Consider the following 72,089-nt stretch of genomic DNA (forward strand, 5'->3'; position numbering starts at 1 on the left):
TACCTAAATATACATTTTTCTTTCAACTAAAGATCTAAAGGGTCACTAATGATTTAGTCAGATGGCATTTTCATGTTGGAAAATCTAGATATTCTTTTGGTAAGTTTGGTGTGAGTGTCGTTTGTACTTTGAGAGAACACCATTGTGGAAAATAACGGCAGTTCTAAGTGAGCGTGACTATAAATTCAGATCAATATGTGACAGTGATAGAAAATGTAGAGCATACCTAATCCAGCTAACTATGCCCCTGACAAATGCAGTGTGAGCACTGTGTCACTGGTGCCTTTCCTTTCTTTATTTGCATTATCCATCAGGACAGCCCATGAGGGAATGCCTGGGAACCGTGGAGCTCTCTGTAATAAGCCACAGCGCTAATGAGGCATAACAAATTTAGCAAGTATCATGTATAATCTTGATCTTTCATTGACACTATTACCCACACAGATTACGTGTCGCCATTTGTTATCTGCCTAATGCAGATGAAATGGGAGGGTGTAGCTGAGTTACTCCTTCTGTGGTTAAACAATTTTTAACGAATTACCATCCTCCAAGACAAAAACTCAATAGTCCTGGCCTCTGTTTTTGCTGCTGCTGCCTCTCAGCAGGGTTGGCTGGCTGTTTTTGCAGAAGGTCAGCCAGATTTTGTCTTTCTCACAGTTTCGGTTTCCTCCTGGGAGAGCCAGTCTAATATATTTCTGTAACACACCAACTGAACCCAAGATAAACAAGTGCCCAGAGAAACATGGCCCTAGGATATGCCTCTCTTTAGTTCAACAATATAGAAATCAGATGTCTGCAATGATCCTTGTCTGTAGGAATTGTTGAGCCCCAGCCAAGAGAAGGAGTTTGAGGTGAGGCCATGTGTCAATGATGAGACTTTTGAGTTGAAACTAATAATAATAATTTATAACGAATCTCTCCATATTACTATTTCACAGAACTTTTTTAAAAAGTTGATTCATTGTTCCTCAAATGACCTCCTGGGACAAACCAAAAGTTAATTCCATTTTACAGATGAATGCATTTTCAAAGCCAAGAAGTCATTATAGGAGTAGAAGGGAAATGTGTATACCCTGATGTCTAATTCTGAAATTTTCTGTAAAAGGGGAAATACTCATAAGTATCTGTACATATGAAATACACTTGAAAACACTTTAAGGGGCATGAAAAGGCACAAGGTCCCTTATTTCTCTTTTAAAAAAAGTTCTTATTAAAGTCTCTGGAATGAATTTTACATTTCTCTCTACTAAATTCTTCTGTGCAAAAAGAAATCTGCACTGACTAAAGTGTTTCTTGTAAATTCAGACCCAGGAATGACAAAATTGTAACCCATATCTTCATTCCCTCCAAATTCTAAATTTTTGAAATCAAGAAAGGAGAAGAGATATTTTGGTTCATCACAAATGAGTCTTACTTGATAATATTAAATTAAAGAAAGTGAAAGGGGTTAGACTAGGAAAGATACCAATTGGAAGAAATGGAGAGTAGTGGTTCACATTAGTTATAATTAAACACTTAGGAAGTTTTCCTTGATGGGCAGTGGCCATATACCTAGAAACCTTTCTATCTTCCACCTATCCAGTACTGAATGGGTCCAGTGAAATTTCTCATTCGGGAGTCCTAGGTGTTTAGGGTGGGGTAGGAGGAAGAGAAGACAGGGCAGAATTTTACAGACATATTGACACCTACTTCCCAGTTTTACCTGGCACCAGTTCTAGGTTCATAGGTTAAAATTTTCACTTTCATTGTGTTTCTGGGCATGCATATTTTGGGTATATTTCTTTCCTTCTTAATACACTCGATGTTACGTTATCACTTATGTCTTACTTATAGCTTTTATGTTTGTTTACTTTTAATATTATAAAAATTTGTGTGCAGTGGCACTTGCACTTGCAAGTCTGGTGTTATTCTGACTTAATGATAGAGAGAAATAGCAAAATAGGTTGAAAACTACCATTTGTTGATGGTCTTTAGTCTATTTTTGAGATTAAGTTAATAAATTAATAGTATTGTTAATTGGCTATGATTCTGTAATGCAAATTTTTAATGATTTTAATGATTTTTAAGATAAGGTGCTTTGTCAAGGATAGCCTCATATAGTATCTAAAGTCAACTGGAGAGCGATGTTGACAGCTGACCTCAAGTTTCAGGGTTAGATAGTTAGGATGCTTTGAGTTTAAGGTCAAAATTGTTCTTAAATGGTATCAAGTCTAGTTTTATTGCAAAAGCATAAATAAAGGAAGAAAACTTAAAAACTATCCTTAGTGTTTTGAAATGAGTTGGCTGGCTGGAATTCCTTTTTTTATTAAGTTAAACTTAACATACAATATTAGTTTCAGGTGTACAACATAATGATTTGATATTTTTATACATTATGAAATAATCACCACAATAATTCCAGTTACAGTCTGTCAACATACAAAGTTATTATAATATTATTGACTTATACTCCTTATGTGTAGGTTACATCTCCATGACATCTATTTTATAGATGGGTATTTGTATCTTTTAATCCCTATTACCTATTTTGCCCATTCCCCCACCCTCCCTCCCCTCTGGCAGCCACCAGTTTGTTCTCTGTGTCTGTGAGTGTGTTTCTGTTTTGCTTTGTTTGTTAGATTACACATATGGGTGAAATGACATGGTATTTGTCTTTCAATATACAGAATAAGGGGTTGATATCCAAAATACGTAAAGAACTCAGACAACTCAATATTTAAAAAAAAAAAACTCAATTAAAAAATGGGCAGAGGACCTGAGTAGACATTTTTCCAGAGAACATACAGATGGACAACAGGCATGTGAAAAGGTGCTCAACATCACTAATCATCAGGGTACTACAAATCAAGACCACAGTTAGATACTACCTTGCACCTGTGAGAATTACTGTCATCAAAAAGACAAGAAACAACAACTGTGGGTGAAGATGTGGAGAAAAGAGGACCCTCCTGCACTATTGGTGGGAATGTAAATTGGTGCAGCCACTATGGAAACAGTATGGAGTTTCCTCAGGAAACTACAAATAGAACTATCATATGATCCAGCAATTCCACTTCTGGGTATTTATCTGAAGAAAAGGAAAATGCTAATTTGAAAAGATAAATGTAGCCCTATATGGGACTTCCCTGGTGGTCCAGTGGTTAAGACTTTGCCTTCCAATGCAGGGGGTGCAGGTTCGATCCCTGGTCAGGGAGATAAGATCCCACATGCCTCATGGCCCAAAACATAAAACAGAAGCAATACTGTAACAAATTCAATAAAGACTTTAAAAAAAAATGTAGCCCTATGCAGCACTATTTACAACAGTCAAAATATGGAAGCATCCTAAGTGTTCATTTATAATGATAAAGATGAATGGATAAAGAAGATGTGGTGTGTGTGTATACACACACAGACACACACACACACACACACACACACACACACACTGGAATACTACTAAGCCATAAAGAAGAATGAAAGAAATCTGCAATTTGAAATAACATACATGGACCTTGAGGGTATTATGCTGTTATGGTAAGTGGAATAAGTCAGACTGAGAAAGACAAATACTGTACGAATGCAATTACTTTTGCAGAAAAAAAGATTCAAGTGGCTCGTAACTGCAGCTGTCTCCTAAGAAGCAGCACCCACAAGTGCAAGACTCGTTATCCTTCAATCAATAAATTGGCAAGTAATTGTTGAGGCCTACTATGTGCAAAGGTCTGGAATAGGGTCTAATGAATTCAGAGAGTAAGATGAATTGCACTAGCATCTAATGATAGAGGCTGACATGGGTAGTTATTTTAAAAATAACTTTGAGAAAATAATGTGAGTCTTTGCTAAAAGAATTCATACTCTGTTTTTCTTTTTCCTAGACTATACTATTTTTTGTGACTATGGTAGTTTGTTAAGAAGCACTTCTGCACACATTACGTGTATACTTCTAGGGAGAAAGTAGACTAACTTAAAAGAGTAAACAAACATAAGCAGAAATTTGGAAACCCTCAAACATTTAAGTTAAGGCTGACCTTTGTTTAAGGTTTATTATCTACCTGATTTTATATGTCTATTAAGTGCTGTTCCATTGAATATTTTATCACTGAGACATGTTGGATAGAATAATTTGCCTACTAGCTATGAATACACATATTCGAAGATCTAATTGTTTGCTTTGGTATTAACAAAACATTATTGCATTTTGACTGAGAAATATGCCTACTTCACCAATTTGACTATGAGATAAGCTTTCAGTTTCAAGATTTTTTTTTTTTTTTTTTTGCGGTACGCGGGCCTCTCACTGCTGTGGCCTCTCCCGTTGCGGAGCATAGGCTCTGGACGCGCAGGCTGAGCGGCCATGGCTCACGAGCCTAGCCGCTCCACGGCATGTGGGATCTTCCCGGACCGCGGCACGAACCCGTGTCCTCTGCATCGGCAGGCGGACTCGCAACCACTGCGCCACCAGGGAAGCCCCCAGTTTCAAGATTTTTATATTTAAGTATACTTACTCAGGATTTTCAAAACTAAATTACCTGAAACGCAGCTAAAGTTGTTTCAATAAGCACAAATTCTTTTAGAATTTTATACTTCAAATGTTTATCAGAACTCTATTAGGTCTTAATTAGAATTAATAGCTTTCCACATTTTTATGAATGAATGTTACTTTTTTTATGGAACAAAGAGCCATATGAATTAAAATGTAGCCTGCTATAATTGTAGATACTAATTCTTTTGAAATGAAAGTACTATTTTTTAAAAACTAGATTGCTTTCTGAAAAAAATCTCTTAAAGATGTATAGCTAATATATTCTTATTTGAAATAGACATTAACAGAAGTAATAATAAAGATATTGTTTAGAAGTAGATAATTCTCAGGTTTTAGATGCATGTTCAATGGAAGTCTTTTTTTTGAACTAAGTAGAATATTCTGAAGAATTTTCTGAAAAACTACTAGAGAATTTATTTTAAAATAGATTTAAATTTTGCTGAAATCCAGAATTTAAAAAGCAAAACAAAACAAGAGTTTGAACACACTGGAACCAGTGTCAGTTTATATCCTAAAAATGCATGATGATTTATTTCAGCTCAATTTCACAAGCAACTATTGAGTATGTACTACTGTATGTTAGTTCAAAAGAGGGGTCCTTTTAGAAACTTCAACCATGTTTTCTATTCCTTTGTATTAATTAGGGAAAATCCTGTTTATTCAAATCTGGGAACTCAAGAACAACAGTGATATTGTGGTCTCAATACACTCAATAGATTTATAATTCTCAATTCACTTATTTTGCACAGTATTTAGTGCAACAGAGTTCTAGTATACTTACACAATTTTGTCACTCTTTCGTGCTGTAGTGGGAAAGCATTTGACTTGGCATCAGAAATACTAGAATCTTGAGGAGATTTCTCTAAGTAGTTCTGTGAGAGTAGGATGGCACTAAAGCTGGTCTAAGACTCTGTTTGGTTCTGTCTGGGAGGACAGGGTGATAATGAAGGCTGAAGTCATTCTAGAGTGTTCTATACTGTAACATTCTCTATAGGCATGTTGTATGCTGTATCAGTCCAAGGTTAATGAGGTACCCTTGGCTAGGCTGAGGGGATCTCTAGGACATTTCCAGATGACCCTAAGTGTAGGGATGCTGGAGTTCTATGAATATAAATCTGGTCTTGGGGAGGGCAAATGCAGGTTCCAGAGTTCTGACATGGCTTCCGTTTATGCAGAATTATTATGTACAGTGTGGGCTATGGTGAGGCCTTTTTGGGGAAAAATTCTAATGTTAATCCTCCATCTGCCATTGGAGACTAGTTTTGATCTCTCTGTGCATCATAACCACACTGACTTCTTTCTGTATCCTTTATAGAAAGAAATCTTGTTGGATTCATCCCAGTATGTATGTATATCTGACTTCATTCATCTGAAGTTATTGCTTTTGAAGTTTGCAAGACAGTGGTTGTACAAATATTCTTGATCATGTCTTCTACTTCCCATAGGCCTTAGATTTGGCCTCTTCACCTTTATAAAATAAGATGATTGGAACTGATAACATCTAGATTGCCTTTCAACACAAATCAATTGTTCTTTAAGGGAAAAATCCACATTTGTGGAAGAATAAGTAGTTTTTGTATATTCTAACTCAGATTTCAATCTGTATCTCTCTTGAGATAAAAGTTTTGGGCTATCATTGATTTCTAGAAAATCAATGTTTCATATAGTCCCTGAGTGTTATGCTGTGATTTGGGGAACACAGATATCAAACTTTACTACCTGGACTCAACCCAGGCGCTGACCTCTACTTCCTCTCCTAATTCATGTTACTGGAGAGATATTCATCCTGAAAAGAGTGGTATCAGCCTCAAGGCGGCCTTTCAAACTAGAACTACCCATCTTATAAAAGAGCACTGGTGTTAGCATAGTAGGACTCTCTGAGCTGGTGTGCAAAAGACTTGACATCCCTCTTTTAACCTCTATGTTTTTTCTCTACTTATAAGCCAGAGGAACTGTCCTGAGGAAGGGCAGGAACTGTGTCATGGTGAAAAAAGTTGGATCAGGAGGACACACAGAATCAGTCTGGGTCCGGGAGAAAAAGTAGAAATCATGCTGGTTATTGAAACTGAAGAAATTTAGTACAGGAAATTGGTAACACAAATGTTATGAAGTTGAAAGAGCAAAAAAATGGAAAATGAAGTAGCCCAGAAATTATTAGCCACTTCTTGACAGGGAGCACAAAGGAAGAGAGGGTGGTACTAGAACCTGGAGTGTGGACGAGGGGCCAGTGCCTCTGGTTCTGGGACCTGGCAGGAGAGGCTGCTCTGAGCAGTTCTGGGAAGTGGAGGAGAAGCCTCCAAAGCCCAAATGGTGGAAGGGATTCAGACACTTCTAGGGACCACAGAAGAAAGGAGAAATTAGAGGTAGTAACTAGAAGAACAATAATTCCTTTCCTCCTCACAACTTCTGACTTCCCACCAGTAACAAAACCTAGCAGAGAGTGAACTAATGAAGGATCCTGGAAATGCATTTTTCAGCTCTGGCATCACCAAACAAAACATAGAAGAATGAGCAGAAGACCATGAGCAAATAGATAAACAATGGCCACACCTCACAACTGCTGGTTATGTATATATCTTTTTCTTTCTTTCTTTCCTTCTTTCTTTCTTTCTTTCTTTCTTTCTTTCTTTCTTTCTTTCTTTCTTTCTTTCTTTCTTTCTTTCTTTCTTTCTTTCTTTCAGTATAGTTGATTTACAATGTTTCAGGTGTGTAGAAAAATGATTCAGTTTAATATATATATTCTTTTTCAGATTCTTTTCCACTATAGGTTATTACAAGATATTGACTATAGTTCCCTGTGGTACACAGTAGGTCCTTGTTGATTATCTATTTTATATAGAGTCGTATATGTTAATCCCCAATTCCCAATTTATCCCCCTCCCCTTTCCCCTTTGATAACCATAAGTTTGTTTCCTATGTCTGTGAGTCTATTTCTTTTTTTTAGATTCCACATGTAAGTGTTATCATATGGTATTTCTCTTTCTCTGTCTGGCTTACTTCACTTTGTATGGTAATCTCCAGGCCCATCCATGTTGCTGCAAATAGCATTATTTCATTCTTTTTTTATGGCCGAGTAATATTCCATTGTATATAGATACCACACCTTCTTTATCCATTTATCTGTCGATGGACATTTAAGTTGCTTCCATGTCTTGGCTACTGTGAATAGTGCTGCTATGAACATTGGGGTGCTGCTGGTTATAATTTATTCTCTCTTTTTCCTTCACCTAGTAGCTTGAAGTGTCCTTGAGATAAGAAAAAAATGAAGAAAAGAGTTAATAAATGTGATTGTGAGAGTCTTTGTTGTGTCTCTGTACATTCTATGTCTGAATGAAAAGAATGAAGGATTACAGCGAAAGGCCCAGATCCTTTCCTTAAACTTATTGGCATCTGACTCTGGACTACTATGTGCGTTGGGCTTTGCAAAATGATTCCATATATTTCTGAATTCATGAATTCAATTGCTCGTGAATTGTCCACAATGTAGCCTCTGGTCTGAGAGCTAGAAGATTGAACCCATCCAACATTTATTAATCAAACTTATAAACAGGATATCCAATTTTCTCTCTCATTTGATAACATAATTATATTTAATAAAAGTACCATGTTGGCTGAGCAATGACGTCAGACAACTGTAAATACATTGTAAAAATCTGTCTCCATTGCAGTCATCCTTTACAGTTAGTTTTGTGCCTTCTGAAAGTAGTCTCAGCTTTTCAGGATGTTCTCATGAAGTCCTGAATCAAAACTCACACAGTTCCCCATATAAAAATATAGAGTGATCCATAATACCTCAGAATGAGCAAGTAAGAAATGGTCTTAAAAGTATGTTGATGGGGCTTCCCTGGTGGCGCAGTGGTTGAGAGTCCGCCTGACGATGCAGGGGACATGGGTTCGTGCCCCGGTCCGGGAAGATCCCACATGCCGCGGAGCGGCTGGGCCCGTGAGCCATGGCCGCTGAGCCTGCGCGTCCGGAGCCTGTGCTCCGCAACGGGAGAGGCCACAACAGTGAGAGGCCCGCACACTGCAAAAAAAAAAAAAAGTATGTTGATGAAATATATTTACTCCAAAATTTGGAGTATAAATAATTTGTGACCATCTAGAGGGGTGGGATAGGGATGGTGGGAGGGAACCCCAAAAGGGAGGAGATATGAGGATATATGTATATGTATAGCTGATTCACTTGTTATAAAGCAGAAATTAACACACCATTGTAAAGCAATTCTACTCCAATAAAGATGTTAAAAAAAAAAAAGAATATAAACTCTGTAAAGCCAAGGATTTTTTCCCAGAACTTTATCTATAAGAGCTAGAATAGTAGGCATGCAATAAATATGTATTGAGTGAAAAAAAAAAGAACACAGTCATAAGACACTTAGGTAATTTGCTTTACTTTTCTGTGCCTCTTTCCTCATCTACGAAATGGGAATAACAATGGTACCTAATTAAGTTATCGTGCACATTAGAGTTTATGCATGTAAAGTATGTACAATAAGTGTCTGCAGACATATTTCCAGTGCAGATATCAATATAATGAAATGTGTATTTCCAATTGATCGTAACTGCTTGTTCCAAGTTGGGTTCATAATGTCCTTCAAGGATGACTTAGAAGAGCAATGTTACGTAAATCTCTAGAACCGTCGAATCCTTACCAAGTGGCCCTGTCTATCTGACCTGGTCTGAGGGCTTTATGCCTTCAGTACTCTGCTTCTCATTGTCTGAGATGAGCAATGACTTCTGATTGTTCTGCCCTTGCCTGAATCCTGTGTGAGATGGGAAACATTACCACACTGATAAACTGGCTCATTAGAACAACCCCCCCATTCCTCATTTTTTCCCCTCTTCCCAACATAAATACTAGTGTGCATACATATCTGTGTGTGCTTTATTTTCACTCATCACAGGACTCCTGAACCTCTCCACATGACATTTGCAATGTTGTTGTCCTCAGCTCACGTACATTCACTAGGCGCAAGAGATTCCAAGTAGTAATTATGCAATGGTTTCTTCATGTTCCATTAACGCCATCCAGTACATGTTTATATTTAAACAATGTATAATTAAAATAAACACCAAGCACCATTAAAGGGCAAGAGAATACAAGGAGTCAAGTGCATCTGGAGGGCAAGAGTTCCCTTGGATCATTTCATTCCTTTACGGGGACCAATTCAGTTTAGTATAAACATCTTCAAAAACTTGGCTTCTTTATTGTATTTTAACCAGTAGCAAAGGTCAAAACTCTTGCCAGGGTGGGAGTGAGGAGTGGGGTGGAGAATGATATCAAAGTAAACAAAAGTACTTCTGCAAAATATTGTGGACATATTTAAGTTGACCTAAATCCTCATTTTGTGTGTGTGGTTGTTTTAGAGACTCATGTCTGTAGTGCTTAGTTTCTCCATTTTATAAAGTCACTATTGTATTAGGTTTTTTTTCTTTTTTTTTTTTTCTTTGCAGTGCGCGGGCCTCTCACTCTTGCGGCGTCTCCCGTTGTGGAGCACAGGCTCCGGACGCGCAGGCTCAGCGGCCATGGCTCACGGGCCCAGCCGCTCCGCGGCATGTGGGATCTTCCCGGACCGGGGCACGAACCCGTGTGCCCTGCATCGGCAGGCGGACTCTCAACCACTGTGCCACCGGGGAAGCCCCCTGTATTAGGTTTTTGAATGGAAAGATATACCCACTCAGTCTAGGTAAAATGATCAGATCATCAGGAATAATTTTATTCATGAAAATATATTCATGGCAAGGAAACAGCTGTGTGTTCTCAGAGTAAGAACCTCTCTGAGATCTCATTTGCCTCACTGCAGCTCTGTCTGGGTCTGGCATGGCTGGCCAGCCTCTCGTTCTCTCCCTGGCTGCAGCCGCCTGTGGACAACACTTCCTGCTGAACCATTAGACTCACTTTGGTGTTCTTGCTGCATGGTGACTCTGACTCAGCCTGACCTTCTAGATTCCTGGCCTTGGTTCATCTGATCTTGAGAACCTACTTGCTGAAACTCCTGCCTTGGATGACTCTCTGGCCTCTAGACCCTCAACTTGCTCTGACTCACCTCTAGTGGTGAAGTCCCTGGCAACCAGCTAGGTTTCCAGGCCATGACCTCTGGCAGGCCTGGGATGTTTAATTAACAGCCTGTATGGCTCTGCCTTAAACTCCTGCTTGACTCCATCAGATTTCTCCAGAGATGTTTTAATCTAGTGTTCAAGTTGGAAAGAACAGGCCGAAACACATTGATGCAAGTGGCTGGTGTCAGTAGCTGGCCGGCTGGTCAGGGACAAGATACCTCCCAGGATGGCTTTGCCTGATAGCTTTGCTGGAGTTCCAAGGGCAGCCAGGAAACATGTGTCACTTATTATGCAGAGTCACACTTCTATTCTCATTTATATCTGTGGTTCTCTCTTCTTTCTCATTTCTAGTTGTTTTGCTTCCTCTATTTTTTCTTCATTTAGGAGGAAACTACTAACTACTTGTTTCTCTCTCCTATTGGTCTTTTTGAATTACCTGTTTCAGTTTTCACTTATCTGTTTTTTCTAAATCATTAATTTTGTTATTGATTAATTGTATTTTCCTATATGTCTTTGTTATTTAGTGGCTAGGAACACAGACATTTAGCCAGACTGCCTCCATTGAATGCTAGGCGTGTAAACATTGGATGAGTTATTTGGTCCCTCACAACTTTGTTGCATCACCTATAAAATTGGAACAATGATAAACTCATATCATTCATTTGGTGTTTACACTCATCACTACTTCAGAATGAAAGTAATTACTAGGCCCACCATCAGAATCTGTTATTTAATGTCATCATAAAAAGCATATATATTACTTTATCACAAATCTGTTTTATAAACATGTTGATAACCATAATTCAATATAATTGTTATTTTTAAGACTTTGTAATTTATTCATGTACAAAAATTATTTTGAGATCAGCTTCAGCAGTCTGCCAGAGAGCTCGATGACACAACGAAGGTTATGAAGCCTCGCCTTCCAGAATGGCAGAGATTGGGAGGAACCCCAGACCCTTGAATTAGCCCACCTATTTAGACCACCTCAATCACTCTCTCCCCTCTTCACTGTTACATGAGAGACAAATGTTTATCCCTTTTGGATTGTATTTTGGAGTATAGCATTAAAACATACATTCTCACTAACACTGTAACTCTAAAAGTTCACCTGCACGCAAATATCTTATTTCACCCTGACAGTGAATACAGTTTGGGCCGGGTGTGTTATTCTTGAGTTGCATTCCTTCTTCCCCACTAATAATTTTGTAGACATTATTCTACCACCCTCTAAGCAGTCTGATTTTTCTCCTTTGCAAGTAATTTATTTATTTCATCTAGAAGTTTGTTAATGATTTTCCTTTAGTGTTGGGATTCTAAGAATTTTACAGTTGAATACATTTTCTTATCAACCCCTCCTGAAAGACGTAGAGCCTTTTCTGCAAATAAATGTTTTATCTGCCTTAGATAATTTGAAAATTATTTTTATTAATTATTGATTCTGTTTCTTTTTTAGAGTTTCAATCATTTTCATATTAGATTTCCTGAATCTATCTTCTATTTACCTCAGTATTTTTCTCTAATGATTTTTAACTCTTTCTACATTTACTCTGTATTTGAGATCTATTTTGCACCTATTTGACTCTCAAAACCATTCTTTATTTCAATTTACAGACCTCAAAAGCTTAAATATCATGTTGTCTTTTCCTTTGGGAACTCCTCTTTTTTTTTTCCTGTGCTTAATATGTTGAAGTATAGAGTAGAAAAGATGGAAAACATGCATGATAGGTGAGACCTTTCAGCAGAAAGATAGAAACTGTAAAAAAGAGACAAATGAAAATGATAGGAATGGAAACACAGTATTAGAGATGAAATATTCCCTCTATAAGTGGAGCAGCAGACTCGACACAGAAAAGATCAGCAAACTGAAAGTTAGGTTAAAAGATATTATCTAAACTGAAATACAATGAGGAGAAAGTTTGAAAAGGAAAAATAATCCAGGGCACCCAAGACCTGTGAAAAAATATGGAATAGTTTAACATGCATCTAATTGCAGTACTAGATATCGAACAGAAAGTGAATGAGGCATAAAAAACATGTGAAGAGATAATGGCCAAAATTTCCAAAATTAATGAAAGAAAATAAATCAAAGATCCAAGATTCTCAGAGAACTGAGAAAAGGAAAAATACAAGGGAAAACACACACATACACATCCCAATCAAATTGATAAAATTTAAAGACAAAGAAAATCTTGAAGGCAACAAATGAAAAGAAGGGTTCCTTATAGGGAAACAATCATAAAATTGCAATTGAATTGTCTTCAAAAAACATCAAAGCCAGAAGACATTTGAAAGAGTGTTTTTAATGGTTGAAACACACACATACACACTACAAACAAAAACAAAAAATGGCATATCACCTAAATTCTATCCTTTTTCTTTTTCTTTTTTATGGAAAGGGTGGCACAAAACATCACCCACACTGCCCCCTCCTTTATTTTGTTTTATTTTTTTTAACATCTTTATTGGAGTATCATTGCTTTACAATGGTGTGTTAGTTTCTGTTGTATAACAAAGTGAATCAGCTATATATAAACATATATCCCCATATCCCCTCCCTCTTGCGTCTCCCTCCCACCCTCCCTATCCCACCCCTCTAGGTGGTCACAAAGCACCGAGCTGATCTCTCTGTGCTATGCAGCTGCTTCCCATTAGCTATCTATTTTACATTTGGTAGGGTATGTATGTCCATGCCACTCTCTCACTTTGTCCCAGCTTACCCTTCCCCCTCTATCCTTTAAAATATTCCTTAATAATGAAAAAAAATTACATTTCAGACAGAAAAGCTGGCAGAATTTACCTCTAGCAAACCTACACTAAAATAAATTAAGAAGCTTTATATTTGGAAATGACATAATATCAGATAGAAACTTGATTCTAAAGAAAGGAATATAGAAATCTAGAAAGAGTTAATAAACCAGTAAATATAAAATACCTTTTGAGAGGGGACATCAAGATGGTACAGTAGGATGCTGAGCTCAATTACCTGTATAAACACATCAAAAATATGTCTACACGTGGAGCAATTCTCACTGAAAACAGACTGCAGACTGGCAGGAAAGACTCTTCTACAGCCAAGGCTGGAAAGAAAGGTCCACATGGAGCTGGGTAGGAAAGGAAGAGAAGAGAGTAGTTCGGGACCTAGGAGGGGACACAGAAGAGGAGGGGCTTATCATAGGCTCAGATATCCTCCATGGGGGAGTGATTGGTTCAAACCCATATTGGGCACCCCAGCCCTGGCGTCCCACACTGGTAAGATGAGTCCCCTTAGCTGGTTTGAAAACCTGTAGGACTTAACAGGAGGGCTGTAACAAACCTAGACTCTACTCGTGAAGGGTGCACGTGCTTGCTAACTCCTGGGAATAAGGCACGGGGAGCAGATAGAAACTGTCCGGGGCTCAGGCTGGTTTCCTGCAACTGCTCCAGCACGTGCCCCTGCCCACATCAGGTGCCTGCCCTGATTCCTCTAGCTCTGGTGCAGCTTCCCAGTAAGGTGAAGGCTGCTGCTGTGAAGGAGAGAGCACACTTCGGGGGGATGGAGCCGGCTCAGACCCCGCACTGCGTATGAATGCGATGAAAGCAGTTTGTGCTGGCACTCGTGAAGGCAGTGGGTCAGAAACTGTGTTGAGATCTTACTGATACACTGGGACTGTTGCAGAGTGTGCTCTGGCCCACAGTGGGGGCCCGCTCCAGCCCCTCTTGCTCCAGCACTACTGCCCCGCTGGGGTAAAGGTAGCTTTGCTGGGAGAGGGGGGAGTGCACATTTAGAGGGAGCAAAACCCGCTTGCATCTGACCTCAGAGCTTCTGATCCAGCACCCTGGGACCCAACCCTGCCTGCAATAGGGTGGTGTTGGCCACTGAGCATAGGAGAAGCTCCAGCTCACACATGGCTCTGGCTCTAGTCCCTCCATCTTCAGCCCCACCTCTCACCAAGTTGCCAGCACACCCTGGGAGAAGATGTGATCCGTGCTCACTTCAGATCCACCTCTCCCACTGGAGCCACTGGGCACATGCAGGTTGCATAGAAACACTCCCACACAAGAACATCTCTTCAGGACTGGGATAAGTAACTCTTTCACCTAATTTCACAGAGACAGAAAAAGTTAAACAAAATGAGAAGACAAAGGCATTTGATTCAAACAAAAGAACAAGAGAAAAAAAAAAAAACCCTGAAAAAGCAGCTAATGAAACAGAGATAATAGAAAGAAGAAAGATGAAAGAATATTAAATGCAAAGTTACCAGAATTAAGAAAATAATATGGATTAGAACACAAGTCACAGAAATATAAAGTAGAAAAGCAATAGAAAAATTCATAAACCAGTTTTTTTAAAGATTAATAAAATTGATAAACCTCTAGCAACATGATCAGAAAAGAAAGGTAACAGAAATAAAAACAGGAACATTACGACAGGACCTACAGAGACTGTAAGATAATAAAGAAACATTATGAATAATATTATGCCATTAAGTTAGACAACTTAAGGCAGACCATTTGAAAGACACAACGATCAAAGCTCACTCAAGAAGAATTAGATCACCTGAACTGTTCTATACCTATTGAATTTGGAATTATAAATCTCACAAAACACTATAGGCTCAGATGGCTTAACTGGTAAATTCTTCTAAAACGTTAAGGAAGAAGTAATAAAAATTGTACACAAACTCTTTCAAAAGAGGAAGAGCAAGGATCACTTCCCTGAACATTTTATGATGCTGGGATTACCCTGATAAAATAACCAGGAATAAAGAATCACAAGAGAAGGAAACTGTAGAACAATAGCTCTTATTGACATAGACACAAAAATGTGCAGCACAATTTTATACAACTGAATGCAGCAATGTATATTAATGTATATTAAAGGATGACACAACATGATCGAGTTGGGCTTATACCCAGAATGCAAGGTTATTTTAATATGTGGAAATAATTCAATTTAATTCATCTATTAGCAAACTGAAAAACAAAACCAAGACAAAAAAAAACAGTTATCTCAATAGATGCAGAAAAAGCATTAGACAAAATACGGCATCCATTCATTTAGAAATTCTCAGAATACTAAAATAGAAGGGAACTCCCTTGATGTGATAGGGGCATCTGAGGAAAACCAGCTATCCTGATACAATTAGTGAGGATTGAACAGTGTCCCTTTGAGGTTGAAAAAAAGGTAAGCAAAATCATTTTCCATCAGGAGAGGGTGGGAATGAGAAAAAAAGCTAATTTTGAAATCCTGGCACAATTATATTTAACAGTTAATTTTTTAAAAACATCTTTATTGGAGTATAATTGCTTTACAATGGTGTTAGTTTCTGCTTTATAACAAAGTGAATCAGTTGTACATATACATATATTGCCATATCTCTTCCCTCTTGCATCTCCCTCCCTCCCACCCTCCCTATCCTACCCCTCTAGGTTGTCACAAAACACCGAGCTGACCTCCCTGTGCTATGCAGCTGCTTCCCACTCGCTATCTATTTTACGTTTGGTAGTGTATATATGTCCATGCCACTCTCTCACTTTGTCCCAGCTTACCCTTTCCCCTCCCCATATCCTCAAGTCCATTCTCTAGTATGTCTGCTTCTTGCCCTTAGGTTCTTCATGACCTTTTTTTCTTTCCTTAAAGTCCATATATATGTGTTAGCATACAGCATTTTTTTTCTCTTTCTGGCTCGCTTCACTCTGTATGACACTCCCTAGGTCCTTCCACCTCACTACAAATAACTCAATTTTATTTCTTTTTAGGGCTGAGTAATATTCCATTGTATATATGTGTCACATCTTCTTTATCCATTCATCTGTTGATGGACACTTAGGTTGCTTCCATGTCCTGGCTATTGTAAATAGAGCTGCAATGAACATTTTGGTACATGACTCTTTTTGAATTATGGTTTTCTCAGGGTATATGCCCAGTAGTGGGATTGCTGGGTCATATGGTAGTTCTATGTTTAGTTTTTTAAGGAACCTCCATACTTTTAACAGTTAATTTTTAAACTCAATTCTCTTCTCTCTCATTTTCTAATAGGCAGCTAGAAGAAGCTAGGGGGCACCTTCAACATTCTGTCTAGAAATCTCTTTAACTAAGTCATCCAGTTTATCAGAAAACTGCAAGCAGCGGTGTTAAAATTTCTGTCACTACATAAAAATGTCTCCTTTCCTTCAGTCTCCAATAATCTTATCTTCACTTTCCTTTAACCGTTTACCCACAGCTCCTCAAAACCCTTCTAACATTTGCCCACAGTCCAGTCCCAAAACCAATGCCACATGTTTCAGTCTTTGTTACAGTAGCACCCCAGTTTCAGGTACCAAAATCTTTTTAGTTAACTACTGCTCTATAACAAAGTACCCCAAACTTAGTGGTGTAAAACAGCAGTTATTCATTATCATCACTATCATCATCACTGCAAATATGACGGATAACAGATGCTGGTTTAGCTGGAGTCATCATCTGAGACCTCCTCAGTCTGGTTGTTGATGACAACTGTCAGCTGGGACCTCAGTGAGGACTGTTGATCAAACAAACAACTACACATGGCCTCTCCATGTGACCTGACTTTCATGGCGTAGAGGATAGGTTCTAAGGACGAGAGTTCCAAGAGAAAGTCAGAAGGAAGCTTCAGAAGTGATGCAATATTACTCCCTTCACATTCTACTCCTTAGAAGCAAGTCTCTAAGGCCACTCATATTCAAGGGGAGAAGAACTATGCTCCAGCTTTTAATAAAGGGAGTATAGAAGAGTTTGAGGACACTTTTAAGAAGATCACCCACTAGCATAAATTATATGGGTACCAACTGGAGAACAGTACTGGGGTATCAACACTAAGCACGTGCTCCTGCAAATTCCTAGGCATTCCACTGCATCTGCTGTGACAAACCTGGCATCCAAAGAGCGCTGAGGACACCACTGCGGTGCAGAGGGATACAAGGACTTCCTCATGGCTCTAGCTCCTATCCCAGCTCCAGTTTAGGTCTGTGGGTACTGTCAGTCTTGCCTCTTCCAATTCTATGCTTGGGGCCTCTTAACAGATTTTTCCTCTTTACACCTCCACAGGCTCTCACAACCAAAATGCCCATCTTACTGTAGTCTCTGTGATCCCCTTGGTCCTTGGATACAAGAAATGTAAACATCCCCAACGCCGACCCTTTACATCGTGTTTGCCTTCTTTCTGGTCCCTTTCTGATCTTAAACATTCTTGTTTCCCAGGGTCTAGGCCAATCTTTGCACCCTGGCTGTAGGAATCAGGTCCTTGTCTTCCCTCTCATTTCTTGCCAGTTTTCCTGCCTGCCAGCCCCAATTGTTTCCAAGACAAAAGTCTCCACCTGAGCCCCATTCCTCATGCCTGGGACCCTATGTGCTACTGCCAACATGCCCTTGTCCTGCGCTCTGCCCACCTGCCAGGAAGACACCCATCACTCACTTCTGGATATCCTCCATGCCAGCCGCCTCTCTGCCTGGACGTCCAGCTTCTACCTGTTGCCAAATCCTCTAGACAGCAGGTTCTGCCATCTTTTTGGACCTCCCAGCTGCTGGGTCCTTCTCCAAAAGATTATTTTTTCTCCAGCGCTGGCCCTCTCCCACTATATCTAGTTCCTAGTTATGTACCAAAGAGCAATTGACTTTCTCTCTGGCTGCCATGGCATCCTTTTCACTCCTATGACTCCCTGCCCAGTGCGATCTATGGAAGCAATTAGAAAAAACAAATTCATTGTGCTAAGACCACTGCAATTTTGCTACTTCAGTTAAAAATGTACATGGACTCGAACTCTCTCACCTTCTCTATTGCTTCATCTCTAGGAAAACCGCCTGCTCCAGCCTTCCCTGACTGGCTCCTAGGCTTCTTCCCCTTTGGCTTTCTCTTGGCTTGCAAGACCTGCAAACTCCATGAGTATGGTCCACTGCCCTGGATTTCAAATTCCTGGTACCCTCATCATTCAGCAGTCATCTGGCCCTCAACACTCAGGCTACATGTTGTACGCTTAGCTTTCTGGATCCTGCCTAATCAGTCCTACTAGTTGCCACCCACATTTGGTTAGGTTTTCTTATGATATCTGGAGAAGTGGGAGCAAACTAAATTATTTTGTTTCTACAATACAAAACTTTATTTCTGTCACTTGTACATATTTTAGATTTTTCAGTGCCTAACCAACACTAAGACCTTTGCGAAGTTTTCCTTGACCCCCCAATCCACTTAATGGAAGCTTGAGATATTGATTCTACATTTGTGATGTGTTTTTTTTTTTCCCCTCTAAGACTGTTCAAAACTGGCGTGACTTTTTGATGGGAAGAATAATATGGTTAGCCTGTTTATAAATTAACAGACAAGGAGGTGTACAAACCCAAAATTATTCTCACAGGAAGCAAGTTGCTGGCTCTGACATCCCTTCTCTTTCTTAGCTTGCCAGAAACAGATGTTGACAGTTCTCTTATTTGGGGAATATATCCAGAAGGATGAATATTATCCTTGAGAAACACAATATACCGTATATAACTTCTTATAAGCAAAGAAGTAGTTTATTTAAGCTTAGAGAAAGGACATACAGACAATCTGGACAAAGAAAAGAAAGAATGCCGTCAAGCAGTCGAAAAGCTTAGCCAGCTCTCAACTTCACGGAAGTTTCTGGGCTAGCTGAAAGGGGCAACTGGAGGTGCTAGAGGGCTGCAGATGGAATCAGACCTGAGAGACCGAAGTCTTCTCCACACAAAGCCAGAATTCTCTGAGAAGTGAAAAATACCAGCCTTCCAGCTGGCACTTTTGCCCACTTTTCCCAAAGAAATCCAATTTCTTTTAACACATAAAAAACTATAATTAACCTGTTTTCACTTCAATCAAAGGGTATTTATAAGGAGCTTTTCATATACCAAACCCTATACATGTTAATATGTTTGCATGTATGCATAAAGATTGTATATGACAGTTCCCGTTCTCAAAGACTTCAAAATATAAATGGTTAGAGTCTGAAAAGTAAGAAGTCTGGTGAAAAAAAAGAAACTAGTTTATTTGTCTAGTCGTGCTCAGAAAATCTAGCCTACATTTTAAGTGTTAGGCGTTCTTAGCATAAATAGTTTTTTTCTTTTTGTTTTTTAAGGAAGCATGCCTGATTTTGCTGGGGGTTGAAACTGACATGCAACTCACAGAAACGTGTCTGCATTGTGGTGTGAATGGAACCATAGACTGGGAAAGAAATGGAATAGCTCAGAGATTCCAGTAGATGGGGAACGTGTTGAAGCCACCAGAGCCTAGTGGTATGTGGCAATCAGAGATGGCTGACTCCTTTTGAATAAAAATGTCATGCTGACCTGGTGGAGGCAAACCCTGCAGGTGGTATCTGGCAGCTGCTATCAAAAGAACAGAGTCAGTGTATAATCAGGGTGACCTGAAACCGCCAATCACACACCACTGTCTTCAGCGGCGCAAGACTCCAGCACTTTCAAATATGCAGTACTCCCTTTCTCTGCTCATCAAGCAGGAAACACTTGTGCATCTGGTGTCTGCAGACTTCTTCATACAACCAGTTCAGGGACACTGAGCTGCAGACTTTGATGTCTGTGGACAGAGCCCTACCTGGCATTTGGTCTCACCATTAAATGGCCATAAAAACATGTGTCATATTTGTTCCAAATTCCAATACATCATATATTGAAAGTTCGAGGTCCTCTTGCGACTGGAAGTTTTGACAACTTTATTGGTTTACAGAGAATTGACTGATTTAAGAGTATAATCTACCTAATATTTTCACCTGCCGATGACTTAGTTCAGAGTCAGTGTTGTTAGTTGTGTTTGTCAAAATATCTGAAAAAAGTAAAACCTTATTTTATAAAATCATGGATATGATTTAACCAAATACTTCTATTTCTGTGAATCTGTTGTGAGAAAATAATCATAATGCAACAGAAATTTATATAAAAAGAAGTTTGTGAAAAAATTGTAATATTGACAATTACATAAAACGTATATTGTTCTATATATAAGGAATATATAGAACCTTGGAGTATGAGGAAATATTTAAAAATAAGAACTTGATTGTCAGGAAAATGTTCCTAAAACTGAATGCTAAGTAATAAAGGCAGATCACAAAATATTCATTCAACAAATATTTATTGAGGCTGACCATGTAACAAACATTGTTTTAAGTCTAGAGGTGTTACTAGGAACCAAAAAAACCCAAAAAACTAAAAACAAACTCTTCCTTTGTGGCGATTACGTTCTAGTGTATCTTATAATGTCCTTTCAACTATGTAAACAAACAACTATGCAAACAAATAAAATAAGCAATCATAGAAAAGGAAGTGGAAGGGAATTGTAGTGGACGCTGCATCCGTGTCCCTCAGATCCCTTAACCATGTTAGTGCAGAATATCTCCCATGCACTTACCCTCCCAAAGCCAGACCTGCATCTCTTTTGAAAGGCTGCTGTCTGGCTTGCTGTAGAGCCTGCTCTGCAGAGGTGCCTGGAATATACAGGTCCCCAGGGGCAGCCCTTAACCAGTGACTGAAGGAAGCATGGTGTAATTACTGCATCTCCCTTGTTCTGGTTGGAACATCTGTCTCCTATGGATCAAGCAGAACTACCCTCTGTATGACCTTGTTTGCTATCACACCTTTACTGCTGGGGAACCAAACAAAGACCAACATTTGAACAGAGATGGTAGGCTAATAATAATCATAGCTTGCATTCCTTGAGTGCCTCTTATGTTTCAAATTTTAACATGAATTATCTTAATTTTCACAGCAACACTGTGAGATAAGTACTGTTATTATCCTTGTAATACAGATGAATATGAGGCTGTGGGCATTTTCTTTTCCTTCCTTATACTTCCATGTCTCTTGCCATGTTCCACCAAGATACGTATCATTTTTACAAGCATCTAGGGCATGAGTACCCTTTTTCTGGAGTGTTGGCTGTAGGAGCTGCAGGAATAGTGTTCTCTTGGCAGCTGTGAATATTATTGCTCTTATATCTGAATGCAGTTCTTTGTCAATCAAAGAATGATAAAATAATCATATCATGACCAAGTATTTCTGTGACCTTTATCAATTAATTCCTTTATGAAAGTGAACAAAAAAGTACATATTAGAGTGGATTTCTGCCTATTGCCTTTGAAGCTTGCTTCATTGTCTGGGAATTTTTGTTCAGTCTAATGTACTTTAGATTTTCAGAACCACCTGTATTTTAAAATATTATCCTTTTACTCATTCTTTTAATTTGCCCTAAAATGTCCCAATTTTATTATTTAAGTTAATAATGAGTTGCTCTGGTCTTAATGTTACACTTACATTTAGTTTAAACATTTGTCTAAGATCGTGACATTTTCATAAGAAGTTTTTGACCCAACCTCCATTTGTCAAAGCTCTTCACATGGTACTTTCTAAGCATAATTGGCATTGCTCTTTATCCCTTCCATAAGACCCAAAGGAGAAAAGGCCCATAACTGAAGTTGAACCACACACATTTATATGTATGATTTCTCTGTGCTGACTTAAAATAAGAAACCAGTCAACTAGGAAAATGGTTCTCTATGTTATTTCACAGTAGAAGTGGTCATCTTGGACCAGAGCAACTCTCTTCTTGTTAGTGTCATAACCCGTATGGGCAGAAATTCCTAAAGATATGTGTTACTTGGATTTTGGTCGTACGGGATAAGGTCTAACTAAATAGCTTAGGAAAAAAAAAAAAATTTAAAGACTGGTGAAATCTAAGGACGTTTTAAGTAGCCAAGCCAAAAATGACAGCAGGGATGTGTCTGGACCTCAGGGATGCTCCCTGACCAGAAGTGAAATCTTTAATAGAATCCAGCATTCCTAAGAATAGTGGTGGTGGTGGTGGTGTTTTGTTGTTGTTTGTTTTTGGTATTGAGTTGTATGAGCACTTAATGCTTTTAAGATTAAGATAAGAAGAAAGAAACATCAGAAAGTTGTTTACATCTTAGCTAAGTTCTGAAGGAAAACAATAAAAACAAAACAGTGATGGGGAAAGTGGTTCTTGGCACAGGGAAAGGCGGTGGCATAGGATGTGAAGAACTGGGAGTAATCTTTTTTTTGTTTGTTTTTGTTTTTTGTGGTACGCGGGCCTCTCACTGTTGTGGCCTCTCCTGTTGCAGAGCACAGACTCCGGACGCGCAGGCTCAGCGGCCATGGCTCACCGGCACAGACGCTCCGCGACATGTGGGATCCTCCTGGACCGGGACACGAACCCGTGTCCCCTGCATCGGCAGGCGGACTCTCAACCACTGCGCCACCAGGGAAGCCCTGGGAGTTATCTTTTTTAGGCCAGAGAAAAATGTACTTAGGGAAAGTAGAAAAATAGAAAATAAAAGTACTTAGTGGGGAAGCAGAGAATAAAAGTACATAGGAAGGGAATACATACTGATTACACTAGAATGTTGGAACTTTTGGTAGAGTGCTATTAATCAGAATAAGTTTTTTGATATTTTATATTTAGCTTGTAGTTAGAGATGTCTGAGAGGTTATCAAGATAACTTACCTGGAGCTCAGAAGAGGAGATATTACGTACTTAAAGAGAATGGGTACAAAAAGAAGAAAAGTGGGCCAAGAAAGTTTCATCTGGGTTGATTTTATTATCAAGGGCTTAAAAAAATTATTTTCTTTGACAAGAATCTTATGAAGACCTAGACTGTTTATGCTATGGCGCAGGAATGCTCTGAATCCTAAGAAGTCTAATCAAAAGTAACCTCATAAGTCAGACCTCAGATAGGGGTCCCTGACTCATGGGGGTCTGGGGTGGGGGGAGGGGCGATTTGACCCTTCTTAACCCCTGAGTTCTTTTCTCTATACCAACTGCCCTCTGAAGCAGACCTGGGGGACTGGCATCTAGGGCCATCACGTCACACATCCCTGTGCAGATTTACAGGAAATATCTTCACCCTGGACCACAGCAGAGGTGATGTGCTGCAACAAGTGATTCAGATGAAAGGCTCTTTTCCAAAGGTGGACACCCCTCATGTTTGACACTATTATTAGGTTACTTTCATTGGGATTGTAAAATGACTTTATATAGGTCATCTAGGAGCAGTGAGTTTTCAGGGTGTTGTTTTAAGAGCTAAAAATAAAATTAGATTAGCAGTAATTAGTGAAGTGGGTGTAATTTCATACCTCCGACCGTAATCATTTCCCAAAGGGGTTTTCTCTTGATTTTACTTTCCAGTGCATTATGTCCTTTGTTGAAAGAAAATACCCGCTACAAGAGCAATTTTAAGGAAAGTACAGTAAACAAACTAATGTAATGATGGGCTGCATAGAATGCTCTGTTTTCGTGAAATAAACCACTAAAAATATTCCTTGCAGCAACAATGCGAAAGTAGTAATATTGTAGTTCAAAACAGTTCCAAGCTATTATTTTATTTTGCAAGATGTTGTTGGCAGAATCTAGTCTCAATAATTACTTTTTTAAGAAGAGTGAAAAAAAACAATTTAATGCACTCTAATGCTGACTCTAAAAATATCAGAGAACCAAGTATACAGGGATCAGACTATTAATAGCTTGAAACACTGTCCGTCAGTGGGATGGGACACACTTTTTTTTAGATTGTGAGCCAAAATCTAAATTTTACTGCCGAATTATGTACTTTGAATCTGTAGCACACTTAAAGGTGAGAAAAGGCCGTAAGTGATTAAAACCTCTTGTTTCGCAACGCCCTGTAGGAGACATTTAATTGTTTCAAGAGATGCAGAAGTTCTCAAATGTGATTGACTCAATTATAATTAATTTAAAATGAAATATATAATATAGCACTTTTACAAAATTGGTAAGAATCATATGCAAACTGAATTATGATTTACTGTCACAATTCCAAAAATCTAGGAATTCTTAAACTAAGCATTAGCAACAGTTTGACTAAATGTAGTAGGAAGTGGTGTTACTGAAAGTGGGGTCCAGCTGCTTGCCACTCTAAAGCCAATACTAGAGAGGCAAGGTTGGTGGAAAAGAAAGTTTGCTTTATTTTGGAGGCCAGCAACCAGGGGGGTGGAGGGGGCAGAAGGGCATCTTATGTCCAAAGGCCAACTCCTCTCCCCCCCCACCCCCCGACAAACAGTGGACAAGAGTTTTTATAGGTGGAGGCAGGGGGCTACATGTCCTCTCCAACAATTATCTTCAAATTGGTCATGCCTTGTCCGATCAGCATCATCTTGATTGTTTTAAGTACAACTGTACTTCCAGGGTTGGTTTGTTTCCATTTCTTTGAGGCCAGTTCTCAGAATTGTGGCAGCTTATCTCGTGGCTACAATCTGGTCATCATGTAGTTCACTTCTTCCACCTGGTGGGAGTTTCAGTATCTATAAGAGGGCTCACAGGATATGGCTCAGAATATTATCTATAGCCCTTGAAGAGGAACTAAAGGTCCTTGACTTTATTTAATGACTAAACTATTGTTATTTGGTGTCCTTTAACTGTTTTCCTTTGTTTCTGCATGTTCTCACTCCTTTGATTAAACTTATTCTTCGGCTAAAGTTTTTCTACAGACAAAAGGCAGATGGCGGGCTTCCCTGGTGGCGCAGTGGCTGAGAGTCCGCCTGCTGATGCAGGGGACGCGGGTTCGTGCCCCGGTCCGGGAAGATCCCACATGCCGCGGAGCGGCTGGGCCCGTGAGCCATGGCCGCTGAGCCTGCGTGTCCGGAGCCTGTGCTCCACAACGGGAGAGGCCACAGCAGTGAGAGGCCCGCGTACCGCAAAAAAAAAAAAAAAAAAAAAAAAAGGCAGATGGAGAACATGGTGGGGAAGGAGCAGAGGGTCCTGCTCCATTTCAGTGGGACAAAAGTTCAGCAAATAGGGCTTAATCCTGAGAAAGTCTCCTTTCAGCAGTTACAGTTACTGGTTTGGCTGTCACCTTCTATAGTTTACTCATACCCACATTCTGGGTAACTATTTCACCAGTGGCCATTTCCCTGATCTGGTCTTTCACTGGAAAATTGTAAAATTCCAAACACCATGAATCTGGCATTATAAGTAAGACGGTTGGAAGGCCTTTATGTTTATGGAGAGAAGACAAGTGACTTCACAGAAAAGTAGGGAAACTCAGGTGTTAGCACCAGAAAGGGAAGACAATTGGAAATCTGTCCATGGGTGATTTGGGAAAAGGTAGTGAAGTATATATAATAGCTCAGCAAGCCCCTCTAAAATAGTCCTATAGCAATTGCAAATAGATGTGTTCATTTCCCTTAAATTAAAAAAAGCATATATTTTATTTTTCCTTTCTATTGATACATAGCTTACATACAGTACAATGTATAAATCTTAATTGTACAACGCAATGAATTTTTTATATATGTATATATCCACTACCAAATTCAGATATGGAACATATCTAGCCTCTTAGCAGACTTCCGTATGCCTCTTCCCAATTGATAACCCCATTATTCTGATATTTAGCACCCTAGAAAGAGTCTCAGTTACTTCACATTGTCCCCAATACTTGGTATCGTCACTTTTAATATTTTAATATTAGCCCTTCTGGTTGAAGTGTAGTGATGTCATATTGTAATGTTAATTTGCATTCATCTGGTGGCTAATAATGTTAAACACCTTTTCATGTGCTTATTGGCTATTTGGATGTCTTCTTTTGCAAAGATCCTGTAAATGTCCTTTGCCCAGTTTTTAAAAATCATTAAGCATAAAAGACCGATACATAATTTTTATAAAAATTATGAACTTCTCTTCATCAAACAACTGTATCAAGAGAGTGAAAAGGCAAGCTAGAGGAGAGGAGAGGAAATTTTCATATTTGAAATTTCAAACTGACTAGGGTTAACCATTTCTCCACTTTTCATGAACCATGAAGACAAGGGCAGTAGATGATGCTTTCCCAGTGCTACACATGCAGCTTGGCATAGAATAGGTGATGAATAAATACCTGTGAATGAATGCATGAGTACCTGAGTGAATGAATGAAGTAGTCGTCCCTCCCCATCTAAAGATACACAGATCATGACCATCTGATTTGGTTTTTCTAAGGCTAAGAGAAAGCTCAGTTATTAGCAGGAACAGGGACTCTGAATATGACTCTATTCCCTGAGCAATGCCGACCTGAGAGCTGGCCCCAATGATGACTGGTCCCTAGAGCTGATGTACAAATTCCACTTGAGGGCTGTCAGGTCCCCTGGCCATCTTTTATTGGTGCCCTGGGTCACAGTAGATATCCAACCAAAGATGTGCCCTCTGCCTTGCGGCAGGGGTGGAGACTGCCCAAGGGGCTTCCTGGCCTACTAGAAAGAGAATAATGCTGAAGTCTGAATGCCTACACACTATCACAAAGGGACCACAAGTAAATACTTTCCCAGTTTTCGTTTCAGTTTCCCCAATTGTAAAATAAAAGGGATCATCTATGAGCTCTCTAGACCCTACTTGCTCCGACATTCTGTCACTGGAGAGTCTGAAGAAAAGAACTTTTATGGGAGAAACAGTACTGGACACCCTGTAGGTCAAGATGACCTGAGCAGTGTATTCTGCTCAAGTCCCAGAGGGCCCACAGTACCTTTGTACTTGATCCAAAAAGGCAGTCTTTTAAGTTGTCCCAGCACCTAACTACTCTCTTCTGTAGGCTGAGATGAAAAAACTTCCAGAATTCTTTGCAAAAGGAGCCCAAACCCAAAACAACAATGCTCCTTGGATACAAGTAACATTTTCTTCTAGAAATAGAAAATGTCCTCTAGCTTAGTTATAATTTCTGCAATCTGTTCTGCCAAATTTTTTTTGGTTTGTATAACTGCTATTCAGAGTTCTTTTGGCAAAAATGAAAATCTAGCTTATTTCTAATAGCCTGTTAATTTTCATGGGATGTCCCATTTAAGAACAGATGAAAAAGTCACCACTGGAGTCTTGTTATAGAGAAGTTAATCCTAGGTTATTTACTATTGATAAACAATCTATTTGAAGAATAGATGCTTCTTTTTGAAAGAAAAATATGTGAAGATTTCACCCTGTTATAAACACTATTTTCTCCTTTTTCACTTGAAAACCAATCTTTATTTTCAGCTTAAAGAGCAGTTATCCTAGAACACATTATATGTAATAGTGCATGTTAATTATTTTGCCTTTTTTAAAAAGTAGCTTCTCTAATATCAATCACCAAATTTACTAATAGAAGAGATCCACTGGCCTGCATGATAAACCAATTTGGGCTCCCTGAAGGAAGACAGGAATGAAAGATATATGAATGATATGCCAGTAACCAATCAAAAGTGAGGGAGTGACATCCTAGCCAATGGAGAAAGCATTTATGTAACTGACCTAAGAGATGACTGACAGCAGTCATTATGGGAGGGACGGGGGGAGGGGAGTTGATGCCTAGTCCTTAAAATGAAAGACAAAAAAAGCAAAAATTGTGCCATACTCTGTTGACATTCTTAAAAACAAACAAACAGACAGACAAACAAAACCTTTACATGTTTGTATAAGCCTCATGGAAAAGATGCCACTGTCAAATATATGTATCTTGCAACATCACCCTCGAACCTGATAATGGTAATAATAATGATAATATTGGCCAGGAACGGAACCAAGCATTTTTTATTGCATTACTTATAATTCTCAACTACTCTATAAGTACCATTTTATCACCATTTCATAGATGAGGATGCCAAGGCACAGAGGGGTTAAGAAATATACTCAAGATCAACATGGAGTAAAACTCTAGATAGGAACACAGACGGTCTAGCTCTTAACTGCTTCTTCTGTACAACTTCTGGAGATGCTGATATGCTCTATGGTACATTAAAAATGGCTGCAAACTCTTTGCTGTTGTTCACATTGAGAGATGAACTTTCATCCCTATCCTCTAAATGGGAGTGGGCCTTAGTGACTTTCTTGATCATGGAATGTGGTGGAAATGACATTCTGTACTTCTGAGGCTATGTCAAAGGAAGCAACGGGCTTCTTCCTGTGCCTCTTGGAGCTCTCACTCTCTGGATTCTCCATCTCAGAATCCAGCTGCCACACCCTAAGAAGCCCAAGCCATATGGAGTGGCCGTGTGAAGGTGCTCTTTCAATGTCCCCAGCTAAGCTGCCAGATGACAGCCAGTGTCAAGAACCAGCCATCTGAGTGATCCATCTAGACATCTAGCTTAGCTCTGCCTTCAGATAACTGTCATCCCAGCTGCAACCACATGAGAGATTCCCAAGCAAGAACCATCCAACTGAGCAACAGCTCACAGAACCGTGAGACATATAATTGTTTGGTTCCATAAAGTATTTGGGTGGTTTGTTACAAAGCAAAAGATAAACAAAAGAACACCCCCGTGCAACACACCATTTACAGATGAGTTGTATTTTTAAAAAATTACTTACAAATTGATTTTTTGAAACTCAGAACGTGTGTACCCCTAGTTAGAATGTTACAAATAGCTGTAAAGTTCCTAGGCCACTTCACTAAAGTCTATTTAACCCACAGTGTAGCTTAAATTTGCAATGAAAATAGTAACAATACTGTTACAAGACTAGTAATTAAATAGATTTAAAATATGAGAAAAATGAAGAAGTCATTTTTTAAAATTTACCATAAATGTTTGTGCTTAGGGAAAAAAAGATTAAGTTGTGAGAGAGAGATGATACCTTTTTGGGTCTTCTGATGGGAATTTTCTGGTATCTTTCAAGACCTCTATAAATTTATAACATCTGACCTTCATTAAACCTAACCTCTCTGCAAAAAGTATGGTTTTCCTTAAACCTATATCAACCATAATTTGGGGGACAAAACAGAATTGTGTAGCAAAAATAAGAGAGACAAAAGGAAAATTGGGGGGGGGCTGCTCAATAACAATAATAAAAACAAGAAAAGAATGAGCATAGGGCTTCCCTGGTGGCGCAGTGGTTGAGAGTCCGCCTGCCGATGCAGGGGACACGGGTTCGTGCCCCGGTCCAGGAAGATCCCACATGCCGCGGAGCGGCTGGGCCCGTGAGCCATGGCCGCTGAGCCTGTGCATCCAGAGCCTGTGCTCCGCAACGGGAGAGATCACAGCGGTGAGAGGCCCTCATACCATCAAAAAAAAAAAAAGAATGAGCATAAAGACAATATGATGGGCATTTGTAGTTTTTGTCACGTAGCATCCACTTACCTTTTCCCAGAAAGGAAATGGGTACTAAGAGTCTCTGCTACAATCTATCCTACGGTCACTAAATATCTTTTTTGCTCATACTTCTCATATTCCAAACACAGTATCCCCCTGGAAAAGGAAACAGTCCCTGTATGCAGTCTAGGACCTCCTGGTGATGCCAAGTGACCCCAGTCAAGCTTCAGTTTGCCTGACTACTTTGGTCTATTGACCTGTCAATTAAAAAGACAAGGAACCCAGCTTCTCCTCCTCCACACAAACTCAGTTTACAAATGGTGGAAAGGGAAGCTGAAAAGCAACAGTAACTCCCATTTAGAGAATGAAAGAGTGGGAAGCATTTTTTAAATCTTCTGGAACACACATTTGAAGGACCCTGACCTAAAAGTGGGGAAATGTCTCTGAATAGACCCTAATTCTGCCCTCTGGGAAGAACTCCAGGTCAATTTTTTTCTGTGACCTCTGGACCAACCTGTTCCTTGTCTATCCAACTCCTTGTTCACATCTCAAGGGGATACTGAGGAGTATATCCTTAGTGGGGGAGGGGGGGTGTACCAGTCAGTATCTCCCCAGAAATCAGATGGCATGTTCAAATTAGGATAACTTAAGGGGGATTTACTTACAGAAGGACCATTAACAGAGCTGGGAGAAGGGGAAGAAGAGCTACAAAGAACAATGCAGTCACCAAGATTTAGTAACTATGGAGTTCTCAGACTGTAATAGGGAAGAACCTTTTGTATTCTGATACAAGTTAATCACTAAAGGGATGTTGCCTATAAGCTTAAGTTACACATAATGGCGCATCTCTGGGAACCTTGCCTCCCAGGTACAGGAAGTCGCCTACACGTGAACCTCCAAGTTGAGAACTTTCAAATATGTGAAAGTGTGTTCGCATGTCCAGTCATGTAAGTGTATGGTGTACGTTGTCACATGCGTGCATCCTCTACTAGTGACTGTGCTTTTGTGTACTTTACTGTACAGTACTGTATAGAGTACAGTAGTACAGTGTCTTTATTTCAAGCTAGATCTGCAAGAGGACGACTTCATTGAACTCCTTGCTGTGCAACACGAGGGGCTTACTAATGAAGACCTGATGGAATTGGAGGCCCAGAGAAAGGACGAGGAGAGACAAGAGGAGGAAGAAGTAACTGAAGAACCGAAGAGGTTCACGATGCAGGAAATGGCAAGGGGATTTTTTTTATTTGAGGAGGCACTGTTAGTATTTGAAGCACAGGACTGGAACGTAGAATGGTACACGAAGGTTGCAGCAGCCGTTCAGAATGCAATCCAGTGCTACTGTGTCATCTATGATGAGGGAAAAAAGAGCTACTACCCAGACATCACTGGATTGTTTTTTTCAAGAGGATAGATAGAACTGAATCCAGCAAGGAACCAGAACCTGTGTCATCAATGTCAGGCGTGAGTGAAATTGCAGCCTGCCCTCCTATGGCTGACGATCCTTCAAGTCTACCGTCTCCCATCTCCTCTCCCTCCTCTAGTCAGTAACTCTTCTTGCCTGTTCACTCGATGTCAGCCCGTGTATGCCAGCTGTTGTACTGTACTACGGTACTTTTCAAGGTACTGTGCTGTAAGATTAAAAATGTTTATTTTTTGTGTTTGTTTGTTTTTTATGTATTATTTGTGTGAAAAGTATTATAAACCTATTATAGTACAGTACTACATAGCCGATTGTGTTAGTTGGGTACCTAGGCTAACTTTGTTGGACTTAACGAACAAATTGGACTTACGAACACACTCTCGGAACAGAATTCGTTCATATGTAGGGGACTTACTGTAATGAGCATTAAGCTAAAATACCTTTGTTTAGCTCACAGGAAACATCCTAACCAGGCCCACCTGTGAATGACTGCAGAAAGGAAGAAATGAACATATCTCCTCCAGAGGCTAATGGGAACCAGGGAGTGTTTGACTTTATTCTCTCCCCTTTTAGTATAAATGGAACCTGAATTCTAACTCAGGCAAGATGGTTCTTTGGGGCATGAGCCCACCATCTCCTCAGTTAGCTGGCTTTCCAAATAAAGTCTCTATTCTTTGCCCCGATAACTCCTCTCTCAATTATTGGCCTGTGAGCAGTAGGAGCTTAGACTTGGTAACAAGACCTCTAGGCTCGGTGGTACGAGAGAAGTGGCAGATTGTCAGAATCCAGGAAAAGAAAGTCTTGTAGAGAAAGTCTTTCTGAAAGAAGTGGTAGCCTTTGCAACTGAGGCACACACAGCCTAAGACAGCCTTGTAGATAGGGAGCCAGGAGAGTAAGTCCCCCAGCCCTTCTCTCTGTTCTACCTCTAGTCTCCTCTGTAGAGGACTTACTCCCTGCCTGCCCCCTTCTGTTTCTTTCTTGCTCTTGCTTCTTTCACTCTACATTGTCCTAAGAAGGCATGTGAAAAGCAGAGAAGAGGCATGTTATGTGATGATGGACTGCAAGGGGTAGTGGACTAAGGACAGTTCTATTTTTAATTCTGAAAATTTTTGTACATTAATCCTAGAACAAAAGATACATACCAGTGGCCAAAAGACACATGAAAAGAAGTTCAACATCACTAATCATTAGGGAAATGCAAATCAAAACCACAATGAGATACCACTTCACACCTGTCAGAATGGCTATCATCAAAAAGATAAGAAATAACAAATGTTGGAGAGGACGAGGAGAAAAGGGAATCCTCATGCACGGTTGGTAGAATTGTAAGTTCGTGCAGCAACCATGGAAAACAATATGGAGGTTCCTCAAAAAATTAAAAATAGAACTTTCATATGATTCAGCAATTTCACTTCTGGGTATTTACCCCAAGAAAAGATAAACACTAATTTGAAAAGATATATGCACTCCAATGTTCATTACAGCTTTACTTACAACAGCCAATATAGGGAAGCAACCTAAGTATCCACTGATAAATGAATGGATGAAGAAGATGTGGTATATATATGCAATGGAATATTACTCAGCCATAAAAAATGAAATCTTGTCATTTGTGACAACATGGATAAATCTAGAGAGAATTATGTTAAGTGAAATAAGTCAGATAGAGAAAGACAAATACCATAGGATCTCACTTGTACATGGAATCTAAAAAGAAAACCAACCAATCAAACCAAACCGAACAAAACAGACTCATACATTCGGAGAACAAATGAATGGCTGCCAGAAGGGAGGGGACAAGGGGTGTGGAGGAAATAGGTGATGGGGATTAAGAGGTACAAATCTTAGTTATATAATAAATGTCACAGAGATGTGATATACAGCATAAGGAATATGATCAACAATATTGTTATAACTTTGTATGGGGACAGATATTTACTAGACTTATTGTCGAGATCATTTCATAATGTATGCAAATGTCAAATCACTATGTAGTACACCTGAAACTAATATAATATTGTATGTCCATTATATTTCACTTAAAAAAGACTTTTAAAATAAATAAAATTAAAATGTCAATCTCATTCTTGCTTTAAAAAGGATTGGATAAATATAAAACATAAAGCAATATGGGTTAAAACGGAAAAAAAAATAATATTCTAGAATTGACTGTGTTAAGAAAATATGGTGTGAACTTAAGTGGTCAAAAGGAGAAGCTGAGAATTTACATACAGGATGCCTTTTTGAGACACATTGAATGGATCACCAACTAATTGTTTTAATCATGCTTCTCTTTTGTTAACTACACACGGTTCAGATCACACCTAACCTCTCACAAAAAAGGCACAGATTATGATTCATCTACTTCCAATTAGCATATTTATTTCTGCTAACTGAAACACTTCTGACACCCTGTGAAAAGAAACTTCTTGAAAAATCTTTACACATAGCAAGTCTGTCCACTTGGAAACACATTTATGTACTTTACATTTTTGTACATTTTTCAATTTAGAGTGCTTTATACATATAGTTTCAATTAATCTTCCCCAAACTACAATGTCATTGGTATTATTTCCATTTGCACTAAAATGATAGTGATGCTCAGACGGTTACATTACCTGACCAAGGATTGGGGAAAGAGGTTGCAAATCCAGACGTCGCATGCACTTTTATTTCATGATGTTGAACATCACTTGTAAGCAGTAAACGTTTCCATCTCATTACCCAGAATGCAGGATGGCTCATAAGATGCAGAGATGCTCCTAGAATTCGGATATCAGGCTGCCCTGACCACACGAATAATGAATATTTGCTCACATTTGCCTGTCTCATTTCTTACCTCTGTGGATGCTACCACTCATGCTTCCTGATTTCCCTGACCCCAAGCGAAGAAATAATCGTAGTGTGCTACACACGCAGTATTCTTTCAGTAAATGTCTATTGCAGTGAACTTATGCCTCCCATAGGAAAGTTAGCACAGGGTAACATTTTTGCAAGTGCATTTTCAGCCTTCCTATCTCACCAAATATAAGGAGGGTAAAATGGAGATAAGGAGTATCTATCTAAAGCATCCATCACGCTGCTTTTTAAAATATATATATGTATAAATGATTCTTTTTTTAATGGACTTTTATTTGTTTATTTGTTTGTTTATTTATGGCTGCGTTGGGTCTTCATTGCTGCTTACCGGCTTTCTCTAGTTGCGGTGAGCTGGGGCTACTCCTCGTTGAGGTGCACGGGCCTCTCACTGTGTTGGCTTCTCTTGTTGAGGAGCATGGGTTCTAGGTGCATGGGCTTCAGTAGCTGTGGCACATGGTCTAGTAGTTGTGGCTCGTGGGCTCTAGAGCACAGGCTCAGTAGCTGTGGCTCACGGACTTAGTTTCTCCGCGGCATGTGGGGGCTTCCCGGACCAGGGATCAAACCCATGTCTCCTGCATTGGCAGGTGGATTATTAACCACTGTGCCACCAGGGAAGTCCCCGCACTGCTTTTTTTGCTGATTAACATGCCTTTGATCTGTATGTTTTTATATGTCCTATCCTTTTACTTATGTTACGCTGTTTCCTGAGACCAAATACATTTTATATGTTTATTTCGTCTAATGAACATCCACATAGTGCTTGCCATGTGTTCTAGGTGCTCTGCAAATATTAGCTCATTTAATTCTAGTAACAGCCCTAGGAGGTAGGCACTATTATTATCAACATACTATAGATTATAAATCTGAAGTACGGAGATATTAAGTAACTAACTCAAGGCCGCACAGCTAGAAAGTGGAGAGACTAGGGCAGACAAGCAATCCGTCTCAAGAGCCCACCTTCTTATCCTTGGTGTTTTGTTCCCTACAGTGAACAAAAGAATAGACCAAAGAGAACTGAATAATCGTGTGTTAGTTAGTCTTGGACCTAATAGCATGCCGTTCTACAGAGATGGCATAGCGAATACTTTGATGAAATCAGTGAATACATGACATAACTTTTGCAGATTATGCTTCAATTTCAGAGAACATCTGACTTTGATTCTTTATAAAATATTTTAAACAACAAAAGTATTCTAAATTAAGAAAATATTCGAAGGATATAGAAATTTATAATCTGAGGACTTCTCCCACCAAAGGCCACACCCCAGAGGTAATTACTTTGACTAGCTGGTCTCCAGATTTCAAACCTTTTTATGGAATTATGCTACACACAGACACACACACACACACACACACACACACACACACACACACATATGCAGTACTTTTCCCCCAAAATGAAATCATATTATACACATGACATTGACAACTGGCTTTTCCACTTAATTACATCTGACTTCTGTCTGTTTCAGCATATGTTCCTTCTAAGGGCAGTGCAGTATTCCATTCTATGTGATACTTTACATGCGATTTCTCACTTTGTATCATAATTTATAGTTTGCAAAGCATCTTCATGTTCATCATCTCATGGCCAAAAAGCTTTGGTTAAACAGATCTATACTCATTTTAATAAAACAGAAGGAATCAACAGTCATTTTTCACATTAGTACTCTATAAATATGACCTAAGAACACATAAGAAGCTTACTAGTATGGGCTGAATTTGTTGGTATTTTAAAATATTTTTATGAATGACTACATCAGTGAGAGACCAAATGGAAAGAAGGATTTGATGTGTTTCTACTGCTGTGATCCCAGCGAGTTCCTGAGCACTGGTGAGGAGGGTTAGATTGCGTTAGCCAACGTTTGACCAGAGGACTAAACCTCTCCCATGACTTAATCTGAGCTGTGACACTTTCCCTGATTTCATAGGAAGCTCCTTGGGGGCTGAGAGGGAGTTGAAAAGCCAAATCAGTGTCAGCTGGAAGTAAATCTACCTCATAGGGCAGCCATATGGGGAAGGGGAATGTTCTTTTAACACTTCTCCTACTCAGTGCTCCGGTGGAATGGCCAAGGTCCCCGTCTTCTTTTGAGCTAGTTAAGCAGCAGTTGTATTCTGCACTAGGAAGACACATCTCCTGTAGAACAGAGCAGTCCTTGCACTGTTGCAAAGTACAGAGGTGTCAACTGAATACCATTTGACCCTCTTTAAACACCTTGCTGTTCAATTTCAAACCATCCAACATGGCTTGAAATTTACACTCTAACACCATTAGAATAGGCAAAGGCCATAAAATGTTTTTGTTATATCTTTAAAACATTGGTCCAATAGCAAGCCTTAGTGATACGCAACTCTGACCAAATTATGGCTCAGTCAAGGCATGTTTTACACCAGCTTTTCAGGACACTTAATTTCCATTAAGGAAAACAGAGTTTGAACTAAGGAGATTCAGCATAGATATTTATTAAAGAATTGAAACGGAAGCAGGAGATTCAGTGTAGTCGAGGATCATAAGATATTCTAGACTTCACAGCGGGAGGGAGGGCAAGGTGACAGAGTGGTTGGATATCAAAAGAACAGAAGGAAAAGAAGACAAACTGTGGTGGCAGCTTTGACTATGGCCTTGCAATTCCCAAGATTGCACACGCGTGTGTGTGTGTGTCATATTTCTGTTGGAAAGAGCAGAATCGTGTGTGAAATTTCAAGTTTCACTCTTTCTAGTAACACCGCAATGTCTCGGGATGCTAGGACTTGAATTGTTTCACTTTGACGAAACGGGCAGAAGAGAAAGCTGCCTGGAGAATATTGTATTACACACAGCGGTGGGGATGTCCCGTGCGGAAAGGTAAGGAGGATGATAGATGGGTAAAGCGTGAATGGCACTCTGCCAGCTCGTGATAAGAATCTGGCACATCTGCAGCATCACCGAGTGGTCTCTGATTTAGCAAAAGCGTCATAAAGATATTCGGCGTCGTAAAAGTAACACTTTATTTAACCTTCCTGTACAAATTTTAGAAGCATTAATCTGTCACAGTAGGCTCTACCTTGTACATGTAAATGGATGACACTCTGTAATCAAACCCTAAATGTGTATTTGTAGCAATATGGCTTTTCAGCACAATGTATGTGGGGAAGAAATAGACGGAGCAGGGGGACAATTAAAGGGAGATCACCATGCTCGATGAGACCTTTCATTCCCTGAATGGAGTTTCCCAGGACTGCACTGATTTCTGAATTCTCATGTTTATTTACCAGCCAGCACAACTCTATTGGAACCCCACAAGGTCTCTCTGACTCTATCCCCTGCAATGAAGACTCATTTAGGCAGAGAGAACCCTAGCATGGATGTGATTCAAGGAGCTTTCTCATTTCTTTTCAATACCAGCTCCAATTACGGATTGCAGTTCTGTGTTCAAAGTATCTGGAGTCTGAGAACAGTCCGAAAGAGCAAAAGCTTTGTGAATCTTAGACTTGAAGAGGGCCGGCAGCAGCTTCAGGTCTTGGGATTCGGGCTCAGGGGTGTTCCCACCCAGATTGTCCCGAAGAGGAAGGAGATATTTGGAGATGCTGCCAGGCCCATTGGATATTTGCCAGCAAGTTTGGAATTTATGATTTATGGAGCCTGAAATTTTAGCCACCAGAAACAAATTCCTCCTGACCCAAAACAAAAATCTTAGATTGCTTTTATCTAAACTATTCATTGTCAGGGGTTGAGGCAGAGGAGGAAGGCAATGATTTGGATTTGACCTCAGATCGGCATAAGGATGCATGCCATGATATTAATAGGAATAATATCAGCACATTTTTCTCTTTCAAAATCTTTGCAAGATTTGCATACGTGTTTATTGCACAAAACATGTGCATCTTGCCTGCAATGTATTTCATTGTGTAGCATATGGTTCCTTTCAGCAAAGGATCTTAAATGACTTTAACAGAAAGAGCTCCTCCTTTCATTCACTCCCAGAGAGTAAGGTGCTATTTAAGAGGCAATAACTCTCTCCCGGGGGCTCCACTTAGGCCCTTGTAACCGCCTTGTAAGTTGCACACCCATCAGGTTTTCTCCTGTCACTCTCTCTTGGCAGGGCAGGCAGGGCTTAACTGCCATGGGCAACCCAGGCCCTGCAAATCCGTAATGGAAAGCAGGAGTGTCTCCTGCTCACAGGCTAAATGTGGGATCCCTGGAGGGAAACCCAGAGGAATTGTAACCTAGAGCAGGGCTGTCCAAAAGAACTGTTATATGAGCCACAAATGCAAGCCACATATATAATTTTGAATTTTTTAGTCACAACATTTTAAGAAGTATAACCAGGAGAAATTAATTTTTATATTTGCTGCAAGTCACTATATTAAAGATATTATAATTTCAACATGTAATTGATCTAAATGTTATTAATATTACACATACTTTTTTTGGTATTAAATCTTCTAAATCCAGCTTGTATTTTTTTCGCACAGCATATCTCCATCGGAACTAGCTACATTTCAAGTACTCAGTAGCCACATGTGACTAGTGGCTACCATATTGCATAGCAATAGGGAGAATGCTAGGGTGAGCCAGAGAATTCTATCCAAGTGAATTTTATTCTATAGCAGAACACGCAGGTGTCAGGGTCTGAGATAGTGATAATGATGATGGTGGTGGCGGTGGTGATGACGCTAATAACTTATACTTACCACCCCCTTTTCACTTTTTACTACTACTATTATATTCATTTTTATTATTTTATATATTTATTTATTATTTACAGCTACTATTACTATGATGGGCTGTTTTAAATGTTTTACATATATTTACGCAATTCTCAGAAGATCCCTGTAAGGTGCACAATATTGTTATTCCCCTTTAGAGATGAGGAAACTGAGGCACAGATATGACACTGAAAGAGTGTGGAAGAACCTAGAGAATGAAGGCAAGAGCATCAGACGGTGACAGGTAAATGGGGGACTGTCTAAATGAGGTTGATGGCTGTGCGTTTTCATGCACTCCTCGTGTTGAATCAAAGAGAAGGTTTGGTCCATCCCATCAGCTCTGCTCTGCTAAATGGCCTCTGAGCCACCACAAAAGTAATGCAATTCCGTAGACACCTAATTTACTGCCATAAAAGGTAAGTTGAGGGCTTCCCTGGTGGCGCAGTGGTTGAGAGTCTGCCTGCCGGTGCAGGGGACACGGGTTTGTGCCCCGGTCCGGGAGGATCCCACATGCCGCGGAGCGGCTGGGCCCGTGAGCCATGGCCGCTGAGCCTGCGCGTCCAGAGCCTGTGCTCCGCAACGGGAGAGGCCACAACGGTGAGAGGCCCAGGTACCGAGGAAAAAAAAAGGTAAGTTGAGAGGGAAACTGAAGGTGAAAAGGGTTGAGAACGAGTTTATACAAATGAGAAGAGTACATTCAGAGAGAATCTTCCAACCTTCGTCTTGAATGTAAATATTCTGGGACAATCTGTGTGCAGGTCACAAAAAGGTAATTTTCTTGTGTAGTTCTTGACGTGTGTTATGCTTCTGGAGCTGTGCCCCTACAGACCCTGCCCTGTGTTCACTTCCAGGCTGTTCTGATCTAGGAAAATAAGGATTACCCCAGATGAATAAGCCATAGACCCATAGTGGCCCCACGTATTGGAGGTGGAATCTTTGCCACATAATAATTCTAAGACAATGTGATAGAGTGTATGTAAGACCAATAAGCGTTAGAGAAGAGAAAGTCGGGGGAAATTTGGCGGAGAGGAACCGTGTTGGGTGCCAGGCAAGGCCGGAGTTAACACTGAGCAGCAGTTCAAAGAGGGCTGAGGAAAGCTCCCAGAGGGAAAGTGGAAGAGGCATCCCAGAGATGTAAGTCCTACTTATTCATCTTATAAATTGTGCTGACAGCACACCAGTCCTTTTTAACGGAGCAACAGGAACATACATCCAGTCAAAAAACTGAGTCATTTGGCATTAACAACATGTTCACACGCCAGAACATGGCCTGACCCACATCACTCTTTTGTACACCAAATAGGATATATATTCACGCTAAGAAGTGATGAGAAGCAGTAAAAGTTTTTTTCTTCTTCTTTCCATGGCAGCACTCTGTTCCACACCCAGCATTCTGTGCAATTTACACGTGGGAAAGACTGGAAAGGTCATGTGACATCAGCTCAGCCCACACGTTGGAATGGAAATCTGTCGGCAAACGGCAGATCCTTGGTCCTGCTAAATTAATTGAGATGGGAACACTGACCCGTGAGAATGTGATTTTGTTTGTTTGTTTGTTTTTGCTATGCCATTTAGGAACATGACATGAATATCCCAGAGTACACATTTTTGAATGTGTATTTGAAATTCAATGGAGAGGAAGGGAAAAAAACAGGTAGAATGGAGGAAAGGGAAAGACAGCCTGCCATTTTTCAAGATGTGACTCTTAGCACCTCTTTTTTTCTCCCCAGAAAGCCCTGAATGTTGATAATGATTGTGAAGACACAGAGGCCTTCCGGTATTTTGGAGAACATTTCACAAAGCAAACTTTAGTCATGTAAAATGGGTAAACATGATGTGAAATGTATTAACACATTCGGTGAATTCTGCAAATATATTTTTACACAATTAGCTTAATTATTTAGATACATATTAAACCTTGCTTGCCTCAAGCAATTTAACATGAAATGTAATTTCACATATTATCACAAGAAAAACACATTTATAGAAAATCTGTGTCTCTCCTTTCATAATAACACTTCAACCCATCATTATTTGGGATATAAATAGACAGCTGATATTTCAAGGATGATGAACACTGTGTTTACAGAGAGAGCTTCTCCTAATCCAATGAACAAGTGGCCCCCTAAATTCTGATCTGTTCATTTATTGTATTGACATAGATCCTGGTATGACTCCATTGACGATACTAAAACAATATACAAAACAAGCTGCTCCCACTGTATTCTGAACAGGAAAGATTTTTTTATGATTTATTTTGAGGGGCTTTAAAAGTAAAGAGCGTGAAGAATTAACTCAAGAAGAGCCGCAAAGGATGATTGTAGTTCTGCGTATTCTCGTGCTTGCAAGGCAAAAGTTGTTACTTCAGCTTTGAAAATCCTGCTTAATAGTCATTGTTTGTTATCATTCCATTAATATTTTCAATAGACTGTGGGTAGCGTTACTTCCTGAGAGGACCAACAATTTTTGGAAATCCCTTCTGTTGCAAAGTCAACTTTGCAACAGAAAAAAAGGGAGCATTAATGGTAGGAGTACTATATGTTTGTATGGTGATTACAAGATTTTTAAAGAGCTTCCACATACATTATTTTATTATGAAGTAACTTGGCGATGTAGGCAATGTTTAGTACTGGCCATTTTACCTTTGGAGAAACTCCATTTCACCAAGGGAGAAAATAAATCACAGAGAGAAGTTACATGCCAGAGGCACTGACGCTGTGACCACACAGACAGAAGTATTTTTATCAAATATGTCTTTGGCATTTTACTACAAGACAAGCAATAGCATTTTGAACTGAAGGAAATATATGATATATATATGTATATATATATACACACACATCTTCCAAAAATTATCTTTTTAATTCCCAGTTATGTAGATTTGATCTCAAAAACAATTGCTTGTACTATATTTTGTAAAAGTCTCTGGAGGTGGTAATTGAGGAGGGAGTTCCCTGGTGACCTAAGGGTTAGGATTCTGGGCTTTCACTGCCACTGCTGGGGTTCAATCCCTGGTCGGGGAATTGAGATCCCGAAATCTGTGCGACGTGGCAAGAAAAGAAAAGAAAAGAAAAGAAAGTGTTATGAGGAAATTCCCTGCCCAGGGGGAGGGATGGGCAGAGAACAGTAATATCTCAAGCTGAGACCACTGTGTACCCCCTAAATGGTACCCTGCTCACCTTGAAAGATTTTTCTTTTGGGGTAGAAACCAGTCACACAGGAAGAAAGACCCCGGGGCTCCATTTGTGCTGCTTTTCATGTAGAGCTAAACTAAGGGGGATGAGAAATGTCTCCTGAGCTAGTCTGGGTATGTGGCAGGCAATGACTCAAGGAGTCAAAGGCAGTACTCTATTAGGGAGACTCGGAAGGAGACCCTGGGCTGCCAGGTTGGAGAAACGTACCTCGTGGCTGTGTGCACAGCTCAGGTTGGTGTTAATGTCAGTTTAAATCCTTTTCCACCCGACAGCCAAGCCTTGAGCAGGGGCTCCAGCTGCCAATCTGACTGATGGCTGATGCCTCAGTTAAAAAAGCTTCTTTTCACGGAAGACCCAGAGGTGTGAGAACAAGGAAGCCATCGACCTCACACACCCAGAAAAGGCCAGCCCAGTGCTCTCGGGAAGACACGCAGCACAGCTGACATTTGACCTTTCCGTTTTTAATGTGCTCACTCTCTACAAACCTGAGGGTCCCTGACTGAGTCGTCTATAACATTGAAGCCAATTTGAAATCATGTTTTTCTGAAGGAAAATTTTCCTTGGTCAGTGAATGAGCCTGGCTGACAACCCAGGACCCACCTCTCATCCAGGTGCATTATCTCAGAGGAAGATCTTGTTTTTAATGCCTCTATGTGAAAAATGGTCATTACGTGTGTGGCGGAGACTGCAACACTCCCTAGATATTCCATTTGTTCCCTCGCAGATAAGGTGGGTCCATGCAAGTGATCCGATGAAATGTGTGTGGAAATGATATGTCACTTCTGGGCTGCAGCATGAAAAGCCATACAAGTGTGATTCTCAATTCCCCCTTTCCCTGCAATGGCAAGTGAGGAAGGCGTGTGTCCCAGAGGAGCAGCTACAGGACGGGCTGTTTCCCTGAGGGACCGTGTGGAGCCGAGCCTCTCACTCACTCACGTGGAGGATGGTCCCTAAGTATGAATAAATGTATGCAGGGCTAAGCCACTGAGATTTTACCACTGTTACCTTGGCAAAGTCTAGCCCTTCCTAATGAATGCAATGGGAGGGCTACAACTTTGGCGATATTCTAAAGCAGTTAAATTATGAAATGAAGACTCCTATCAGCAGCCTATAAAACTAAGTCTATGTTTGCAGATTTGAGGTTTCTCCTTTTCTGTTACAGCTCCTGATGTAAAGAATTTAGCGATAGAGAGACAAACTGAAATTAGATGTTCAGTAGCAGGACCTTTTGGAAGATTCACAACATCTAACTGGTTGCCACGTTTGTTCTTTTACCCACTAAAACTATCACACGTTTGTCCACTTTCTGCGATTCCACGGGCGTTAAGCTGCAGCCCCCATTGCCTCTCAGCTAGGGTGCAGCATTCACTCTTGGTACCCTCTAACCCACTGGCCTCATTTCAGCCCAAGTTCCTTTCATTCCCCCAGTGAGAACTCTTCAATAGGTTCTCACTGTTCTTAAAATAAATTCCAAACTACTGAATATGGCTCCAAAGGCCCCATGTGAATGGATGACAAGGATGACAGGCATGGAAGGTCATCTACCCCGAGGTTCCAAAGGGTTCCCTGGGCCAACTTGTCTGTGGCCTGATTAGCTAGCGGAGCTCTATCTCTGGACTCAAAACAGAGTGTCTGGATAAAAACTATTTAGTGTTAGCAAGACTTATTTCCAAAACTGAGGCTGGGGAAAGTGGGAGGAGCCAAACATATGGTTATAATGAAACGGGTTAGCATTTATCTACTTCACACGCCTCCATAAAATTTAGCTTTTTGATGGAAGGTATTTTCTAAAAACTCACTTGGATCTTGTGATCTCCCTCTGACCTACTAGTCCTTACGTAATATTCAAGGCCCTGCATGTTCGGGCCCAGACATTTCTCTTTGCCCCCAAAATGCACCCTGTCCTTTCACAGCTTTATGCTTTCATATGTGCATTTGGGGGACCATGGAAGACCATGTTCCCCTTTTCATTTTCTACTCCCTTCACCACTTTCGAGACCTGATTCCAATATTACCTTCGTGTGAACACTTCCCTGAATCTCCCAGAGTTAATTGAGCTCTCCCAGCAATGGGTTAATAGCTCTGTCCCAGGATCAACCATGCCATATTATCATTATTTTATATCACATAATTATCATTATATATTATATCATATCATTATACTTTTCTCCCCAGATTGTAAGCTGCATGAAGACAGGGATGCCATATCGCCTAGCTCCGCATCTCTCCCCCTTCCTCAAATCCATAGACCAGTTCTAACATCTAATGTACATCCTAAACTCTCAAGAAATGCTCTTTTATCTACTTTCCCTTTGGATATTCTTAGAGGAGAAACTATAAACTACTGGGAGGTATACACATATATATTTCTTTTTTTAAGTTGTTATCCTGAGCGATGACAACACAAAGCCCTGTTAATATACATTGCTTAGAAGTGACTTATTTTTCTTTTAAGATGTTATTACTTCACTCACTGTGCTATTTATGTGGGTGCCCAAGATCCTTGAATGCCAGGAGGAGGCAAAGGGCAAAGTGCTGCTGGGAACCACTCACAGCAATAAAAATGGTGCATCTGCCATCTAGCGGTAACGGTGTGTAAATGCACCTGGGCTTTAAAGAAATCTGGAGGGCCAGTCTAGGGCGAACACGAAGTGAAAATACCACCTAATATGTACTGAGCTCCTGCTATGTCTCAGGCACTGTGATAAGTGCTTTATATGGATTGTCTCATTTAACAGTCAAGACAATAATATGCAGTAGACACTATCTTTACACCCATTCTAGAGATGAAATCTTTGAGGCACTGAAAAGTTAAGATTCTTAACCCTGGCAGCCTGACCTAAGAGTTCACACCCTTAACAATTACAGAATAATAAATGATGGTCAACTGAGCTACTAAGCTCTATGCACTAATTTCTGTCTTTATATATATAATAATTATTAAAAAGTGTTTATAATTTTAGAGTTGGAAAAACACATTCACATTTGTTTTATCTTTACAACAACCCAATTACTATCATCCTTGTGTTACAGATGGAAAAACTCTGTCTCAAGAGAAAGGAAATAATCACTAAGGTCTCACAGCCAGTAACTGACAGATGCAGGATTCAATCTTGGGTTTTAGTTTCCAAACTCCATATTGTATCCACTGCATTTCATTTCAAGTATATGTCATAAAGAGTTTTTCAAGCCTGTTTTTTTAAAAAAAAATAGGTTTTCCTTCTTCAAATGTTTAGTGCCTCTGTTTCCTTGAAGGTTGAGTGAATTGAGGGTTTAAGGGAGAGCCTGGGATTATCAGAGCACAAACGGCATAGAGTCACCAGTTCTCTTTTCTCCCAGAGCCTGTCCTGTGCCCAGTACTCCATCTGCCAGAATATTTATCTACCAACAAGTCACATAACCAGCACCAGCTTCCAGACCCAAGGAAAAACGTCTCAGTCTCTGAGCATGGCTGACTTTAAAATGTAATGTTTTCATTGTGTTGACAAACACCAAATAACTGATTGCCACTTCTTCCCGATATCCCACACCTCTTAGGAAGTCTGCTCAGACCCTGCTCGAGGCAGTCAGTCAGTGGGGAAGTGCTAACTAACTCCGGTGTCCACCGGTGCTCAGATCAGGGCTACATGCAAATCTACAACACAAATCTCTCCTTCTGATTATAGAATATGTTTTTTCCCTTCATTGAAATGCCCTTTCTGTTCATTTTGGCCACCACTGAAGACTTCTCATCTTTTGTCTATCCAATAATCCATTTTACTCCTTCTTTTAAAATACGTACTAACATCCTGTTCTGCAGCCCCTAACCTCAAGGACCTTGCAATCTAGTAGAATGATATATACAAATTAAATTAATAGACAAGATAATTCCAGCTTGTGCTAAATGACAGGGAAGGAAATGAACATCTGATGGATGGAGAGTAACGGTGCTAGGTAGCACCCGTATTCTGGACATTTGAGCTGAGACCTGAATAAGTAAAGGGGCCAGGGAAGGGAGGAATTACCATTAGTGGGAATATTTGTTTGAGCTCCTTTCAGACATAATGTACATGGACTATCGTCACTGCAGTTACGCCTCTAATCTCCTTCCTATCTTCTCATCTTCCCATCTATCCTCCTCTCTCTTGGCATTTATAGTCTAACAGTACACATCCTTATGTAGATTTATGCTACCTGACCCTGATGTTTGAGCATCATGCTTACATGTAAACTCCTTAAAGCTCTATTTTCAAAGTTCTTCCTATTTCTACCTCTCTTGACTGCCTTGGTGTGGTGGAGTGAATAAGAGAGAAGTAACAGATTTTTGTGGTGAGAGAAAGGAAATGGAAAAGAGGTAAAAAGATATCTGAAAGAAATGATTCTGGATAGGCAATGGGTTTGATTATAGAAGGCTCAGGGCAGATGAGAAGTATATGATCACAACATGGGCAAGTAAAATGCCTCTCAAGACTAAGAATTTCAAGTGATAGAAAACTAGCTGTTCTCTTAGCACATGGATGATTTTGAATGACTTGCATTTTGTGACAGCAGATGAGAATTAAACTTAAATATTTTGCTGCCCACAGAAATCATCTCTTTATCACAGCAGTGACAAGTGTGTGGGTTGTTCTTTGGTGAGGTACAAAGAGCCTCAATTACCATCCCTTCGTTGAGGATATATTATGTGAAGGAGAATTCAAAGGGTCTCCATAAAAGTAGAATTTTCTTATCCAATAACTTTGTGCTCTGTATTTTCACATCCCATTGCCTCACTTTCTTAATCCCTTCCATGATATACAAACTAACTTAAAAAGAATGACCAACAATCCCCTCATTTTTCTGTATTCTTCTTCAGCTAACAGAGCCAGAAAATCCTTCACAGAGGAAACAAGCTAGATTACATTCAAGCTCACGCACCATCAACACAGTTGTCAGCCATGGAGCGTGTTCATTACAGAGACGGTATAAGAAGCAAAGTGAACACAGCTGGATTTTTGAGATCCCAGGTTGAGTCTGCAGGGCTGACTGTTAGAAATAGCATCTTTTCACTTATACACTGAGAAAATTTGACCTGGAAATCACTGAGGGGGAATATGGAAGCCCCATGATGTCACTCTTATTGAGTGACTTTTCTGTTTCTTAGCTTTGGTTGAACACAAACAGCAGGCAGCATAAGTAAAGTGATTATTACAGTAATATTTAGAGATACGCAATTACCTGATGTTTGGAGTTTTGTAACACATATGTTTCTTTCAGATAATTCATCATCTTGAAGCTTTTTTCAAAATAATTAATTCCACGCTTTAAAAATTGTGGAATGAATTCCACACTTTAAATATTCTTTCCTCTTCATTACCAACCGCCCCCCCCCACTACTTTTTTTCTTTTCTAGAAAACCACTGTAGCTAAACAAGACTCACCAGGAAAGAAATGCAATTCATAGTTATAATCATAGCAGTAAAAGAATTCCTCTAATTGTTTGTCTTTTACGGATCTTTGGTTGAGGATTGAATTTTTATTGTGTTCGTTTTTAAATGTCATATTTGGAATTATTTTGTTTGAGCTCTTGAACAAGTGGACCTTTGTTTCTGTTCCAGACGTTACCGAAATGCAAGCCAAGGTGTTCCATATGCTCCCTTTTTACTTAATCGCTTAATCAAACCATTCTCCTGGAGGAAAGTAGATCACTTCCTTGGTTCTTTACTGTCTGTTTAATTAATCGGTTCTCTCCATGGTGGGTATGAAATTGCTGTTTGAGATTAGTTCCCTGAAGAAAGAATGAATATAATATCTGCATATATGTGTCTTTCCATCATGCACACATCCTCTCTCCCTCCTATCACATCATGTCCTACACAGCCGGCATCTACCTGGCAATGTCACAAAACACACATGTTCCCTTCTGGACACTTAGATCAAAGTAGAGTGTCTCTGGATCTTTTCTTAAATGTCTCAAGACTCCATTTGAGGGCGTAGACTTTTCATCTCATTCTAGCTTTCAGTTCTCTGCAATGGAAACATTCTTGGAGAAATATACTTTAAAATATCCATGCTTATTCTCATACAAAAAGCCCACGAGATGAATCTTGAGCTACTGTATCCATTCCAGCCATTTTCCTTTTATCCAAAGTAAAAATTTATAAATTCTATAAAAAACAACTATGCTTATTATTTTGTAATAACCTGTAAGGTAAAAAAGAATCTGAAAAGACTCTCCTCTCTCTCTCTCTCTCTCTCTCCCCCTATATATATATATATAACTGAATCACTGCACTGTACACCTGAAACTAGCACAACACTGTATATCAGCTATACTTCAATTAAAAAAAGTAAAAATTTATTTAACATGTTACCACATCCTGACCCATTCTGTGGTTTTTTTCACTGGGCTCTTGTGCTTTTGCGAATCATTATGAACCTTAATTAAGATGTTAAAATTCTCCATGGTGACCCTCTTTTGTCACTGGAAGAGAAGAACTATCTTCTGGCACTTCCTCCACACTGTCCTTTAAAATATTTAAAGGCAAAAAAAGTCACACGCTTAGCTTATGCAATGCTCTTTACCTTTGCTGAGTCACAAGATAAAGGGACAAATCTTTATATACTGTAAACTGTCACAGTATCTGGTCGGTCCACATGTGTCAGTTGTCTATTTTAGGAGTTGGAAATGAAGATGCTTTTTATCATTTTAAAATATACATTGCCAAACAATTGAGAAAAAAAGACTCAGAGAAGAAATGTATCAGACAAGATGAGATACGTGTCCCTTCTGATTTTAATCAGGCAGAGAGTCTGTTCTGTGCATGTGGTGTACTGCCTGGGGCCAGCCAGTTGCTGCCCTGGAAGAGCCTGGCTGGCTTGCTCTCTCTCTCTCTCTCTCTCTATCTCTCTCTCTCCTCTCTCTGTGTGTCTCTATCTCTCTTCTGTGCCTCTCAGTCAAGCCAACCAGCCTCATGCCCCAAGTGTCTGGCTAGTCCACCAATTCTGAATGATTCTGAAAGATTGGAGTCTGTGTCTCAAGTGATCACCAAATGGGCCAGATGACGTTGCAACCCAGAAGTTCAGGAGCATTAACTCCTCATGTGTGAACTCTGACCAGTGGGTCAGGAGATGGAGAGCTGGGTAAGTATTGTCTGTCCTTTAGACAATTCATGAACTGTTCTGAGGTTCTGTCGTGTCGTCTGTCCAGAGAAGTATCATGCATCCTACTAAGCAGAACTTCTAGGTCTTTGCAGTTCATCATAAAGCTCAGGTTGAGCAGTAAGGTACCACATTGCATTGCTTCCTGTTTTTTCTGTTTCCTGTCCTCTTTCTCACTCTCTTTTCCTTTGGTTTGCACCTCTAAGTAAAGTATCAGCGCTTAATTCTTGCCTCGAGTTCTGCTTTCTCAGGAGCTCGGGCAAAGGCAAACACAATAAAAACAAAAGGCTTATTTCTCTTTTTCAATGTGAGAGTCTATGAAAACTACCGAGAAACGGTAGCCTCAGTGTTAGACTCTCCAATGGCACTTTTACCCTATATTTATGAATTTCCAAGTTTGACTTAATACTCTAGCTGATATGGGAGTGTCCTAACATACATTATTCAGCTCCTGATTTCATCGGATACTCATATTTGGAATGGTAAGAGGTCTATGCTTTTGTTCATGGTTTTAACAAGTCATTTAGCTAAAATATTTATTTTTGAACCTATATCACCTGGAAAATGTTACCTTTATAGTGGAGAATGCTGGCAGACGCTGGATTAATCAAGTGATCAAGCCGAACGTCATCAGCATTGAAATAATCGAACGTCACGTGCCTCGTAATGTAGAGAAGAACAACACATCACCAATGTATCACTATAGACTACTACACTGGTAGTGTTCTTGACCAAAATACAGTATATGAATCTAACCAGGGGAAAGCAACAAACAAGTCCAAGTGGAGGCATACATTCTAAAAAGTAAGTGGACTCTACTCTTCAAAAATACAAGGTCAAGAAAGATAAGCAAAGCTGAAGAGTCCTTGTTTATTTAAGGAGGCTAAAATGACACGACAAATAAATGCAGTGCACGCTCCTTGATTGGACTCTGGAGCAAGGGAAATAACTCTAAAGGATAACATTGGAACAACTGATGAAATTCCAATGTCAGCTGTGGGTTCTATAATATAATTGTATCAATGTTAAATGATACCTGGATGATACCCAAGGGGAGAAATTTGGGGTAGAGCAGTTCTCAGAAGAGGCAAAGGGTTGAAGAAAGAATAGAGTGTGTATGAGGGAGTGTGTGCACACGCGTGTACTTATTACTTAGTCTACTATCAACTATGATAACAAACCAACCTAAAATTTCCAGAGGTGTAGAAAAGAATAGTTTATTTCTTGCTCATGTGACAGTCCACATAGCTGCTTCTGGCTGATGGGTAGCTTTCCTCCACGTGATGATTCAGGCACCCCCTCCTTTCCGTTTTAGGGCTCCACTAACCCTTAGCATCTCACAGTCCTCTATATTTATCAGAGGGGAGAAGACAATGGATAAGGTGCGATTGCTTCTAAAGTCGCTGGTGGGCTCCACATCACTCCCATTCACATTGCGTTGGGAATAATTAGCACTAGATGGGCAGCTGCCTTCTCCCAATAAGAAAACCCCATGGAAAGTGGAGCACAGATTTCTTTGCAGATGGGGTAACAGAGGGGAAAGATTTTCCTGTGTTGTGTAATGTGCAGTAAAATAACTGCTATTTATCGAGCACTTACTATGTGTCAAACGTAATGCTGCAAGTTTTACATGTCATTCACTCAAAGTTCCTATGAAATAAGAATCGTTATCCCCATTCTAAAGAGAAAAACCCAGATGCCTTCTGAAGTGAAAAGCAGCTTGCCCAAGGGCACATAACTGGTTGATAGTATTTTGAAGTTTGCCTTGCTCTCAATCTCCTGTGGTGGTTACACGCATGAATGTAGGATGGAGAGCCTGAATCAAATCTTCACTCTCGGGCTTCCCTGGTGGTGCAGTGGTTGCGAGTCCGCCTGCCGATGCAGGGGACACGGGATCGTGCCCTGGTCCGGGAAGATCCCACGTGCCGCGGAGCGGCTGGACCCGTGAGCCATGGCCGCTGAGCCTGCGCGTTCGGAGCCTGTACTCCGCGACGGGAGAAGCCACAACAAATCTTGGCTCTGACTTTCTAGTTCCATGACCTTTGGCAAGTTACTTCACCTTTTTAAGCTGCAATTTTCCCACCTATAAATGGGAATAATGCTGATATCAGAGTATTTTTTGTTTTTTTTAGAAAAGAAGATAATGCTTATAAAGTTCTGGTCTTGGTATTTCACTAAGGATAGGGATTTCACTAAGCAAACCCTCACAGAATCCCAGTATCACTACCTATTAGCACTGGGAATCTTAATCTTTTCCACTGTCTACTTCCTCACCTGTCAAAAATCAAAGGATGGTTGTTAAAATTAAATGGCTTAATATATGAAGTGATTAGCTCAGTTTATGTTGCATAATACGCATTTAATAAGTATTTGTATGTTTCCTATTTCTGCAGTAACCATAATTTAGCAGCGTAAAACAATATATATTTGTTATCTTACGATTCTAGTGGTGGTGGTCAGAGGTCCAAAATCAGTGTTATTTGGCTAAAGCAAAATGTCAGCATTCCTGCTGGAGGTTTCCAGGTTCTAGGGGCTGCCTGTATTCCTTGGCTTGTGGCCCTTCCCTCCGTCCTCAAAGCCATCAGTGAACTTCTTGATTCTCTGACCTCTGTTTCTGTCCTTACATCTACTCTCTCTGACTCTGACCCTCCTGTCTACCTCTTACAAGGATCATTGTGATTCCATTAGGTGCACCCAGATTATCCAGTGGAGTCCCCCCATCTCAAATTCCTTAACAATCACAACTGCAAAGTCCCTTTTGCTATATAAAGTAACATAATCACAGGTTCTGGGGATTAGGATGTGAACAGCTTTGGGGACCATTATTCAACCTGCCACACTGTTAGCAGTAATATTTGTATAGTCAGAAGTTATTCCAGGGCTTCCCTGGTGGCGCAGTGGTTGAGAGTCTGCCTGCTGATGCAGGGGACGCGGGTTCGTGCCCAGGTCTGGGAAGATCCCACATGCCGCGGAGTGCAAAAAAAAAAAAGAAGAAGAAATTATTCCAAATCAAATGAGATGATGCATATATGTGACCAGAATGATGCCTGGTATTCAGTAAGAACTTGGTAAGTCTTAGATACCACATTTCTCAAAAGATCCTTCAGACCTCTGGTACTTAAAGAGACCATCTTTGTTCCCAAGAGAAAATAAGAATCAAAGAAATTTTCCAGCCAATTCAATTCAAGAGAGTAAATACTAGCAAGAAAACAAACAAATAAATAGCTGATGTGTCTGAGTTGGGATAAAAATTCTGGATAAAATTAAGATTTTTGTTTTGGTTTGATTGTTTTTTTGGAGAAATCTGAAAATTTTAGGCTTCATCTATTTTGTGATGAACACCTGGCTCAAGTCTCCTTTCTATTTTCTTATAGTTTAGCTAGAACTATCATCTCCATAGCTTTTCTTGTTGTGACAGGAGCCTGATGCAAGATATTGGGAAACCATGGGCCTTGACAGGCCCTAGGGAGAGCTCAGCTTCGAGCTTCCAATGGGAGAAGTCATTAAAGTACAGCAGGACCTGACGTATTTTAGAAATTTTCACGTACATGGGAAGATCCCAGCTTAAAAAGTAATAATTTTTTTAAAAAAGCCCAATTGCCTGGCTGAACCTACAGATGATCTGGCTTTCAGTTAGTTTAAGGTTTATTTTATGACATTAGAAACATGAGAACATGTGTTATCCGGCCTGGGGAGGAAAACAGCACCCCTACATTCTAATCATTTATTTCACCAATCCAAAGGAAATCTCTTAAGGCTTTAAAAGGTTGGGTTAACAACACTGAAAATATTTTTATTTTTCACACTCCTCTGCTTTTCTTGGTTCCATCTGGGACCAGAAGCCAGCATGCTGAAATACCAGGAGAAAGGCAGTCCTCAAACATTTCCAGCCTGACGAGAGGCAGGAAATAGCAGAAAACTCAGAAGGGCAGACTCTCTTTTCTGCTTTTACAAGATTTCCAGGCTAATTTAATATGTTAACCAATTTGTATAGATATTGCTCAATGTGACTTGGGAATACCCAAGTTTTGAAACGTGTTAGGGTTTTTGTGTTCCCCAAATGAATATTCATCTTTATTGTCATCGTGTTCATTGTTGATATAAATGATATCATTTTTATTTACGTAACAACGTTCTTGTGGGAATTCCAGCATCTTTAAATAACACGACTAGGGCAATTATTGGCTCTCAGATTGTCTCAGCATATCAGAGTCGAGATGGAAAGTTATAATTTTTTAAGAGACAAGCATGATATGGGTTTCAGTTCACTGACAAATGCAGCTAAATCTTTATTTAGTTATATGCATAAATGCAAGAAAAAGTGGGAGGAATACCAATTGTTTAAGAAAACCAAAATGATTTAGCAAAGAATGTAAAAAAAGTCTCAATATTTTCCGCACATAAGTAAACTCACCAACTCAAAGTTCTCCAAATATGGCTTCAGAGTGCTTTGGAGGAGCCAGAGCCAACTCTCATGAGTCAACAAAATAAAAATACCTTAAGGGAATGATTTAATAGCTACTTCCCATTCCTGGTTGTAATAGAATAGGTCTAATTTGTTTTTTTTTTAAAAAAAAACTACAAGACATTGTGAAATTGGGCTTTGTTTGATGCTTGGACCTTTTCATATACTCGTATGGAAGAATATGAGAGACTCCAGGGAAAGGAATAATTCACAGCAGCAGCTCTTAGTCATAAGGGATTTGCAGATCCTGGAGATCAATGAGACGAAGTTTTTACACTTTCCCCAAAGCAGTGCAGAAACAATGGATTTAATTCACACCAAGCATGCATTTGTATGAGATATGTTCATACTGGGTACTTTTAACTCATTAACATGCTGAAGACAGGACTTCTGTCTGTGATGCATCTCATATAACATCTCTAGTAGGTTCTAGCCACTGTTCAACATGGAGGGAGCAGCCAGTCCCAGATACCAGAAATTGGGCTCCGTTAGCCCATGGCTTCGTCACCATTTTTGATGAAATGATTAATGTGTGTATCGTGTCATCAAATATTTATTAGCTTTCTACTATATGCATTAGATGAGCCTATGCTTTAGATATTCAGTGATCTCTGTCTTTAGGGAGCTTACAGTGTCACGAGAAAATGCAGACAACACAAACAGGAAATTATAAATATGGAAAAGTGCTGAAAAAGAACAGAATATGCGGTGGGAGAGGAGGGTTCAGGAAAAACCTATTCCTTTGTGTAGTAATTAATGTGGAATCTGGTTTCATTAAAAGAACTAAAGAAGAGCATTCCAAGGGACCGTATGCTCCACGCATGTTACAGGATAGCGTGTGATCTGGCCAGATCAGCTTATCCATCAGAGAAACAGCGGAAGTGTGTCATCTATCTTCTGACCTGAATCCATTGGGCTAAGAACATTTTTGAGCCCCTTAACTCAAGCTATGGCTCACTCTCTTTCTTATTTACCTACCCGCTTCACCACCAGAACTCCTGGGGAAAAGTCCAGCCAAGTGTTCTAGCCAAGTGCTTTCCCCATTGTCCCAACAACATGGCCTCCCAAGCCCACACTTCTCTGGTACCATCTTTTCCATCATTTCTAAGTCTCCTCATAATTTCAGAAGGTGTAAGTGACTTTTTCCTAATAATGAAATCACAAAAATGGACAAGTCTGAAAAGTTGAAGGGTCATAAAGTCCCCATACCTTTGTTAAACCTAAGCTCCATGTTCCCAATTCATGTATGGTCTGATTCTCATTGAACCAAGGTGGAAACAGCAGGAGAGTGGTTAAGGAGTTGAGAACAGGGTCTCTAGGAAGAATAAGACTGCCTCAAAGCCACAAGGAGACGGGGTCCACACGTAGGACAAAGAGAAGTTAAGGATGAGATTGCATTTATAGCCAGGTGAAAGACTGAAATTAGATTTTGAACTTCTAGCTTTCTTCCTAATGCCTATTTCTTATACACTTTCTTCAGCTACTTAGGCTAGGATTTCAAGAAGGGGAATCACTTCATATAACTCTGAAATTTAATTTTTAATAATGTTAAACCAAGAATTAAAATAAAAATTAGCAATCAACTTTGAATTTTTACCTGCCTAATATAAGAACCAAATTTTACTTGTAAGGCAGTAAATTGAATTAGGATTAATCTGCGATATCAGGGAACCACCTGCCCTGCTTAGACTAGGGAAATAAGCCATTATAACTTAATTATAGTACATCTCTTAAAAAGTTGGCACCAAAGAAGGAGGGAGAAACACCTTTAAGAAACTATGCTTGTCCAGTTTTCTGATCTCAGTCAAGATCTCCTTTTATTGACCACACCCCAAAACCACTAAAATGTTTCTCAAAAGAGAGTAGCCAAGCTAGTTAGTGACCTCACCCTATCACAAGTACTGGCTGAATTCTTTCCCTTGTATATAGTTCCTTTGTGAAAAACATTTATAGTGGTGCTTTTTTTTTTTTTTTTTTTTTTTTTTTTTTGCTGTACGCGGGCCTCTCACTGTTGTGGCCTCTCCCGTTGCAAAGCACAGGCTCCGGACGCGCAGGCTCAGCGGCCACGGCTCACGGGCCCAGCCGCTCCGCGGCATGTGGGATCCTCCCGGACCGGGGCACGAACCCGTGTCCCCTGTATCGGCAGGCGGACTCTCAACCACTGTGCCACCAGGGAAGCCCTATAGTGGTGCCTTTTAAGGCTTAGAATTAAGTAGCTCTTTCTGCCTTTTTGCAGAACTCATAAATATTTCTGTGCTTTGATATATCAGCTTTAGGCCCTGAATTTTTGATACTAGGACTTCATCAATATAAAAGGTGTACATTTTTAGGTGGTTTGATCATTCTGTAACCATAGGAGAAGGATGCAGAGTCTTATCCGTCACAGCCATCATTGCCTGAAAGATAACAGATTTATCTTATGAACTTATAGTTCCATTACTCTTGCTATTGAGGGTTGTTATATTTAGCTTTGTTCTGTGTACAGATAGTTACTGAGGCTGTGTCAATAAAGGTAAAAACATCCACTTTTTATTTAATAAACTTGTGAGCTCAGCATTAGAGATACCAAGATAAATAATATATGGGCCTTGCTCATAAGATACTCATGACTGGTGGGAAGAGACACAAGGAAACTCAGATGTTATGAGTGAAATGGGGAAATGGAGGATGCCAGACCACATGGTGCTTGGCCAGTGTCCCAACACATGAATAGGGGTGTAAAGGGAAGAACATTCCTAGAGGAAGAAATAGCATCATAAAGGAATGGGGGAATGAAAGAACATGGTATATGAAAGAGGACTGTGGAAATGAAAGATGGGGTCCGTACAGGGAAATAGAGATGAGTGGACAGGTCATAGGATTTGCATTACAGGGGTAAGGAATTTGGGTGTTTCTTGAAGCCCCTGGAGAATCATAGAAGGACTTTAGGCAGGAGAGCAACATAGTACATTTCTAATTTAGAAAGCTGTCCCTAGTGGCAAGGTTGGAGCAGGTCAAGTGGAAACAAAGACTTTGAGCACGTATTGTGCTAGTGCTGGAGAGAAGTGAACATTTAAGTCAACGTGGGCCGTGGCAATGGGGAAGGAAGAGGGCTGTGGCATCCTTAGGAGCTGGTGACAGGCTGCCTGTGGGGTGGAGGGAGTCGGAGAATCTAGGGTACCTCCCAGAAGCTTTTGAGTTGCCTTGGATGCAGAAGAACATGGAGCAATTTGTCAGTGGGTGCAGTCTGCATTAGGGCCAAAGTGGATAATTAGAGCAATGCCCAAACTGCTCCTTGCCCGCTTACAGTAATAGCTAACAGGCAGTGTGGGCTGGCTCTGTGCCAGGCACTGGTCTTCGTATGCTCGGTGTGCACAGCATAAGGATGGAGAGCACTGACTCAAGACCCAGGCTGTCGGAATTTGAATCTTACCTTTTCCACTAACTGACTGTGTGACCTCGGGCAAGTTATTTAATCTACACCTCAGGTTCCTCGTCCATAAAGTGAGGGTGTTAATAATGAAACTGACCTCACAATGTGGTGATAAGGATTAAATAATTTAAGTAATTCACTCAGATTAGTGATTGGCATGTGAAAAAAATGTCCCTGGTTGTTATTATTGTTATCACATGTATTAACTCATGCTAACCCACAAAATCTCTAGAGATAGGTATCATCTCCTTTTTCACAGGAGGAAATTGAGGCACAGGGAAGTAGTAAAACTAGGATATCCAGCCAAGCAGTAAGACTCAGAAGCCTTTACTTTTTACCTGCTTCACCATAGTGCTCTGCTAAATTCAAGGGTATTAACTGGAAGGGATTTTTCCAGGTAGCAGTAGGTAGAGGACACTGTGGTGTAAGGAGAGAGGTCCCAACATTCACCATTGCACTGAAAGCAAACCTGAATTTGATTCTCCTCTGGAAGCCCGAATAGCTATGTCACCATGCTGGCTTCATGACGAGCACTCAATACCTCTGAGTAGGGAGGCCAGAGACTCCCCACCCTGCTCTTTGACTATTTAGTGAGTCCTGTTTCCCCACACCTTGTACCAGGACTGCCCAGACAAAAGAAATGCTTGTCCCACCACGGCTATAAATTAGCTTAATTTGTTCTACTTTCAGCGCTATTTTTTCTTTCTAAATAAGTAATAGCCTTTGCTAAGTTGGGGGTTTTCAAACTTTATTTTTGTGTAAAGAGGCAGTTTAGTATAGTGGTTAAGAGTTTTAGCTTGGGAATCAGAGAGACTTATATGGCTCTGCCAATAACTAACCAAATTTAGCAAATAAAAGTGCTGGATGCTCAGTTAAATTTGAATTTCATATAAACAATGCATATGTATTTTTTTAGTATATTAATATATTTGGTATATATTTCCTGGGCTATACTTAGACTGAAAAAAGAGTATCCGTTTTTTATCTGAAGTTCAAATTTAACTGGGCTTCTTGTAATTTACCTGGCAACTCTATGTAGGACTTAACTTCTCAGTGTCTCCATTCTCTTACCTACAACAAAGGGATAATAAAAGATAGTGACCGTGATTGATATTTGCTATAAAGATTAAATTACATAGTGTGTGTTTAGCACAGAGGAAATGCTCCATATCTATTGATCATTGTTACTGTTATTCTGGGATGATGGTGGGATGATGGTGGGATGAAAAGTGTGGGGAATTTCCAGTACTGATTCTTTTGATAACATTTAAAAAGCTTTAGAATTGAGAATGGAAGATGTTCTACCCAAGCTACATTTTTGCATCTCAGAAACGGAAATATAAATCCAACTTCATCTTTCTGTTTTGTTCAGGAAGAACTGAGTAAATAGCTCTTATTTCCCAATGTAATTTTCATATTTTCTCCTAACGCTTCTGACCATGAACTACCTGCCAAGCTAACTTTATAAGGAAGGAGAGGTTCCAGGCAATTATGCCTTTATCATTAAATATAAAGTAGAAGTAATATGAGGTAGTACTCATTAATCTTCCCCTATTTCCTTGGGAAAATTTGGTAAAAACAGATTCTACAAACTCAGCCAGCCATCCTTGAGGGCTATTTGCCTTGGACCAATTATATAATACACAAGAAGTATGCCCAATAATTAACTAATGAATTGATTTCTTTGGGAAACCATCAGAAGTGTCAGGGATTGAAGAATATTTAGATTGTCTCTATGAGTCCTACTGAAGAAACATCTTGTTCCTTTTTCTTCAATTAGCATGCACCCTGAAGGGTCCCCAAATCAAAAATGATTATATTTCATGTCATTTATGTGCCTTACAGTTTGACAAATTTAACTTGTGAGAATAAGTGATTCCGTGTTCAATTTACGTTGATCCCATTTTCATCCAAACATCCAAAGAGAGAGAACCATAATAGATTGATAAAAGCTGCTGATTGATCTATTGATTTCCAGACCTTAAATCTCCTAGGGAAGTCTTTGTAAAGTTCGTGTTCATAAAATTCTTGTTCTGCCACAAAAGCTCCCAGTGGATTGTGTTTCTCAACTACAAGGAGAATCATCAGGGACAAACCCAGAAAATGTTTCTTTAGTATACACTAGGCAGGAGGGCCTTCCAAATTCAGTCTCAATCTGGTTTCTTCAAAGGTTTATTTTTATTTCATTTTTGAAAACTTTTAATTTGAAGAGGGGGGAAAAAGCCCTTTAAAGCATAACAACCCGCAGTGATGTAAGTGCCTTTCTGTCTCATATATAATCATGTCTGTTTGGACGTGCTGTGTGTCATGTCCAGGGCTATGGTGCCACGTTGAGAACAATATTGAACTAAATAGTTTTGACAGAACAGCCAGACCTTTTCTTGGGTCTCCTGCTATATTGCATATCTGCTTTTTTGTACACAACGGGGTGAGTGAGTGATGGAAAGCTGAGAGTTCAATTGTGCTTAGAGTCCGAAAAGAGCCATCCATGGAACCTCTTTACTGATTTGCACTAACGCCTGTGGGACAGAGTACAGATGACTATATTTTCCAGGTTACCAGGTATAAGAAAAAGCAAAATCATTTTTCTAAAATGTGTACTCTAGTTCAATAAATGCCGTGGGTTTTATCTATGCAGATTAATATCAGCCTGTGTGGGCTGGGCTGAAAGGACTTGGTTAATCTCAGCTCCTCCCTTCCATTGCTTTATGGAGGTCGTTTATGGGTATTGGGTTGGATGAGTGACCTCTATGTGCGTTTGTCTCTAGGCAGCATGTGGTGTGTATTTATTGACAAGGAGCTCATCTTTCTGATTGTATAATTTACTGAGATGATTTAGTGAGATTTTAACTCAATAATACTAAGTGTTTATGCTACCCTCCCAGACCCTCACTCCTATCCCAGGGGGTAGCTCAGCTTGTAGTCCTGTGTGCCCCAGGGTAGACATAAGGGGCTTTGTTTTCAAAAAGAGTTGAATTGACCCAAGGAAAGGAGAGACTCAGAGAGTGGAAAGGCAGAATCTACCAAATTGGTACATATTTTCCAGGAGACACAAGGAAAATGGGTTCTGGGGTCTTGCATGAATGATAGACCTATATCAGGATTCAGAGCAGCATTGAGATAGATGACAAACATCTATTGGGGCAATAGGTAGGTGCTGATGGGACCTCATCCTAAGGGCAACGACCCTCTGAGTCTCACTAAAGGATCATGGTGACCATGCTTGCACAGAGGGAAGGACCTGCTTACCTTGTACTGGCCACAGAAGCTTGTTCAATGACAACATGACATTACTCAGTTACTCCAGTGCACTGAAGACTGAACCTCATTCAACCCACAGTAACAATTATCTTCACTCAAGTGTCATTTTGACTCTGTCACCTTTTGCAGAAGTTTTACTATTACTAGGAAATTTAGAAGCTCTTCATCTTGGGTTTGAGGTCTTCCCAGCATGTATAGTGACTAAAAACTTTTAAATTAAGGTTGCAACTTGGCAACTCATGGCTGAATTCAATTAGTATATGTTTTGTTTAATTAGCATGGAGTTATTCAAATTTGAACAGCATTTAAATTTTTTAATCAGAAGATTTCTTATAAAAATCTGGATTTCTGGCTTCTTTAAAACAAAAAAAAAAAAATAAAAGAACAGATAATCTGACATCATTAAGCCCATATTCCCACTATATCCATCTCTCGGAGTTGGATACTGAATGTGATGGAAGTTTTCCAACAAACTACAATTTTTTTCTACTCTCTTGTTTCCCTTCCTGGGTCTGCTTCCTTTGTTTGCATATGTTACATGGTCTTTGGAGGTATATTTGTTTGCAATTTCTTTGAACTGAACAGAAATGGATGGGTTAACCGAAATCAAGGGCGAAGTTCAAGGACTGAAGTGTGAAAAACCCAACTCTCAAGCAAAAGCCATGGTAAGTTCAATTTAGTTAACTGACTGGGGCTAGAACCATGGAGATCAGAATCTTAAGTGGAGAGACACAATGTATTAATAATGTGTTAATATATTAAGTCTATTGCTAGGTAACAAATTCCCCAACACTGCATGACTTGAACCAACAGCAATCCGTTTTCATCGCTCACGGTTTCTGTGAGTTGGGAACATGACCGTGGCTTGACTGGCCAGTTCTGGCTTGGGTTTCTCATGAGGTTGTAGTCACAGCAGTTGGGGGAAGGGTCTCATGAAGACTTCTTCACCCATGGGTCTGCAGCCTGGGGGCATCCTCTCAGCCGGGAGATCTGGGGCTCCTCAGTCATGGATCTCTACTTCTATGTGATCTCTCTACCTGGTCTCCCCAGCATAGCCATCATCGGTCCAAGGCCAAGTGTCTCCAAGGAAGAACACCAGGTGGTGGTTGCATCTTTTCTCTGACAGCCTCTGATACTCCATAACTTCATGTCTGCCTCACTTTAAGGGTTGGAGCAGTCACAAGCCTGCACCCAGATTTGAGGGAAGGGAACAAAGACTCACCTCTTGGTGAGGGGGAATCAATCTTATTGTAAGTAGAGCAGGTGGGATAGGAGCTGTAGACCGGTGGCATCCACCTTTGGAAAATGCAGTTTGCCACAAGCAAAAACAGAAAATAAGTCAGGAACCCAGAAAATCTGAATGATATAAAAGCAAATAAGAATTCAGCTTTCCTGGGACTTCCCTGGCGGTCAAGTGTTTAAGAATCTGCCTGCCAATGCAGGGGACACAGGTTCAATCCCTGGTTGGGGAACTAAGATCCCACATGCCCCAGGACAACTAAGCCTGAATGCCACAACTACTGAATCTGCATGCTCTGGAGCCTGCGCGCCACAATGAGAGAAGCCTGCGCACCGCAACAAAGTGCCTGAGTGCCAAAAGAGACCCCACGTGTCGCAACTAAGACCTGATGCAGCCAAATAAATAAATAAGTAAATATTAAAAAAAGAAAAAAAAAAGAATTCAGCTTTCCCGATAAGAACAAGAAATAGAAAAGAAAGTCTGGGGACTGACATACCTGCTTGTCTGTGTTGGTTTGGTTTTTCTCCACCAGACTGTAGCCCAAAGATGAACTTGGGCATGCCCAGGCCACTTGACATCACTGGGTTCTGAAACTGCCTTGCAGCCCTACCCTGGACAGTATCATTTGCTATGACCCAGTTCTCCACTTCAACTAAACACACTGCCTCACTATCTCCTGTGCACAGTTAGTCCCTCAGTCGCTGCCTCGCTCCTCTGATCTGGGTTGCTCGCCCCTCCTTCACTCAATCTGGGCCCCTTTCTGCCTTTAGAATTCAGGACCAGACTAGATCGGGCACGTTCAGGGTGGTATGGCTGTAGACGTCCATAAAAAATTATGCCATTTGTAGTGACGTGGGTGGACCTAGAGATGGTCATACTGAGTAAAGTCAGACAGAGAAAGACAAAAACCATAGGATATCGTTTATATGCGGAATCTAAAAATATGGTACAAATGAACTTATTTACAAAATAGGAATAGAGTCACAGATGTAGAAAACAAACTTATGGTTACCAAGGGGAAAAGAGGTGAGCAGGATAAATTGGGAGATTGGGACTGACATGTACACACTACTATATATAAAATAGATAACTAATAAAGACTTACTGTAGAGCACAGGGAACTCTACTCAATACTCTGTAATGACCTATATGGAAGAGAATCTAAAAAAGAAAGAGTGGACATATGTATATGTATAACTGATTTACTTTGCTGTACACCTGAAACTAACACAGCATTGTAAATCAACAATAGTCCAATAAAAATTTTTTTAAAAAAGAAAAGAATCTCATGCTTCACAGGTAATAATTAATTTCATCTATTAAAAGAAAGCATATAAGACAAAAAAAAAAAAAAAAACCAAACAAGAATTCAGGACCAAATTCTCCTCCAGGTGACCTTTCAGCTCCTACAGGACACTCCCTTTAAGAACCGCCACATAGCGTCCAGATTACTCAACGTGGTAACCGATCCCTTACTATTTATATACTTTTTGAAAATGTGAGTATGTTTTAAAAATTATTATTCCCCTTTCTCTCCATTTGAATAGAATATTTGACATATAAGGAGCCTCCTTATTCTCATTTTGCAGATGGGGAGACAGAAGCCAAGATGGGTGAGTAGCCTGCCCAGCCTTACAGAGCTGAATTTGGCAGAGAAAGGCCACAGCCTGTACCTTCTGACTTGTGGTTTGGAGCTCTTTTTGGATTTGTGGTTTGGAGCTCAGGGGTCAAAATCAATGGGCAGCCCATAGGCCTGAGCAAGCCTGGCCCACAGACATGTCTTGGTTGGCCAGCACACAGGGTTGTGTTTTCTTTTCTTTTCTTTTTAAGCCTTTAAGTGGGGCACATACTTTACAGTTCTCTGCAGCCTCCACTGTTCTCTCCCATCAAGTCACTCACATAACTCGTTACCTGCCCGGCCTCTGAAGGCATTTTATTTTCTGCCCCCCTTCCCTACTACAACTTTGTATACTTCCTAAAGGGAAGACTTTTACTCAATAATAACAGCTGACACTTGTTGACCTTCTACTATGTACCAGACGACTTACATGCATTAACTTATTTGGTACTCACAGCACCCCTATTGTTATCCCCATTTGATAGATGAGAAAACTGAGACAGGGAGAGGTTAAGTAATTTGCCCATTCTAACACATACTAAAGACTGACAACTGGAATTTGAATCCAAGCACCTTGACAACAGACCTCATAATCTTAACCACTCTGCTGAAGAAAGTCTTTAAATAGACAAAGGGCCACCATCGTAAATTTGGTGGATCTAATCAACATTTTCTTAAAGTAGCCACTATATTTTCAGATTTATAAAATCTATCTGTAGGTTGATATTTGAAAGAATTGGATGATAGGGCATTAATGCCTTAATGTGGCTCGTCTGCTAAGTGAGATATCACTGACCACGCATCATGCAAGGTGAATTTCACTACCTCAAAAATGCCTACCATCTGGGTTTGATTTTTCAGACTAAATCTCAGATTTTAAGCATTTTAACCAAATCACCATCTACATCTTTATTTTAGTCTCCAAATGCTTTTGTGGCTAGTGTAAAGAGGAATGGAATTTGAAAGTGTCCGTTAAGATTACTACCGCATAATGGGAACTAAAGTCTACTATATAAATCTAAATCCCTCCAATAAATTTTAAAAAAGATTTACTGCTCAAAAGTAAAAATATAAATCACTCTCATTTTCTAACTCATTGCTGTGGACGATCATACTCCGCGTGGTGAGAGATCACTATATTATTCTGGTTATAGTACGACGTCTCAATTTTCCAAGTAGTCTCAACTTCCCAGGGGATTTACTACTTCATGTACTTGCCAAGATAGAAGGTATTTCTGCATAATTCCTGTAGCTGAACATTACTGATGCTCTAAAGGAGTGGGACATTTAATATGTGTGGCTAGACCAGCTGGATCAGTTATTGACATGAATTATGATTTTTACACCAAACCACTGAAGAGACCCAATTAGAAAATGGACCACTTTTGAAGAGCCAGTCTCCTTAATCTCTCTTATTTACAGAACAGGATTTGGCAGTAGGGGTTATTCACAACAGGGTCAGATAATGACCAAACTAATGCATCTGAATGCTTACAGAGAACAGAGAGCCATTTAAAAGTTTTTTTGAACAAAGTGAGTGACATGATCAAAGAAGTGCTTGGGGAAGGTTAACCTGGCAGCAGTATGTAGAATGTTCTCCATCACGTGATTACAAGAAAATGGGTCTATGGACAGAAAACAGTGAATTAACTCATGTCAGCCTCTGAAGAACAAACTAAGTTCAACAGCTATCAATCCAGACCAACTTCAGGTCCGTTATCCTGAATGCTCAGATCACTTTCAAGTCATAGCTTTAAAACTCTGGATCAGAAGGACTTTGCCGAGTATATTTGGAGGTCTGGGGAGAAAAAGAGGAAGGAACCCTGAGAAACTGCAATGCAGTGAGAGGAACACCTCGTGTGTCATAGCAATGGACCCGAAGAGGACCTGTGGGCCACAGTAGGTGTAACTTCATGGATGACCTTGTCATGGGTCCTGGGATTATTTTTGACTTCCTGTTATTTTCCTGCAACTTTGTTCCTTTCCAGATTATTTCTTTCTTGTGCCTTCTATGCAGATGCTGAGCCATCCAGGCAAGTTTTGATTGCTGTCTATACTGGTACAGTCTGGGAAATTTCTACTCTATCCAGTGCTGAGTGGGTGGGCTGTCATTTCTCCAATAACCTATTACCTGTATCTTAAGACATAAGCGCAGCCATCTTCTACCATGCTAATGCAAAACAGTTGACAACTCACTCGTATCCAAAATATTTTCCTAGCCTGTTTAGATGATACAAGGTTTTATTTTTGTATTGTTTCAAGAAAATCGCCAGAATTGGGAACTGCTCGCACATGACAAATCCATGATTTTGTTACTTATATTCTGGCATCCAGCCAGGTCTCTTTTAAATCAGGGGTGAGGATACTCTTGTCCTCAGGGCAGCCCAGCCTTAAGACTTTTTACTGTGCCCCAGTTCTGCACGGCCTGTCTCAAGGCGTGAACCAATCGGCTGGAAAATAAACAGGCTGGGCAGCTGAGAGACTTCTGAGCTAATGCTTATCTCAGAGGAGATGAGTCTCTCTTACTTCATGTTTTTTCTTTGAATTTCCCCTCTCTTATTTATTCATTCAGCAAATAGCCATTGGGACTCTATGGTACGCCCATATTGCACTAAGTGTTTGGGATGCAGAGGTAAAAAAAAAGAGTGTAAAGTACCTGTCTCATGGGGTTTATTGCACAGAGGGAAAAGCAGATATTAAACAGATGAACAATCAACTGGATATGGAATTAGAAATTATGATAAGTTGTATAAAGGAAAAGAAATGGGATGGATAGGAGAGAGACTGAGATAAATTGATCAGGGAAAATCTCTGTGAAGAAGTGATGTTACACCAAAAGGATTAACAGGCACTAGTCACGTAAAAGGGTTTGTAGGAAAGAACATTACCAGCACAGGACACAGGAGGTGCAAAGGCCCTGGGGAGGGAAAGAGATGCTGGTAAGTGCAAAGAACTAAGTGATAGACTCTCTTTCTCTTCCTTTCTGTTTCTCTATCTCTCTCTGTCTCTTTCCTCATCCTTCATTATTTCTACTTTTCTCATATTACCTCACTTTTATCATATTCTTTTTGATACTACATATCATACATTATTGTATAACACACAAACAGTTTCAGAGAATTAGTGCCAGAATGCCAACCTGTATTTGCTATTACAAGTTAGGCAATACTTCTGGAAGGTCATTTGTGTTATCTGTGACTTTAAGTATCACTGCAGGAAAATCACCTAATTTTACCAGTTCCAGAACCTCATAGGAAAAGATGTAAATCCATAAATCCATAGACAGGAATCCACTGACGTATCCAATGAACAGAGGGCCTTGATAAAAGCCACATTGCAAGGAAGAACAATGGAGCTCATGAAAGAAAACCAACAAAAGAAAAGAAAGATGAATTGATTCCCTAAATCTAGAACCTGAATGCTAGAAAAAAATTGTGACTTAATGTAAAGTGTAAGACTGAAGCAGAACTTGCTCTTAATCAGGTATCTGTGTTGCCTCTCTGCCCTGGAGGACAAGGCTGGCTTCAGAGACTGCCAGTTATATTACCAATCAATATCCATTGTCTCTTTCTGCCTTAGGGAAACCTCAGTTTTGCTTGGAGTGGTGGTATGCCCAGCTAAAAGGCTAAATATCTCAGCCTCCTTTGCAACTAAGTGTGATCATGTGACCAAATTCTGGTCACATGGTAGTGTTGTACGGGCCTACCAGAAAGACTCCTTAAAGAGAGCTGACTCAGCCAGGAGGTATGCCTCTTTGGCCCTTTCCTAATTTTCCTTCTTGCCGGCTGGAATGTGGCTATGATAGCTGGAGCTGTAGAAGCTGTATTAAATCACATGGTGACCTTAGAATGAAAATCATATGTTAAGAGAGTAGAGCAGAAAGAAGCAGCTTTAAGGCCTGGTGATAAAAGAACTTCCATGCTAGCCCTGAACTGCTCACCTTGACATTCATGTTATATGGACAAGAAATACACTTCTATGTTATGGAAAAGTAGTATTTTGTCTTGTGATTTCTTCTGTTTTAGGCATAAAGGATAATTTCTAAAATATGCAGCCCAACCTCACCTTGATTCATAGTTGCATGTTTGATTCAGTTATTATTATAGACAGCCATAATTTATTATTTCCCATGATTCAGTGGGGAAGGAATTCAGCTGGGCCATTCTCTGGTTCCATGTAATGCCAGCTCGAGTCACTCATGTAGCTGCATTCATCTGAGAGCTTGGCTAAGCCTGGGACATCCAAGATGGCCACTCAATCTCCAGGACCTCTTTCCATGTGGCCTCTGGGCATTCAGAAGTTTTGCTTGGACTTCTAGAACGCCAGCACGGTCTTAAGTATTGAATAGAAGGAAGAGAGATCTGATAGGTCTTTTATACTTGTTCTCAGGAGTCCCAGAATATGAGTTCTACTACATTCCATGATCAAATCTAGTCTCAAGACCAACCCAGAGTCAAGAAGAGGGAAATCAAGTCACCTCTTCATGTTAGAAGCAGATTCATAAACAAGAATGACAGGAATAATTGGCAGCCGTATTCGAGGACCACTTTACCAAATTAGTAAAAATAAAATAATAATGTATCACCAGCCTTTTTAATCCCTCTGCTACAAAACTGCCCACTGAGAATTAGGTGGAGAAACTGAAAACTTATCCTAAGAGTACTATAAGGCTGGTGACGCAGGATATGGCGGAGAGGTTCCTGGGGGAGAAGAAAGGCAAGTCACCACCACCAGCAAGGTGGCCCAGGGTGCTGCGTATGACATCAGTATGGAACAAGACACAGCAGAGGATACTAGGAGCAATAGCTAGGGCAGAACGATTCTAGGATCACAGGGACTGGTTCAAATTATATACGAGAGCTTCCTCCTCTCTCCTTTAAGCCTCTTACTTCCATCTTCTAGCCTCAGCACAGACCCCTGAAGAGACTTTAGGGTTTGTGTCCTCAATTTGGAAGATGGGTCAATGCATCAGGTGTACCTAGTGGTATAAACTGTTAAAATGACCATCCTAAGATCCACAAACTGGTGATGTCTGAGGGACATTTAAGTTACACAAAGATATAATATTTGCATATTTTTCTCCTTAATTTAAATGTAAGTTTATTTATATAGTTTTTCCCAAGTATACTTACACACAGGAAAAAGTCTGAAAAGGTATATATAAAATTTTAATAGTTACTATCACTAGGTTATGAAATTACTAGGTGAACTATTCTTCTCTTATCTACATATTTCTAAACTTTTTCTAAATTAACATTATTTGCCTAATTTTAAGTGTAGTTTTAGTAAAGATATGAAATTAACTATTTCATATTTCCCTGAGGAAAAAAAAATGAAGAGACTTCTCACTTATAAGTCGACTTTAATTGACTATTTTTGCAGCAAACTGCTCGTCAACATTGGCTTGGTGTAATAGTAACACTCTTCCACAAAGACTCACAATCCCGTGATATGTATCTTAGGTGTTTCAATGACAAAGATTAAAGAAATTTCAAAAGAACCACCAGAAGGTTGAATTATTGAAATGGTAATGAAGACATGCCCTCAGAGAAAATTGCAGGGAGTCTTCACAACTTTTAAGGCTTCATCTGAAAGACCTTTGCAGAATAAACAAAGTATTCAATTTCTGTTTCTCGAAAGGGCTGCTGGAATTTGAACTGATGCTCCCAACGAGTATTTAAGGCACCAGTTAGATCACTAATCTGTATAATTTCCATTTGATATCCACCTGATCTATGTGTCCAAAATAAAAAGTTTTATATAATTTCAAAACAAATGAATCTGCACAATTAGTCTAGAGATGTATAAAATGTTGAATGAAGTAGGTTGGCCTGAACAGGAGGGGTAATATACTGATAGGAAGCATCGCATCATATTTACATTAAAAATTCACATTTCTACATATTTTAAATGGTGGTACTTTTAAAAGATGGTATTCCCAATGAAGTAAACGTTTCGGATGTTTACTATCCATCTCTTATATGTCCCTGTGATACAGATAATTACATATCTCCTTTCTTTAAAAAAAAACCCTGTAGAGAACAACCAGATATTAATAGCCTAAATGACTATAAAGTTACCTCTAGAAATATTTTGAATATGATATAAATGTATATGAATGTGTGTGTGAAATAAATGAGAGGAAAAACCAATAAACAGATAAATATCAAGATAGATAAATAGATGATAGACATAGATATTCCATAAACAACATACACTAGCATAAATGTACATTTATCAGGCCAAAAATTCCATCCATAATCAACATGTCTCCTCATAGATGAAGAATTATGCAGATGTTTAATGTTCACTTATTAGTTTGACCTCTAAAACTATTTGAATGCCATGATATAACAATCAGAGCAAACTTCAACCTTTTGTGTCACTCCTGGAACACCAGAGAAGAGAGATCAAATACCTTGACCCATATCGCTGATAGTTTTTCATTATGATTAAATTATTTTTAAAAAGTTGTCCTGTTCAGGAATGTGAACATGGCGGTCTAATTCCCATGTAGTGTGCTTGGGCTTTCATATGTTGTCTAATACCCGTAGACCATGTACTATAGGCTACGATAAATTCTACGTTGGCAAGTTCTTGAAACATTTGAAAGGGAAAAGTCAGAAATTATGATGACATGAGAATTCTGTTATTCCCCTGGGGAGAAAAATGGCACGTGCAAATACAATGCCAAGATCTTCTTATAGTTTGCTGTGTTTTTGCCTAGTTTACTGACCATGCAATGTAAAATTGTTGGTGCACCAGCCTATCACATGGTGCTGAGCTTGTATTTCCTCAAACTTTTAGACCAAAGAGCAGTTCCAAGTTGAACTTAAGGGACACTAATTTCTTAACAAGTTTCTTTACCCAACGCTCACTCAGAAAATTCTTTCCTAGTCTCGTCAAATGAATAATCCCCACAATTTTGATCCTAGTTTTAGCATGGTTAGATTATTGTGATAAACAATCAGTTGCTAAAAGAAACTGACAGGGACTTCTCTGGTGGCGCAGTGTTAAGAGTCCGCTTGCCAATGCAGGGGACTCGGGTTCGATCCCTGGTCTGGGAAGATCCCACATGCTGTGGAGCAACTAAGCTCGTACACCACAACTGCTGAGCCTCTGCTCTAGAGCCCGTGAGCCACAACTACTGAGCCCGCGTGCCACAACTACTGAAGCCCGCGCACCTAGAGCCGGTGCTCCACAACAAGAGAAGCCACCGCAATGAGAAGCCCACACACCGCAGCAAAGAGTTGCCCCCACTCGCCGCAACTAGAGAAGGCCCGTGTGCAGTAACGAAGACCCAAAACAGTCAAAAATAAATAAATAAATTTATATTATAAAAATGAGAAACTGACAATGCAATATGTCTAAAAACTCTGTTGATAAGATTCCTTGATCTAAATTTATAGATCTGATATACATTTTCATGGCAAAGTTTAACCACAGAGTACCCATGGACATGATAACAACAATGTTCCAACAGCTTGATAGTTTGGGTTTTAAGAGAAAAGAAGACAATTGTTGTCATCTCAGCATACAGAGAATATGAAGCAATAAGAGTCCAAATCTTATCAAGACTCATGCAAATCCAATACATGAGGAATTTCCCCATCTCTGGACTGACTTATTCATTCACTCATTAAGCAGAAAATGTATTGAGCTATCAGCTGGCAGAGACTATGGTGAGCCCAGTGAAGGGTACCGTGTTATAGAAAACACATCCTCTGCTCTAAAGCTCTTACCAATGAACGCAGGCAATAATGTAGTAAGTATGGTGATAGTTATGCTGGTGCTCTGACAGCCAGAGGAGAGAACAACCTAAATTTGCCTGGAGGAGTTGGGAATGGCTTCAGAGTAATGACATTTGAAATGGGCCCTGCCAGATGAGTAGGAGTTTACCAAAAAGGTTGTGAGAAGGATATTCTAGGTGGAGAGAGCAACAGGAGCATGGAAGCTTAAAAGAGAACTGAACATGGAAAACTAATCAATAAAGTATACCTAAGGTGAAAGCGAAAGGACATGAAATTAGCAAAGAGCTACTTATATCTTTTTGGAACCAGTAGTATGGAGTCATTTAAAAGATGATAGCAAAAAGAGGTTTGTGCTTCCTTGTGAAGGCTGTTGCGTATCGCAGTGTTTCACTCCTTGTGTGGTAGGTAGATGGGTTACAGATGTGTTGAAATATTGGTCTCTTAAGCTCTCTTTGGGACAGCCAGCAGAGTCTGGGTGGTCAGAGATACCAGGTGCATCACCTTTGGCCAAGAATAGCTTCTTCCATTTGTCAAAGTGAACTCTAAAAATATTGTCATCTTCTATACCTGTCATGGGGTGGAAAAGATTGTGAATCACTGGCATAGGAAGCTAAAGAGTATGCATTTTAGGCATTAGAGAGTCCCTGAAGATCTTAGGCAGGAAGGTGGTGGCAGGAAGAGACTTTAGAGATGGGAAGCCAACCTCAGAGGTTATTACAGTAGCCAAGAGACGGGAGGGTGAAGACTTCAGCTGTTTCTCAGCTGTGTCACTTGTGAACACTTTGTGTCATTCAGTGAAACAGAACTCATGTTCTGTGTGGCAAGGACTTATCTCAGAGACACAGAGACCCTGGGCTGTCACAGCAGGACCACAGAACTGATTTTTGTAAAACGGCTTCCTGTTGGGAATAAAAGAGAATATTTAGGTCTAACGATCAGGCTTTGGCTCACAAAATTACTACTTTGAGCAAAAAGGGTGAGGGCAAAGCTCTGCTCAACCTTTTGGGGTGGAGGCATGTTTCAAAAAGCAGCTTCTAATGAACTAAGAACCCAGTGGGCATATTGGCTCAGCCTGTGACCCAACCGATTGTCCGTGAGAAGAAACTGTTTTGATAGAGACTAGAATGTAAACTCCATGACAGTAGGAGTTTGGTCTGTCTGGTTTATTGGTCCTCATTTCCTAGACTAGGCATGAGACATGTAATAGATATTTGTTGAATGAGAGGATGATACCACGATGTAGAGTGTTGACATGTAAACAGTCTCTGGCTCAATTCCTGGGGATATTCTCATTCTTCTAAAGAAGCGATCATAAACTCAAAAGATATATATGTGTGGAGAGATAGAGTCAGAGAGAGAGAGAGAGAGATTGATTTAATTTATTTAGACTAAAGCACCTGAAGAATGAGATGAACAACGGAACTTCAAGTCTACTTCCACCACTCAGCACTGATGGCAGTG

Source organism: Globicephala melas, chromosome 10 (genome assembly GCF_963455315.2).
Source record: "Globicephala melas chromosome 10, mGloMel1.2, whole genome shotgun sequence".
Classification (NCBI taxonomy): domain Eukaryota; kingdom Metazoa; phylum Chordata; class Mammalia; order Artiodactyla; family Delphinidae; genus Globicephala; species Globicephala melas.